Consider the following 72,089-nt stretch of genomic DNA (forward strand, 5'->3'; position numbering starts at 1 on the left):
GATCCATGGAGCTTTTAACCCATGGATCCTTGGAAAGGAAAAGACATGGGTTATTAGGGTTTCACCCTAACCATGCACACTATATAAACAAGCTCATGTTGCATGAAATAAGACCCTAGTGTGTGTGTAATAGTGGTGGCCGATTTCTAAGTGTTAGTATACTCTCTCATACATTTTCCAAGTTTGTGGTGATTTGTGATTTCCATTTGAGGCATTCACATTATTGGTGCTTGGCTCTCAAACTCCAAGGAATCAACAATCAACAAGAGGTATGTAATTCATCTAGTTCTTTTATGTTTAAAAGTACCCCATGCCATGCTAGATAGGTTATAAACCTTGGAAATTAATATTTTGCATGTACCTTAGACAAACATAGATCCAAGGTTTATTAGGGTTGCATGTACACTTAGGAAGTGTTAGAATGCTCAAAACCCAATAGTGGTATCAGAGCCTAGGCTTGTTTGTTTGATACTTGATGCAAAATAGTGATAAAAAGTCGATTTTTTGCTGTCTGACTGATGAACTCGCCGAGTCCATGGGGGGACTCGCCGAGTTCATGTGTAAACTCATCCTACTCGCCGAGTAGGTTCGTGCACTCGGCGAGTAGGAGCCTCAGAATGCAGTTTTTCGACTTTTGCTGCTGGAAATGGACTAGAAACATTACCCTAAACTGTTTTGGTGTTTTAAAACTTGTTTTAGTTGGTGTAATGGTTGTTCTAATCCATTTACAATAGCTTATATCAAAATTTCATGCTTTGTATGTGTTCATATAATTCTTGAAACTTTGATGATCATGTTCATGTTCTTATGAATTTAGAAGATGATAGGAATTATTTGCTGAATTGTTTAGGATTAATTCTTGATCATTTATGTGTTTTAATGGAATCTATAATTTGTCCTCAAGTTATGGATTTCCAAAGGTCACTTCTTTTAAACACACATTTAAAACACATAAGTTACATAAAATGAAGAGTCTTCATTTTTATGAACCTTTAATTCATAAGTTATGAAATGAAAAGTTTTGGATAGTTACAAAACTTGCCCTCAAGTTTTGGAATTTGTAAAGTTTCACACACTTTAATAAACTTTAATTCCAAACCCTTAGAGTTTTAAAAGTTAAAATTCAACCCTTATACTATTTATAACATTAATGGTTAATTATTATATATATGTATAAGATCAAGTCGTTTTACCGTTAGTAGACCTCATTCACGAAGCCGGTCTATAAGGGGGGTATAAGATTGTTGCCTATAAAATGGCAACTTAATGGGTGTCCATTCTCACCCACCGCTTCCTTGATCGGTGGAGGGTCGTTAGCCGAACGGGTAGGACAATGACTTTAAATTCTCATTAAAAGTATAATGAATATTATAAAGTAACTAAACCTTTTATAAATTCCCAATCTTAGTTACTTTAGGAAAATGTGAATATGGTGCTAACCCATGAAATTCACACTTTGTACCTTACCAAGCCGTTGGTGGAGCGTGTGTGGTTAACCGGCACACTAACTTGGACTAGTAAGGATCACGAAGGGTGACTTAATGTTTATCATAGATCGGTGGAACGTGTGTGGTTAACCGGCACATCGGTTAGGTGATAATATTAAGGGTACCAAGTGAGTTTGCATGGTTATTCACACCTTGTTTTGTGATCCTCGGCATCCCAGTCACAAAACTTGAAGGGCACAATCGAGATTGAAACATGCCATTGAAAAGTTCAATGAATCTCAAAAGATCTAGGAGTTTCAAATCCAATTAAAACCTAATAAATTATTCATTTTTCATGGTGGAAATTGGTGAATCGTCATTCACCTACCTTCAAATATTTTATAGCTTGGATTACGGCATCCCTCTTCCAAGTTATAAAATATTGTGTTGGGTCCTAGCCTTAATATTTCATATTGGGTGTTATATTAAGGACTTGAATCAACTAACTTGATTTTCTCCCATTGTAGATGTCTGGTTCAGACAACTATGATCTTCCCAAATCGCTTGAAACAAGCTTTCCTCCTGAAGATGATGTCCCTCAACATCATGCTTCACTCCCCCCACCTCCTCCATTTATTCTCCCTGACCCACAAGCCCGAAGACTTGAAAGGTTCAAGATCACTCAAGCTCTACTAGAAATGAAACATAAAGATGGAAGACCTGTGTGCACTCATGTCTTAGGAATGAAGTCACACATAGACAGGTTGAGAATGTTGGGTGCTGTTATTTCAAGGAAGTTCGCTGTTGACTGGGTTCTTCAGTCACTTCCTGAGTCATATAGTGAGTTTATTAAAGACTACCATATGACAGATCCTGACATAACCCTAATAGATCTTTCTTATTTGCTTGTTGCTGCTGAATCAGCAATGATTTGGCGCAATGGTCAAGCAAATATTGATGGAAAATCTATTTCTCAAACTTCCATGGACATGGACAATGGTAACATTGGAAGTCCAGAAAAGCTTTCTCGTGCCAATGGAAGGGGATCGGCCTTGGTCGACCCGGTTGACCAAAAAGTAAAGGGAAAGGCTAAGTCTGTGATTGTCTCGTGTACCATTCCCAAAGAGTCTATATGTTTTTATTGTCATGAGAAGGGACATTGGAAGCGAAGCTGCCCTGAATACCTGAAATATTTGAAAGTAAGTAGAGACAAAATGTTTGACTCGGCTTCAGGTAAGTCCACTATCTAACTTTGTTAAAGTTCCTAATTGTTGATTCTTATTACATGATGTGACTAGGTTGCATCTTGATGTTTAGCAGGATCGAGCAAAAGGAAGGTTAAAAGAAGAGTGTGTTGAATCTGATCACGAAGATGGATTTCTATCGCATGGTTCGAGGATCGGATTTTGAGCCACTACTTAAAAGTTATGATAGATTGCTAAGAAATATGTAATAGCATAGTTTTCATTTAAAGTTGCATTGTAAGGAATATTTTTCCGCATTTTAATAAAGAAATAAAAGTTTTGCTTAGTTTATTTTATATTATGTCCCCTTACAATGGCATTTGTGGAAAATTGATGTTTGTATGTTTCTAGCAATATTGGAAATATGAGTTTGATTCTCTCATATGTGGTAGTGTCTGAATTTACCAAATGAGGAAAGGTTCTCATCACCCAAGCTTCAGTTAGACAGAAACTTGGAATCATACAAGTTGTATTGTATGATGAATGAGAATTTTCATCTTTGTAAAATTGAGACTAATTCATTGATCACATGCATATGTGAGTCAATTGAAGGACTAAGGAATTAGGTACATTGGGTGTGTGCTGGTCAAGGTCCACCACAAAGATCAATTCGTCATGATTTACTAAAGATTAGTAAATATGGTTATACTTATAAGGTTAAGTATAATTCTGTAACATTGGAAAAGTTTCAATGTATGGCAGAACGGATGAGAAGAATCAAATTTGGCAGAAAGATAAAAGTTTCTCAAATCTGAAAAGATGGGAGAGTACTTTAGTATCATGTTTTTATGATCATCTTAATGATTATGAAACCATATCACAAATTCATACTCTAAGGACATCTTAGTGCATTGTTATGACTAAGATGAGGGGTCATGAATTGTTAGAATGCTTAAAATCAAAAAGATGGATCATACATGTTTTTATGATCATCTTAATGATTATGAAACCATATCACAAATTCATACTCTAAGGACATCTTAGTGCATTGTTATGACTAAGATGAGGGGTCATGAATTGTTGGAATGGTTAAAATCAAGAAGATGGATCATACTTCGTTCCAAAACAACTCTTAGAGTCATAATCCAAGATTGTAACATTGAGTGACATAAAGTAAGGTTTAAAACACTTATCAAATGTAGTGTAAAATGTTTTCTACTCCTGTACATTTGAAATTGGTAAGTTGTGATGTCTTGGATAAGACAAAGACCAACTAAGACCAATTGTGTGAAGTGTTTATCTTGATAAGAATCTGCACTATCCCTTGAATATTTGTTTTGTCAAGGAATGGTTCTTGACTAGGGAAACTTATATGTCAAGAGGACAGTGGGAGTCTTAAAGATCCTGAAAGGATTTCAAGATTTAATCAAGAGTAAAACCTGAGTTTTATCACTAGCACACGACTTAAGGTTTGAAACCTATTAAGTTGACATAAATCTTGTTTCTGTGTCTGTTCCTATTAAGTTGTCTATGCATATGAGTTCTGTTAGTTCTAAACTGTGTGCATAACAGCTTGGAAGCATTGGTGGGCCTTGTGCTACCAGATGACAAGAAATTAAGATTGAACAAGTTCAATCCATGTAAGGATGAATTTGTTACTAACCTTGTCTTGTGATTATGGTTTAGACAAATTCACATGGATAGAAACTCATACACTATAAAATCTAAGTGTCATAAGGTTTCTCTCCGATTCATGAAAATGATGGTGAGGAAATGCTTTCACTAAGAAGATTTTAAGTAGATAGCAATTGTGATGTTTGCATTCTCAAAGTCGTTAGTGGAGCGTGTGTGGTTAACCGGCACACTAACATGGACTTGTGAGAAATGGCAAAGGTCTAAACAATTAAGACTATGATTACGGCATCCCTTTTCATAGTTCTGGAAATTGTTTAGACACACATGTGAGCTATCTAAGAAAGGGTGTACGAATCTAAATTTCAGAAGTCCAGCTGATTTCTGGAAATATGTCAGAGCTAGTGGGAGCATAAGTGTTATGCTGATAATCATCATGTTAGTGGGAGCATGATTATTATGTTTAGTGTTGCAAGTTAGCAATGTTAATTATAGAAAAACAAAAGTTTCAATTCGTAAAGTTGTAGGGGTTGAAAAAGTTATTTTGCTATAATTAAGGGAGAGGAAATTATACTTCATTTCAATTCTAAAAGCTTAGATTGAGTTCTTAATCATCTTTAGTCAAGGATATATATATGAATTTTATGTTGGAATGGTTCAACATAAGGAAATTCTATTGCGTTCTCAAGTTCGATTATGATCACGACATCCCTCTTCATAGTCGATTTTTGAAAACATGGAAAATAAAAAATATTGTAGCAAAAGACTGATCCAGTATCAGGTCTTTATGTGAGACATCGTGAATCGTGTCCCATATGCTTCGGGTATAGGATCGGTCACATGTGCTATAGTATTCATCCTTTCTAAATTTTCCAAATGCTCAGAGCATTAAGAAGGGAAAAGTCTAGAATTGGATAAGACTAAAATGATTAAGCAATTGTCGAGGACTATCTAAGGCTCACCAAAGATTGGTTGCTCAGAGACAGTTGGAAGTATAGTGTTAAATTTTGGAAGGACCATATGGATATATTCTGAAAAGAGGTAGCTCTTGTTCAGATATGATAATCAAAATAGGAATATGGAAATTTTCCATATTGGGAGTTGGATATTAAGAATCTATGAGAAAGTTAGAAACTTTTATGCAAGAAGGATGTTCAAAGCAATGTACTTTGAATATGAGAGTTCGTTTCCATAGAGTTGATCTCCTTTGGAATCCTCTGTAATGACTGATGACAAGGTTTTGGTGACCTTGTGCATAATCATTACGAGAGGATCAGTGCATATAAGTTTAAAATCTAACATATTTTTGGTAAATGGTAGGAATTAGGAATTCTTACATTTACAATAAGGGTTTGGGATTGTGAAATGAGCATCATTGGAATCATGTTCAATTGATCTATTTCACAAAGTAAAGATCATAGACAAACATAGTGTGCATACTTGGAGTATGGCATAACTATTGTTTAGAAAAACAAAGTGTACATGCTAGGAGCATGGGACGACTGTTGTTTTTGTTCAAGTATTAAGTTGATTATTTGAAACATTATACAATGAATAATGTGTAATCAATATGGTGATAAATAAAAGGTGGTTTTATTTATATTCAAAAGGGTTCTGAGACCACATTGGATTCGATTATTATTATGTTTCACTTTGCATGTTTTGACTTCCAGAATAGCTAGGTTATTCTTTCCGAATGACTAAGTTATTTAAACACTCCACAGTCGTTCATATGTTGGAAGTAGGTATGAATTAAGACTGTCATGAATCGAGTTTGTAGATGGCTAAATGTGTTTAGACATAGCAATGGTTGCTACAACATTCATGAGTACTCATAAGTTATGAGTATTGGAATTAACCCACGCTCACTTGTATCACTTCATGGAATTTATCTCGAGTGATCGTGAGACGGTAATATCATATAAGTCTTCAAACCTAGAGATATGAGTTGTTACCTATGAGTTGGTTGTGCATTGATTGCACGTAAACGCATCAGTAACTTGATGTTATAAAACGTGCCTTTGTGTATATTCAACAAGTAGTAGAAACAAGTATATGAGTCGAAGTTTATCTGTTCCTTCTAGTCCTTGGAGGATTAGAAGCGATATCTGGGCCCCTCGATGATTTTGTTTTGACCTATGTACCGGGCCCGGTCAGAACCTAATTGATGTGTTCAATTTAGTTCTTTGTCAAACAAATCGGAAATCGGAAAACAAACTGCTGGACAATAAGTACGACGTTGTTCCATGTATTTGTCCGGCTGATATCATGAGAACAGAGGATTATATGATCACTTATCTAAAATGGCGCTTCATAGTTCAACAGAGTTTTCGAGAGCTACGATTGCTGGTTGGTTCCTGAAGTAACATACGCAAATACAATTATTAGACTTATCCAAGTGGGAGACTGTTCGATAAGGTGTCTAAGTCCATAACTTATTTGGTATATACTTGACCCGACCCGGCATGGTCCATTTGGGTTGCACTTCACCCAAACTGTTTATGGATAATTTTATGAGAATTATATACTTATGATTTATTAATATATTATAAGTTATAATATATTAATATAAAGTCATGTTATTTAATTAGTTTTAATCTTGAATTAATTATGAATTAATTTAGTGATTAAAAGGAAGACTAATTAAATCATGGGCTATTATATTTATATGGTGTGGGCTAATACTCATTTGTTAATGGGCTAAGCTTATATGGAAGTCCATGGATGATCCATAGAGCTTTTAACCCATGGATCCTTGGAAAGGAAAAGACATGGGTTATTAGGGTTTCACCCTAACCATGCACACTATATAAACAAGCTCATGTTGCATGAAATAAGACCCTAGTGTGTGTGTAATAGTGGTGGCCGATTTCTAAGTGTTAGTATACTCTCTCATACATTTTCCAAGTTTGTGGTGATTTGTGATTTCCATTTGAGGCATTCACATTATTGGTGCTTGGCTCTCAAACTCCAAGGAATCAGCAATCAACAAGAGGTATGTAATTCATCTAGTTCTTTTATGTTTAAAAGTACCCCATACCATGCTAGATAGGTTATAAACCTTGGAAATTAATTTTTTGCATGTACCTTAGACAAACATAGATCCAAGGTTTATTAGGGTTGCATGTACACTTAGGAAGTGTTAGAATGCTCAAAACCCAACAATAACATGTATGGGTATCTTGGGGAAAACTTACTTGAGCTCGGCCGGTTGCACGCATCACACACCTTGTTCTTTCTTAAAACTCCTTATTTTAAATTTTAGAAAACTATTTTCTTGTAAAAATCTTTCAAACCCTCGATTTGAGTCCAAACACCCCTGAAAAGTGTGTCCGAATCCCTCAAACCAAGGCTCTGATACCAACTTGTAAAATCCCAAATTTCAAGACCAAAAATTTTGTTTTTAATTAAGTACTTTATAAAATAGTTTACTGAAAACATCATCAATATCATATCAAACCCATAAACCCATAAGTTAAATGTCATAAAACATGTCATGGAATAATTATGTCAGAGTACAATCCCAAGAACATCATGGTGCGAAAAATGATGGTGTGATGCGCTGCTACCGTGTCGGCTCCTTTCCCTTCAAAGAAGAAGGACCTGAAACAAAAACTGTAAACCGTAAGCACAAAGCTTAGTGAGTTCCCCCATCATACCACATACCATAAGCATATAATGCCTATCCCTCGATATCTTTCAACCGGTATCTGACTGGCATAACCGGAAACTGGAATCCCCTTCGATATCTTTCAACCGGTAACTGGGAGCTGACCTCCCCTTCGGTATCTTTCAACCGGTAACTGGGGACTATTTCACCCCTACCACTACCACATAATGACATAACATGAACATACTGCTAGGTATGCATGGGTACTGTCTACCCCTTCAGTATCTTTCAACCGGTAATTGGGGACTATTTCACCCCTACTACTACTAGCACATATATCATAGCATCCTAGCACATAAAGCGTAACAGATAGTGGCATACCAGACAATTATCACAAATACAATCATCTAACAAACAACTCCTACTAGTGGGCCGACATTGTGGCCTTAGACCCACTTCTACTGGAAGGTAACTCACCTCAATGTCGTGCAGTAACCAAACTGTCCTCGGTGCTGGGATCGACTCTCCTCAAACTCCTACATATAACAGTCTCCTTTAGTCACTTATTCATATTCATATTCCCTTTAAGGGTCAATCTTGGGTAATGGTCAAGGTCAAAGTCAAAGTCAACGCTCTGGTTAAAATCAACATCTTGGTTGACTCAACCCGCCCAGTTGGTCCATCAACTCTTTGAGTTCCATAATTCATAGAACCTTGAATTTGCGATATGACTCGTCGAGTTACCCTCTAACTCGCCGAGTTTCTCCTTATGACAAAATTGGGACTTTCCATTTTAACTCGTCGAGTCCTTCCTTAGACTCGTCGAGTTCCCATTTCATACATTCGGGACATTTGCTCACTGACTCGGCGAGTTCATCCTTGGACTCGTCGAGTTCTTAATCTTTAAGTCTAAAACACGTCTGACTGGCTGAGTCATCTTCTAGACTCAACAGTTGCTAAATAACAGAGAAGGTTCGGGGAAACCATTATCCGACTCGCCGAGTCCTAAGAACGACTCGTCGAGTCCCCCATGATCCAAAACTATATAGTCGATCTTAGTCGGGCTTAGATAATTCAGAACATATATCTGACCTCCTAGGGTCGATATAACACGTAAAGTTACAAACTTTACGTTCATGCATGGGCTATTCAGCTCAAAAAACCCAAAAAAGTGGTCCATAAGATGCATGGGACTCCCATGGCCATAAAGTTGGCACCTTTATGCCATGGAGTCCCTCAAAGACTCTGGATCTAAAATCTAAACCCCAAAACATGCTTGCATCCATGAATGGTTCCAAAAATGGCTTCTTAAAGCCCTATACCACTCCAAGAAGAAATCTAGTAGATGAATGATCAAGGTATGAACTTTATACCTCAAAAGAGCTGGAAATGGAGCACAACCTCTGGATCTATTTGCTTCCTCATAATCCCCCAAGCTTCTTCTTCCTTTTTAAGCTTCAAAACCACCCAAAACCACACAAAATGTCTCAAGAACACTCAAAATGGGTTAGGGTTTCGAATTAGGGTTTTCTGGACTAAGGGAGGCGATGAGGGATGCCATAGTGGGGGTGTTAAGGTGTTTAAATAGGGTGCAAACCCTGAAAATTAGGGTTTCACTCTGGCAGGCCTACTCGTCGAGTCGAGGCTCCTCGACTCGTCGAGTAGACTTCAAGTCCCACGTCCACATATCCAATTACTACTCGACGAGTTTGGGGCCTCCAACTCGTCGAGTCCCTTTGTAAATATGCATAATTCTTATTTAAAATACGTACCAGGAACCGGGTGTTACACTTTTATAGACACTGTATCAAGAGATGTCGAAGGATACTTGTCTTCTGGAGATGAAAAAGGTAGTGGTGGTGAAAGGAATATGTGCCTTATGGCAAGGGAAAATGTTGTGTAACACCTTGTTTTCCGTTTAATTATTTAATAAAAAATTATAAGTATTAATTCACTAAATAAATAAAATTAATAACAAGAAGAATAAGAATAAAATGATGGAGAGTGCTTATAAAGAAAACAATTAAATCTTAGGGGCTAAATTGGGGTTTTAATACTTTAAATGTCAAAATTTTGGTCATAAGGGCCAAATAATAAATTATGAAAAAGTTGAGGGGCCCTTTTTGTAAATTCTAAAATTTGTGGCATGGGGCTTCTAAGTTATGTAAATTTAGACTTACCTTGAAGCCCAAAACATTTTGGATATACCATCCCTTCTCAAACCCTATAGTTGTGAACTCTTGAACCCAAGAAAACCGATCCTTTGTTCTTCCTTGCGTACTTGCGGCTAGCAGTGGAGATCGAGAAGGAGAGAAACGAAAGGAAGAGGTTGTGATGGGTTGAGGTGAATCAACCGATCAAAGGATTCCTTGGCTGTGAATATCGATCTCAAGGTACATGTTATTATCCTCCTCCTTCTCTTTCTTCTTCTAGTCGAAACCCATTCCCTAATCATAATCACCACAGGGGGATCATCATTGTCGGCCACCACTGCCATGATGGCAGGGGGTGGTGATGATTCTAGTCACACTCTTATGTACCTTTTAGTTCCGAGTGTGGTTGGAATGCAAACTGAAATCCTAAGATCATAATTTTATCAATAAAGCATTATACTTCGTCCCTCTTTTTTTTAAACATGGTACTATGGATGGTGGATTGCGTTTCCTTTGAACATTTCGACACAATCCAATGAAGTCACTATAAATTCACGATTTTCCAACTTTGTGGGTCATTCTCATGATGACTTAATGGGCTAAGAAGTGAATTAACCCAATAAATGGGGAAATCCCTCCAGTATCTGTTGCCACAACCAAACCGATATCTACCACAGATAAAGGAAGTTCGGGTGCTACTGATATTATACAGGCTTTGGATCCAGTCATTTTGCAAATTCAGGCCAAGTACCCTCAAACGCATTTAGAAGACATTCCTAATTTCAGAAATATAATTTTGATTCGAAAAAATTCCTCATTCCTAGATATTACAAGGGATCTTTATATACTAAACACGACAAAATGAATATTTCGGAAATGACGATAGTGATGATAAGATAATAATGAAGAAGAAGAAGCGGATAAACTACTTAACATTGGGAATAAAGAAGAGAACAAAGAAGACAATGAACTCAAGTTTGTATTTGGTTCGAATGAATCGCCAGTCCGATCTGGTGAAAAGAAAGAATGAGGAGAAGAAGAAGAAGAAGACAGGGATGAAATACTTCGGTTTGATAAATTTGAACAAGGAACAAAATGAACAGGTGTATTGGAATCCAAAAAATCTTAAATCTTGATGTTCGAACTAATGAACTGATTGCCAAACGAAATAGGGTTCAAATCCCTTGAAAAATCGAACCTGAAGCCCTCGATTTGTAGGTTTTCGAGATTGTGTGTTTTGAGTTCGAGTTCAAGTGATTTTGCACACATAAACACCAAGAACAAACAGTTGACCAAATAAGATGACTGGAAAAATCTTAATTTGTCATAAAAGACGCCGAAAACTGACAAAACCCACCATTACCGGTAATAAGGGTATAATGTGAACATTTAAAAAAATTCATGGGTATAATGTGAACAACTTTTAAAAAAAATGGGTAAATCAAGTACAAAAAATAGTTTAATGACCAAATGTAAGAGTGTTTAATAAATCTTTGGATAAATCAAGCATAAAAATATTTTAGTGACCAAATATAAACAAAATCAAAAATTCCTTAGCTTTTCAAATCATTATCCCTCTTGTATAAGCTTATCAAAATCATCATCACATCTTGTGTTTTCCTAAAAAAAACATTTATTATATATATATATATATATATATATATATATATATATATATATATATATATATATATATATATATATATATCCTATAAATACTCATCAAGAGCATCCACATTATTTCTCACACATAATCTATCAAGATCATGATACACATATTCTCCATAAAAGTATTTACAAAATTTATATTCATTTATCTCGAATACTTATATAACACGCCATATATTCCTCATAGTTATTTATGATATTCCACATATATTCGTCAAGAGTATTTATAAACTAAGTGCATACCCACACGTTTCGAATGAGCAAAATTATATGATAAATATGTTGACAAATCATATATATAAACATAAAAACTTTAGATGTAATTAAAAAAAAACCTAAATATAAACCGGTCGTCAAAACTCAAAATAGATATTATGTATTAATAATGAAGTTTCATCCAAAACTCGAACTAAATAATATAATCACCATTTCAAGTCATTTTATATATATATATATATATATATATATATATATATATATATATATATATATATATATATATATATATATATTACTATATTATTATACAAACCTTACTATTTTCTAAAAATATATTTAAGTCGTTTAAGTGTTTAAGCTAATAGTACAACAATTCATCATTAAAATAATATTTAATTAAAATCCTACAAAATACAATGCAATAGGTACAAGTGTTTAATACACAATAAATTCACATGTCTAATATTGAAACATTCAAATTGAAGCACTTATCTTTCCGAATATAGATGATTTAAATTTTAAACAAAAATTTCCTTTTGACTAGAAAGAGTCAACAAAAATTTAAATTTTTAAACAGTCCCTCATATGTCGCCCAGATACCCTCAACATCTGATTTTGTTGATCTGTTATGCCTTCAAAAACCTATTTCTCAATAATACTCGATCTCATATCTTCTACATTGAGTTCTCTCTATCAATTCTCTCCCCCATTTCTCTCTAAAAACCGATGCCACTCTTTCATTGTGCTCAAGAAACCCATCTCGAGATGGATGCCAAAGGCATCCCACCATCGCAACCCTCCAGATCTTTCTCCTCCATCTGCTCTCCAGCTCGATGTACATGATTGTTTGTTGTTAATTTTTCGATCTTTTATCTTCAGTTAATCTTTGGGTGTTGAGTTTTTGTTGCAAAACCAGATGATGACTTGAATAAGAATGAGGTGGGTTTATAACTAAAGGTTTTGGTTTTGTTTACTTCACTACACCAAATTTGTATTTGTTAATATGTTTTTGTGCTCTTATTCTCATTCTTTGGTTTGATCTAATGTTTTTATCATTTAGTTTTACAAGTTTTGTTCGATCTTTAATTTTTCTTCTAATAAAAGTTTACGTCTTCTACAGGTTTCAGGCATTCTTCTTTGTCCTTGTTCGTCCATGTTTAAAAAATATGTACAGGAAGATCAATGCTTATCTTGCACCCCAGCTAATTAAATCATGTTTGTATTGCTTCACATAAGAGACTATTGGTTTGTTTCTCTTTTATTTTTTTATTTTTAATATTTTTTTTTCAAAATTGTGTGGTTCTTCAATAATAATTTTGGTCTATTTCCTTCATATATGAAGGTCACGAAGCAAGATGGTTGCCTGGAGTTCTTGTTCTTTCATCTTCTGCTTCATTTGTGATGTGTGTAGGGATGAGCATTAGAACTGCCGGAACCGGAACCGGATTGGAACCGGAACCGGAATTGGTAACAAGGTCCGGTTACCGGTTCTCAATTTTTATGAAAACCGGTCCCGATTCTTAAAACCGGAACTGGTTTGATATTTTTCTCGTTTTTTAAAATGAGCATAACCCACTCATACGAAGTCGGAATTATTTGATTTTTTTTCCAACATATAATTTGGAGTTTGTAATTCATTTTTTACTGTAAAAACATATGTTTTGGTTAGATATTGAATGAGACACATGCCCCAAAAGAAAGAATATCGATGCTGCGTTTTTTCTATTTCAACATTTTTTGTTTGTTTTTTTTAATTTGTCAATTTTTTTTAAATGAGCATAACTCATTCATATAACGTCGGAATTACTTAATTTTTTTTCCAGCATGTAATTTGGTGTTTGTAGTTCATTTTAGATTATAAAAACACATATTTTGGTTAGATATTGAATCAGTTATAGATCTCGGAAGACAACATATCGATGTTGCGTATTTTCTGTTTCAACATTTTTTTTGAAATCTGTCCCGCTTTTAAAATGCGCATAACTCACTCATATGAAGTCGAAATTACTTGATTCTTTTTTCATCATGTAATTTAGTGTTTGTACTTCAATTTATAATGTAAAAAGTCATAATGTGGTTAAATATTGAATCATTTACAAGCTCCGGATCAACCGGTTATAGTTTGAAAAATAACCGAAAAACCAGGACCGGAACCGGAAACCGGCGGTCCGGTTCTAAAGCTCATCCGTATTTTTGTGTAGTTGTTTTAATGTCTTCTCTTATTAAAAAAAGATTAATTATGTACAGATTCTCAGCTTAAGCTAAATATAGAGTTGTGAAATAATATTGGTAATAAAATCATTAAATGATTTGAATATAATAGGATAGACTCATGTTTTATTACATTATGATAATAGGTTTAAATTTATATTACAACAAAACCTTGTGTTTTATGAATAAATAAAACATATTGAAAAACGAAATTGATGTTTATTTATTAGAGATGAAGCATTGGAAGTTATAATTAAACTGTAAATGTGAAATCAATTGAACATATTGTTGACATTTTCACGAAATCTTTTCTCTATCTCAATGTCATTATTTATGCAATAAACTTTTTATAATTGGTGTATTCGATGCTAAGATTAAGGGGAATTAAAATAATATAAAGGTTTGTCAATCTTAGTAATATTATGTTCACGTTGTATGTTTACAATGGACAATGCATAATGGTATGAAAGAGGGGGGGGGGGGGGGTAGTTAATTATCTTGATTGTTATAATTTGCATAAGAGTGAAAATGTAAATTTACTTGTTATTTGTTGTGTACTACACTTGGCATAGTAAATTAGGTTACCAATATGATAATATGTTAATTTTGATTGAAAAAATAAAACTTTCATTAGGAAAAGAAAGCATTAAACTATGTCATATATGTCATAAAATTAAACACTCATGAATCATTCTCTTTAAAATTTTACAAATGGTGTGAAATTGGTGAATGGTCTACTTGGATGTAGGAAAGTGAGAGTCACTAGTAGACATTTATTTATCTATTTTCTTACTATACTTCATGATTTCTGTTGTGATGATTGGGTTTTTTTGTTAAAATCAAAAGATAAAGTCTTAAAATATGTTTGTAACTTTTTTATTCTTAGAAAAAATCAACTTAAAAAACTATTAAAATGTTTCGAAGCGATAATGGAATTGCGTTTACTAATTCTAGAGTGGATATTTTTTTTTAAATGCGATGGTATTTTTTCAAGAATTACTTCAATGAGTTTTAGTGAAACTTTAATTAAAAATAATGATAATTTAACGGAGAATTATAGTCATAGGATATTAAGTAGAAATCTAAATATTCGTAAAAAAGGTCAAGAAAAAGATTTTGCTCTTCAATGCTTACTTTGACAAAGCTTCTGACTCAGTAAATTGGGAATATTTAGACTCGATACTCATTCAAATGGGATTTGGAGAGAAGTGAAGGTTGTGGATCAGGGGTGTATAAAGTCGGCTAGAGCATCCGTGCTTGTCAACGGTGTTCCAACCAAGGAGTTCTCAATGGAAAGGAGGTGAGGCAAGGAGACCCCCTCTCACCATTTCTCTTTGTCATTGCCATGGAAGGACTTAATGTGGCGTTAAAGACAACTTGTATCAAAGGTATCTTTAAGGGAGTTCAAATTCCCAATAATGGACCGGTGATATCTCTCATTTGTTGTACGCGGATGATGCACTCTTTATAGGCGAATGGTCGGAGAGAAACATTCAAAACCTTGCCCGAATTTTGAGGTGCTTTCATGTCTCATCCGGCTTGAAAGTAAATTTTAACAAATCCAAAGTTTTTGGAATCGGTTCCACAACATCAGAAGCTTCCCATTGGGCCTCCTCTTTAGGACGTGAACCTTCTTGCCTACCTTTTACTTATCTAGGTGTACCCGTTGGAGCGAATATGAATCTGAAAAAAATTGGAAGCCAATTATTGATAAGTTCCTGTCTAAGCTTACGTCCTGGAAATCCAAAAACCTTTCATTTGCGGGGAGGCTCACTCTTATCACATCTGTCTTAGGTAATTTGCCTACATATTATCTCTCCCTCTTTGTTGCTCCTACGGGAATACTTGAACAATTGGAAAAAATTAGGAGGGCCTTCCTTTGGGGTGGTTCAAATGACACTTCAAAAATCTGTTAGGTCTCTTGGGATAAGATTGCAGCAGCAAAGCACGATGGGGGTTTAGGTGTGGGATCAATCAGGGCTCTAAACATAGCACTGATGGTAAAATGGTGGTGGCGATTAAGATCAGATCCATCTCTGCTTTGGTATAGAGTAGTGTCATGCATACATAACCTCCAATCCAAACCTGATGATCATTATGCGGATAATAGAATTGCGGGTGTATGGAAAAACATAGCAGGGGCAAAAAAGGAATTGGTGAAACTTGGAATTCCTGTTTCTGATGTAATCTCAAAATCTATCGTTGGGGGGATCATGGAGTGGAGGTGTAGAATTGCGTCTGATGGGATTTACTCGGTACATTGTTTGAGGAGCATAATTGACCAAAGTATCCCAACCAACATTTCGAAAATGGACTGGTTAAAAGAGGTTCCACCAAAAGTTTCATGTTTTGTGTGGAGGGCAAAACTAGGCAAATTTCCATCGGCTGTGGCGCTTAAAAAAAGGGGAGTTTGGTTGGACTCCATAGCTTGTACGTACTGTAATCATGGTGAGGAATGTGGGGATCACATACTGATTAAATGCCCGTTTGTAAGAGAGGTGTGGGAATGGATCCTCAAATGGTGTGGTATAAATCACACGCCATTTCACACAATTGTGGAGGTTATTGACTTCCCTGCTAGATGCGGGAATTGTCCTAAGAAAAGGCGCATTCTTCAGGTTATCTGCTATGGAACCTTGTGGAGCATTTGGAAGGCGAGGAGTGATCGACTCTTTAATAACCGGCGAACATCACAAGCGAAGGTAGAAGACATGATAAAATCTCTTGTTTTCACTTGGATCAATTTTCGGGGAACTTATGGTAGGACCTTGAAATGGAGCGAATGGTGCTCAGTTCCGTTGTTATGTATTTAAGCTTCCTTTCTTGTACTTCTTATCTTTGTACTACCCCGTCTCTAGCTACTTGCTAGAGGCGGTTTCTTTATTTATATATATGTTTGTCGGTTCCAAAAAAAGGTTCTTCAATTCATTACTCTCATTTCAATTCTTCTTTTCTGTTTTGTTTAAAACCTTAATAAATTTGTTGAACCAAAATATCTTAAAAAAATTGTTAAGTATAAATATTGGAGCCATAAACGATAAAATGGAAGCACTTCATAAAATCAATACTTGAATTATTACCACACTTCCACCAACTAGAAACACTATTGGTGTAAGCGAGCCTTTAAAATAAAATAAAATCATCTAGTGAAAATAACTATTGATGGTTTAATGATATTTATAGTTGTTGTTATGATCAATTAATTTTAAAAAGTTTATCTGCTTAAGATTTTAATTTCTATCATTGTAATTATTTAAAATATCAAACATTGGTTTTGTTTTTAAAGGAAACAATATAATTTTTGTATATTATATTACTTTTAACTATTGCTATTGCAAGTTATTTAAAATAATGTATTTGGAAACTCTCAATTATTTTAATTTGGTTTAAAAAATTTAATGTTTTTAAAATTTATTTGATTAATATTGTTAGTTTCTTTTATTGTAATTATTTAAAACAAAAAAATTATTTTTGTTCTTAAAGATAACATTATAATTTTTTATATAATATTACTTTTAACTATTCTTATTGTAAGTTATTTTTAAGCTACTTATATCAAAATTCTTAATAATTATAAAAAATATGTTTTTTTTGTTAATTTAGGATTACAATTTAGGTTTAACACTATAATTTATAACTTTTAACAATTTATAAATAATATCACGATTTTTTTCAAGTTTAACTGAAATTTTGATTTAAGTTAACTGTTTAACATTTTATTGAAATAAATAATTTAACTAATTTTCATAAAATTATAAATTATACCAAAGTTGTGACTTTAAAATGACAATTGTTCACGTACGACAACATATTTAAACTAATAAGTTAACTATAACATGTTAAAAACATAAAGTGGTAATTTTTAAATAGAAGTAAAATATGATATTTTAATATTGTTGTTTAGTTAATTTTTTATTAGAATTTAGTTTTTTTAATTAATTTAACATTATTAACCAATTTATAATAACTATTAGAAAGAAATTGAAAAGTTATTGACGTTTCAAATGCATGTGGTGCAAGAAAAAATGTCTCTTTTATAAGTATATATAGATATAAATGTAGATAGATATGATAATTTATACTTATAAATAATGCAAAATGATTATTCTGTTAAAGTACGTAGGAGCAAAATCAATTGTTTGTTCATGTCATGCTCTAAATTCACCATCCATAGTTTCATTCGTAGCTACAAAATTTAAGTTATATAAAGTGTATGACGTGTGATTAATTACTTTGAATGTGAAAATGTGTGGGAGTTTCAAATGCATGAGGTGTTTGGAAATTTGTGTGAGAGTTTCAAATGCATGAGATGATTGGAAAAATGTCTCATTTATAAGTATATATAGATATAGATATAGATATATAGATACCTTGATGATAAAGTTTATACTCCTACTTAATTATAAAAAATACTTAATTTTGCAAACTTAGTAAGTCTATTTATGGATTTAATCAGAACCCTTAATGGAATGAAAAGCCAACTTCATCCTTACGATGAGAATAGTCTTAAGAAAATCAGAATTGATTATTCTGTATTAAATTTGATGCAAATGGATTATTGCTTTGTTGGTTTACGTAGACAACATTATTAACACTAGAAATAATGATCAAGAACCCAAGGGTGTAAAATATTTCTTCAATTTCAATTTTTTTGAGTAAAGACCGTAGATATGTCTAAGTACTTTATGGAATTGAAGTTCTAAAAACATAACAAGGGTTATGTATGTCCTAATGTAAATATTGTCTTAATCTATTACATATGAACATTGTATGCATAGTTGTAAGTAGATTAACACTAGTATGGATTTAACTTTGACCATCGATGATTGATTGCGAATTGAATTGTGATGGTTTTTTACTTGATATGACTAGATACCAAATTTATGTATCTCGTAATTAAATGACTCGATACAATCATACACGCATATTCTCCAAGATAATCTTATTTAGATATTTAACGTCTAGGGTATATAAATAGTGCACATGGAGAGTTATTAGTATTGTCAAATCTAAATGATTATCTTTGTAACTTTGTTTCACTATGTTGACTTAATTTGGAGTAAATGCACTGCATCCAGAGACATGTTATATGTTTTTGTGTATTTTTTTAATGTCTTCTCTTATTGTTTACCAATTGTGTCCAGATTCTCAGCTTAAGCCGAATATAGTGTGATGTCCATAATCACTTGAAAAATAACATGTGTAATAAAATTATAAATGATTTGAATATAATTGGATCGAATTTTATTTTATTGCATTGTGACAATAGGGTCGCAATTTATATTGCCAGCAAAACCTTGTGTTTTATGAAAAAAAAAAACTAAACATATTGAAAAATGATATTTACGTTTATTTATTAGAGATGAAACATTGGAAGCTATAATTAAATTGTAAATGTGAAATTGACCTTTCCACTAAATCATTTTTTTAGCTTAATGTCATTCTTTATGCAATAATTTTTTTTTTTTATAATTGATATATTTGACGTTAAGATTGAGGGGTATTAAAATAATATAAAGGTTTTGTCAATCTTACTAGTGTTATGTTTAGGTTTTATGTTTAAAATGGACAATATAGAATGGAAGGGGGGCTATTTATTATATTGATTGCTACAATTCACATAAGAGTGAAAATGTGAATTTACTTGCTACTTGTTGTGTTGGACACTTAACACCATAGACTATGTTACCAATATGATAATGTGTTGATTTTTCTTGAAAACAAAACTTTAAAAAGCTAAACAAACACATGAACCATTCTCTTTAAGTGTTCATAAATGGTGTGGACTTGAAATGGTCCATTTGGATGTTGTTGGGCCATAGAGGGTCACTAGTAGACACATATTAAGAGGAGTAGACACATATTTATCCCTACAATTTTGAAAATGTTTGTAAGTCTTTATTCTTCCAAAAAAATCAACTTAAAAGACTACTAAGTGTTTCAAAGTGATAATGTAATTGTATTTACGAATTCTAGGGTGGATATTTTTTTCTAGATGTGAGGGTATTTTTTTTCCAAGAACCTCTTAATGAGTTTTAGTGAAACTTTAATAAGAAATAATGATAATTTAATAGGGATTTATAGTTTTAGGATGTCAAGTGAAAATCTACATCTACATAAACATTTTAATGATTATATCGTGGAAGGAAATATCTTACGCAAACTATAAGGATAAATATCAGATTTATTCCATGAACGATAAAGTGGATACACTTTATGAAAATAGTACTTGAATTATTACCGTATTTCCACCAAGCAAGAACATTGTCGGGTGTAAGTAGGCATATAAAATTAAATAGAGATCATCTTGTGAATTAAAGGTTCAAAAAATTACTTGTTGTTAGAGATTTTTTTTTTCTCAAAAAGAGGATGTGCACTATAATAAAATATTTTTGTATGTTACCAAACTAATGATCATTGGTTGTGTCTATTCTTTAACTACTAATAATAATTAGAAACTGTATCAATTAGACATTAATAATGATTTTTTATATAAATAACTTGATGAAGAATTATACTCCTTTTTATTTATTTAAAAAAGAAACAATACTATTTTTGTGAACTTATTAAGTCTATTTAGGGACTTACTTAAACTCTTAAACAATAGAATGAAACTTCTTTCTTGTGAGCATGTATTAAGCAAATAAGATTCGATTATTCCATCTATATTATTTGATACAAACCTGTTTATTGTTTTGTTGGTTTATGTGGACAAACATTATTAACACTAAAAATAGTGATCAAGAAGTCAAAGGTGTAAAATATTTCTTCAAATTCAAATTTTCGAGTATAAACCATAGATTTTTTAAAGTATTTTATGGAATTTAAGTTCTAAAAACTAATCAAGGTTTATGTTTGTTCTAATGTAAATATTATCTTAATCTATTATATGTGGACATGGTCTCCTTGTAAGTCGATTAACACTTATATGGATTTAATTTTGACTATCGGTGACTGCAAATTAAATTGTAACAATTCTTTACTTGATATGACTTGATACGAAAAATTAGCTGGAAAACTCATATATGTCGCTATTACAAGACCCTATATAATCATATACGCATATTCTCTAAGATAATCGCATCTTCAACTATATAGTTAGGTTCTAAGGTATATAGCTAGTGCACATGGAGAGGGTATTAGTATTGTCAAATCTTAATGTTTGTCTTTGGTTCAAGCAGAACATTATTGAGTGTAAGTGGGCAAATAAGATTAAATACAAATCATCTTGTGAAATTAAGTTCAAAGAATTACTTTTTTTTTTTTGTCAGAAAGAAATTTTGCACTATGGTGAAACCTTTTTGCATGTTATCAAACTAATAATCGTCTTTTGTGTTTATTCTTTAACTATTAATAATAATTGACATTAAGTTCAAAGAAATACGTGTAAGCCCGATTAACACTCATATAGAGTTTAACTTTGACTATCGGTGACTGAATTAAATTGTGATAATTATGATTGGATACCAAAAATTAGTTGGAAAACTCATATATGTCGCTATTACAAGAGATTATGTAATCATATACTTATATTCTCTAACGTAATCTCATCTTGAACTAGATAGTTAGGTTCTAAGATATATAAAAAGTGCACATGGAGAGGATATTAGTATTGTCAAATCTTAATTCTTGTCTTTATCTACTTATGTTGACTCAAATTGGGGTAAGTGCACTTCATCTAGGAGACTTGTTACAAGTTTTCGTGTACTTTTTTTTCTTCTCTTATTTTTTGAAAAAATAAAAAACAACCAATTGTGTCCATAGTTATTTGCAAATTAATATTGTCTAATTATTATTTTACTTTTTGTGTTTAATTGTTCATATTACATGAAATAAAGGCTAAAATAATTTATAGATGGTATAAGGTTAATTTTTTTTTTTTTTTTTTTTTTTGTTAAAAGTATATAAAAAAGAAAAGACTAATGAAATATTTACCCAAAGATATTTTTAATGGAAAAAGTTAGTTCACAAATCACAAGCAATATGTGTGATGCATTTTTGCAACTAAAAAGGTAGAAAGAAAATGATGATTTGTTTGGGTTTATTTATTGAAAGCAAAAAAGCGTGGTCCCTTTTCTTGGATATGTCAGAAAGAAAGATTCAATTGTTGAAGACAGATATAAAACAAATTTTGGGAACTATTTTCACGTGAAAGTGAAATTTGGCTTTGCGATTCTTGTGTCAAGCAAAACTCATTCTCACCTTTTTCTGATTTGTTAAACATGTGTGTCTTCTTGGATGGGTGTTTACCACGTAACAGAAAGCACATTTTTTGTATAAAAAATTACAATTAACAATTAACAAATAAATCATTGATTTTTCATTTCATTCGAAAGATCGGATGCTATTTCCATTGATTCATGAATTATGAAGAAGACATGAAGAAGAACAAGAAGAAGTAATCATTATTTCAGTTAGACAACTTCAATGTTAAGATTTTGTACATAATTTATTCAATTATTGAAAGTTTTTGGGTGGAATGTTCTATCGGATTAGATAGAATCTGATGTCCATTCCTTCTTTTCATCAATGGAGTTTTTTTGAACTGATAAACTTATGTACATTCGATTCTTCTTATGACAAAGGCACAAAAGTTATACCGAATTGTACCTTATATAAATCTCCTAACTCTTAATTATGTTTGTCACTGGTTGTGATTTGTGATTGTGAAGAAGCTTCATGAACAGAACACGAAACCACTTGCGCCCACTGTTTCAATTTCGTCTTCATCTTTTCCGGATCATCGCCTGTATAACAATTCAAATCAGAACTGGATTTAATCGAGATTTACGAAAACAAAAAAAAAAGTAATCGGAATACGAAATTTTGTTTACTTGGATCGATAAGTGTGGAGATGGGGGTTGATGAGGTTGAAGATGAATCAGAACTTAACGACGAAGACCTTGACAGGAGTCTGCGATTGTACTGCCGGTTAACGGCGGCGTACAATTCTAGAGCGGGAAAAGCTTGCGAGAGTTTCGGATCCAAATCGCTAGAGAAATCAAAACCGAAACCTAAATCAAAGCACGCTTTAAGCTCCTTCAAATCATCATCAGTGACGTCAACTTCAGGAGAAGCGTCGATGCTCTTGCTGCGGCGGTGGCGGAAACGACGTAGCTGTTTGATCTTAAGCTTCTGCCATTCTATGTCGCGGTGGATGTCCGGAGACCATGAGAGTTGTTTGGACAGAAGCTTAGGGTGTTGTTTTGAGCTTGTCATCCTGCACAGCTCCGCCGACGACGGCGGAGGAACGTTCTGCTAATTTTTTTGAAATGGTTTTACGATTGAGAATGAGGGAGACAGTGAGAGGGTTCTCCCGGCGGTGAGAGGGAGAGTGAGTATTTAAAAGTGTGCTGTTTGTGGGCCCATTGTCTAAAACTAACATAATTGGGCTACAAAGTGGACCCAGATGAATTGGGCCTCGACTATAATACAGATTATAGTTGTGTTCGTGTGGTGTTTTTATTGGCCCATTTTAGTAAATTGGGTAATTATATTTTCTATGAAAAGAAATAACTGAATATATTAATTATACAGATGATTTAAATTTCAAATTTAGTCTAATTTTTTTTTTTAATATTTTCCTTTGATTTTTCAATTTTTTTAATGAATATACCATATAAAAATAAAGAGAATTTAAGATATTTCCTTCTTAAATATTAAAATATCATATTTGTCAAACTTAATTTTCTAGTATCATATTTATCTTTTATAAACCTTCAAAATATCATATCTGCCCAAATCCGTTTTTACAATGTTTTTAATAGTTTATAATCATTTTTAGGTTGAACGGTATCGTACAGGGGACACCGGCGGTGTCCGACGTGGCGCCCTTTCACCACCGGTGAACACTGCTTCGTGAAGGGGATTTCACCGTCGGTGGTCCTTTACCGATGGCAAATGTGTGATTTTTGTGGCGATTTTAAGAATGGAACGTTGTCAAACGGTCGGCAACGGCTAGTTTTGGCATATTTCATTTTTTTTCTTTTTAATCTACTATATATACAAATCACATTTTAAAAAATCACCACTATACACTCTCAACAACAATTTTTACTTTGAAAATGTCTTCTTCCAACAATCCAAACTCTTCCAAACAAAATGCTCCAAACCAAAATGTTAACAACGAATACTCACTTTTCGACTACGATCCGTCATCAACACCACCTTACCGGCCACAAATGGATGGTGTTCCTAGCTCTTATTCACAATTTCAAATGCCCCAACAATTCCATTTCCAATCTCAATCTCAAACCCAATTTCCATCCCAACCTCCCTTCACACCTTCAACCGAACACGAAGAATAGCAACAACAACCTCAACAACAAAAGAAAGGGAAGGCTGATCCGAGAAGATGGACACAAAAAGAAGAAGTTGAGTTAGCAAGGGCATAGGTCGACATATCTGAAGATGGTGGCACGGGAAAGGGTCAAAATTGTGATCACTTTTGGTTACGTATCACAGAGCGCTTTTGTAGGGGAATGAGTCGAAGTCCAGATTATCGGACCTCCGACCAATGTAACTCCAAATGGAATCTTATGAACAAAGTCTTCACACAATGGAATGGAATTTACACAAACTTTGAGAAGCAATGGGCTAGCGGAGAAAGTGAAGTGAGTTTGTTGAAAAAAACACACACTACATTCCAAGATGATATGCAAAAGTCTTTTAAGTTTATTCATGTTCGGGAAGTTGTCAATAGAAACATTAGGTGGAGGGAACTTGCAACACATGAAGACATTGCAAATCTGCCGAAAAGAAGTCGGACATCTTCATATTCGAGCTCGCAACAAGTCTCATCGGATGGTCGCGTAGGTGTTAATCTTAATGATGATAATGACGACATTGAAGAAATATGCCCGCCTCCTCGTCCAATGGGAAGGGACAAAACAAAAGCTCGAGCAAAAGGAAAAGGGAAAGCGACTTCTTCAAATTCTTCAGTCGGAACCGAGCAGCCAGCTAGATTGGAAGAAATGATGACACAAATGACACAATTAAATTCAACTTTGGAGAGGCATATGGATGAAACCGTCCGAATCACCGAGTATACGTTGTTAATGCAAGACGTGAGGCACCTCGACCCATGAGATCAAGAAGCGGCAAGAATTATGAAAGCATCGATTCGGAAAAATATAATCTGAAACACAACTGAAAATTCGATGCTTTGTTTTTTTCTAGGTTTTAAAATTTTAAAATCATGTTTTATTTTTAATTTTTAGGTTTTCAATGTAATTTTAATTTTCATGTTTTTTTTTTAGTTTTTAGGATTTTTAAATTGTAATTTTTAAGTTTATGTTATTTTAAATTTTAATATGGTTTTAAAAAAAAAGAATAATCTTTTTCTAAAATGAAATTAAAAAAAAAACATCATAGGCACGACACCATACGTTGTAGTAAAAATGTGAAAATTGTAAAAATCTACATGACCCCTATGTGACGCCCTTTTACCATTGGTAAAAAAAGCATGACACTTTTTAGCCTTATATCTTAAAATTATAATAATAGTTAAAAAAAATATAACCATAGTATGTCTACATCTATAATGATGAACGTCTACTTTTAAATTGTTGGAATGTCTTTTTCTTGACAAACAAATGTTTCATCTTCAGTTCTCTCCATTGAATGTTTGCCTTGATGGCTTACTTTTTGTTGTTGTTGAATATTATCATGTTGTGTAATGTGAATAGAAGATATTTTAGATATTATTATTGATATTTTGATGTTTAAAAAAGACATTTATGATATTTTGATATTTAAAAAAGACATACGATATTTTAAATTTTTATTAAGGGTAAATATGATATTTAAAAATTAAGTTTGACAAATATAATATTTATGTTTATTTTAGACTGAGATTGAAATAATTATAAGATTTAGTCTGAACTTATAATTTTAAATAAAACATAAGGACCAAATTTGTAATTTACTTTGAGTTATATCGAGTTTATCAAAATACAGTGACTAAAAGGTTAGTTTTTAAATAAATGTTGTCTAGTTTCTCTCGTTATACATTCTCGTGACGTTCTTTTTACCTATTGAAATAAAGCTGTAATATTAACTAAACATCTAGTGTATATATATATATATATATATATATATATATATATATATATATATATATATATATATATATATATATATATATAACTAATATAAAGTTGATTAAGTTATTTAGAAAACAAAATATGCAATATCGTAATATAAAAACGTAAAGACTTAAACATAGTTTTCATAATCAATTGCTTAAATTATTTTTCAACATGTCCCATATGTTTTTCCTTACTTGATCCATACCATCCCATCTTATGATTCGTGTAATAGCTAAATCATGTATATCCTACTATGTTGTTGGCATAAAACACACTATCAAAGCGAGCTAAATTCATATTCTAATTAAAACTTTCATGCTAAAGTTGTTGCTAGTCAAATAGTTGGCATTTTCTACAAGTATATGGAACCAATTGTGCCATGCCTTAGGACTATATTCCCATCTTTAGGGTGAGTACAATGAACAAACAGTTTACCTTTTCAACAATATCTCTAGAAATTCCAAATAAAATTTAAGGTTTGGTGATACGATTCGGTACCCTAGATAATAACTCTAGAAATTCCAAATAAAATTTAGGCTAAACCAGTTGAATATCATATCCAATAGACACACAAGAAAACCGACAAATAATAATAATATTGAGAATTATATGTCGATTAGTTAGAAATAATAAATCCAATTATTATTAACAGGTTTCGTCCAGAAACCAGATTGATCATTCACGATCAGATATGATTATAAGAAAGGGGTAGCGGCAGACTGTTCCGTTATCGAACGAAATTAAAAGACGTAACAGTAAAGTAAAACCAACATCGTAAGTGCAGATCTTTGACTAGTAAACGACTGCACGAAAGAAGTTGTCCTTAAACGTTTTTACGTCGCTCTAAGGTTGTAAGCTTCAGCGTAAACACCAAAGATTTGATGCATATTATTCTTCATTCTAACAACTATGGGAGAAGGAATAAACACAAAGTTATTACTCATAAACGGAAGAAACATGATTTTGCAGAAGCAAAAATCACAGAAAGAGGGAGAGAGGATAGCAGAGAAGATCGAATGATCAGGGGTATGGAATATGGCGCCTAGTGAGCGATATTTATAGTTGCATAAACCCTAGAAGGTAGCAAAAAAACCTTCCATATGGTCGGGCTTAAGAGTTAAATGGTCATCAGCCCGTTCCCAAGTTCAACTTAACAGAGAAAAGAAAGAAAATGGGTGGAAGTGAGAAGAAAAATAAAAGAAATTGGTGTTCACGAGTTTCATTAAAGGAAGGAGGTGGAAGGAAGTGGAAGAAAATGCAAGGATCGTTTTCCCTCCTAACTTTCCTTCCGATTGGGAAGGATTTGGAGAGAAATAAGAAAATGTTTAACGATCATTTTCTTATCTTATTATCTTTTAGGATATTTTATTAATCATAATTTACTATCTTTTAGGATGTTTTACTAATCCTAACGTATTTTATCTACCACTCTAAGGCGTCCCTATTGGTAGTCGGATCTCTAAGGTGGTTGTAATGTATTACCATCAGCCCCCATAATTGACGTTGTTTGACTAGTGATTACCCCGGCACGACGCTTGATCGGACGGTGAATACGGATTAATAAGAAAGTTATCTTGCCGGGATTGTAGCTAGCAATTGCAGTTGGGTGTCAATTCTCGTATAGATCTATACATATCTTTCTAGCTCTTGCAAGATCAACGATTACAGGTTCGGGGTAGCCAAATTTAATCAGGCTAAGAATGAATATTAACAGCTCAAGGAGTTAGATATTTTATCTTTTATCTTATATCTTTTATATTTCTTAGTGAGTTCTATAACTATCATAATATAAACTCTTTTAATTTTATATTTGATAATTATATCTTTTAGATCTCATAATTATCTACTATATATATATATATATATATATATATATATATATATATATATATATATATATTGTTTTCCATACATATATACCCTAATTATGGTTAATTTGATAACTGGATATTTGGGCAGAGTAATGATTGGGTACGGTGCATATCCTTATATTTGACAAACATTACTTCTAGTTACTATGTTATCCTACGGATTTGGCCATTATAACATCTAGGTAATATATCTTCCTAGACTATAGGGCATCATAACTCTTAGACATAATATCATAGCTTACAATTAGGTATAGTATCTATAACTACATTATCCTAAGGTTTCAAGCTTTATAAATCGATTGATATTTATAGATATACATATATTTTGATAAAGCAGTTTGATAAACATGTATTCTCCCCGTAAAACATTTAAAATAGTGAAATTGGGGTCGTGAACTCACCCTAGTCGCGTGAGACCGTTGGTGTAGGTTTCAATCGGGCTCGAGACTCCGGGGACCGCTCCAAGGGGCAACAACTGCAAGAGATGCAGAGAGAGTGTGAGAATGGTGTGCAGAAGTGATCTACACAGCCTTCTATTTATAGTCACGGATTTGGCGTGCGCGCGACGCAAATATCTGTGCGCATCGAGTGTGATCATCGTGGCTCCATCCAGAGAAGGTCATGTGTCACTTCCCCAATTGGCCACGTCACACGCAATCTACTCGAATCTGGTGTTAGGTGCTCGACGGGCATAGGCGCTCACCTCATGCGCACGAAAAGATTTTGTAAAAATAATAACTTCTTCGTGAGAGCTCCGATCTAAGCCCTCTTTATATCTATGTGATGATCTCTGTGGATACTACAACTCTCCTTTAGGTTGCTATAGCTGGTTTTGACTCTAATTTTGTGTTCAACGAGGGTAAAAATAAATGATTTTACAAAAATCATATCTCTCATACGGATCCTGTTTTTTATACTCTTTGTCCTAAAGTTTTTATCTTAAGGAGTATTATGAATCTCCTTTTTGCCATTTTAATCAAAACACAACCAATCTTTAAGTATTGTTTTGACATAAATAATTTTAATTACACGATTGATTTTTATTTTTATAAAATTCATAACTCTTTCCTTTGGATTCGAATTTTTACGAATCTTATATCTGTGGGATCACGTTAATGAGTACTTTCCAAGTATGTTAGCCAGCTTAAAAAAACGATACAACTTTTTGGACGCTTATTTTTTAGCCTAATAGTCATTTCAACAAATGAATGTAACGACACATTTGATTTTTATTATCTCAAAATCAAATATTACAATATTAAGCTATTACATCTATTTTTCGTACTCTTTCCTAATGGTGATCAGTGACGGACATCTCGCGGTTGTCACAAATGGCGGCGGCATCATCGTTGGCAGAAGGAGGCAGATCAGAGAGGGTGGGAGGGAGGAGAAGGGGCAGTGGTGTTAACGGTGCATGCAATGGTGGCCTGCAACGACGATGGTGTGTGCGACGTTGCAGGGGATGACGACGGTGGTCCTCGTCCGACGAGATGTAGGGAGAGATGCCTTGGAGCTTATTTCATGGCTACAAGAAAATAGAGGGTGACGTGGGTAGGGATCGGAAAAGATAAGGCGTTCCGGTATTGGGCCTCACCCTACACGTGAGGTCCTACGTGGCAAAGAAAACCATGCGTGAACACCGCCCCAAAGATGGGTGGGTGTCTTGTGGCATAGTAGCGGCTACAGACGAAGACGAGCAATGTGATTGGTTCGTGGCTTTTTTGGACCGTTTTTTGTTTTTTAATAGTTGGAAGAAATAAAAAAATCAAATTTAAAACTTAACCTATATATATATATATATATACACACACACACACACTAACACATATTTTTCAACAAAAGAAACACACTTTCATACAATATGAATAATATTATGGGTTCAATTTCTTCTTCTTCATCCGATGATAATGACTTTGATGATGAGTTGGTTTTGCACACCTTGTTGTCCGCGGCACACGATACGATGCATCAAAGAGGCGAAAGTTCAAATGTCGAGAAGAAGCATAGAATTTCGATCGATCGGGATCGTATCGCGACACACAAACTTATGGTACGTGATTACTTTTCCCCTGATAGTTTATACGACCTATCAAAATTTGAAGATTGTTTTCGTATTAGTATAAACTTATTTATACACATAGCTAGAGATTTGGCAAAGAATTATGAGTTTTTTCAATTGAGATGAGATGCTAGAGGTAAACGTGGTTTTAGTACAATACAAAAATGCACAACACCTATTAGACAATTGTATTATTGCAGGTGGATAGCCCAAATGCTCGTTCCACATCATTCCTCAAACAAAAGTGACAAAGAAAAGTGACACATAATCAATTTAGGGACAAAATTGACACGAGCATTTGGGCATACAGCATACCTCAAACAAAAGTGACACATAATCAAATATCTGACACGAGCATGAGATAAGACAAAATTGACAAAGATGTTGACAACTTGTCTTATTTTACATAACATGATAATAGAAGAAGAGGGTAAGACAATTGTATGTATAGTCCGGAAGACATACTTTATCCACCTGCAATAATACAATTCGGCAGCCCGATATACTTCACAAGACTATTGGAAATACAAAGCAGTGAAACACATCACAATCTACGCCATGATTTGACTCAGCACATATGGCAAAGGCAATCCCAACAACACAATGGCGACGAGGAGGAGAATGAGGACGCTGATGATGAAAACGAGAGCGGCAACGACAAGGACGACAACAATGACGGATAGTATATTATATGTTTTTTATGTTTTTTAATAATTTAGGTTTTAATTTTTAATGTTTTTAAGTAATTTAGGATTTAAAATTGTGTGTTTTAGTTAATATAATGTCTTTTTAATTAATATTTATGTTTTTTTTGTTTAAAAAATATTTTTTAATTTAAACTAATGTCAAAATAAATAAATAAATGGAAATGAGTGATAACCATTTCCAATGGCTAGTGGTTTGGTGGTAGACATGTAGTGAAGCTGACGTGACGCATAGATGACACCACTTTTCTATTGTGTTGGTGGTGACCATTCCCCTTAGCCTAAGATAAGGCGTGCTCTTTTTGTTTTCGGAATTTATTTTGTAGTTGAGTTGGTCAGACATATTTATCCAATCAATAGTAATAAATAAAAATTATTTTGTCACATGTCATTATCTCATTTAATTGACACATGTCATTTTTATTTTTTTTCGAATTATTTAATATCCATTTGTCATTTTTGTAGATTTTCTTTTTTTATTCAAATTTCACCTCATATTAATTAATGTATATTAATGTGCATAGTAACCTTTCATTTGTCGATTCTTATTTTTATTAATATGTTAATTAATGTATATTAGTGTAGATAATAAACTTCAATATATAAATTCATATTAATTAATTTTACTAGATTAATTAAAACAAAATTACATAAATGGTCCGTGTTGTTTACCAAATGTTGCAAACTTAGTCTTTACGTATTTGTTTTATACAACATGGACCTTGTGGCTTCCAAAAATTGTGTCGATGGTTTTTTTCTCACACCGTTATTTACTTTTGGTCTTTTTAGGTAGGATAGACTAAGTTTGTGACCATATGTAAACCATAGAGACCATTTATGCAATTTTGTTTATATTTTATGTTTATGAGTTTATGACTTTTCCACCCATTTACTATTTAAAATGTTATTTTGACCCCCTTAACTTTGAACTTTGTAAAATATTACTTTCACCATTTTCTAAACATTTATGTTTATCATCCGTGGTATATATAATTTGATTTTTTTTAATAATTTTCATTCGATAACCAAAAAACCTATTTTTACACGCTTATTTTTATATATATGTGTCGGTACAAGTTCAAGGTGATCAACGCTTCGACGCGAATTTAGAATATTCGTTTGTTATTTGTTTTCTTTTTTTTTTTTAGAAAAAAAAAACTTACTTGTTTTTTTCTTTTATACACGTGTTCGTTGAAATTTGAGTTTGTCTAATTTTCGACGTAATTGTTTTTACGTTTTCGTACTTAATTTTATATATGTTTCCCATTTAGGAGTCGGATTATATATATAATAACTTTCGTTTGTTAACTTAAACAAATGTATTATATTTGAGTTTGTCTACGTTTCGACGTAATTTTTTTTATGTGTCTATGATTAATTTTATGTACATTTCCTACGTATGAGTCGGGTCACATATAATAATTTCCGTTTATTAACTTAAAAAAAACTATTTTTTACGTGCTTATTTTTATGTACGCGTCAGTATAAATTCAAGGTGGTCAACGTTTCAAAGTAAATTTAAAACTTTCGTTTATTAATTTATATCAACACGTGCTTATATACATGTTGATATAAATTCGAGTTCGTCTAGGTTTCGACGTAATTTCTTTTATGTTTTCATGCTTATCTGTATGTACTTTCTTATTTCTTTATATTTCGACTTATTGACGAATATATTGATAAAAGTTACATCGAAACGTAAAAAAATAAGCACATACAAAAAATAATGAGGTTACAGGTTATAACATTGGGTAAGCATGTTATAGAAGCAAAGATGATTTCTGAAAGTAATATAAGAAAACCATACGTTTATTCCAAGATTGTCTTTAACGTTTTCGGATGAAATGATTCCTTTCGCATTTTAGAGAAAACAATTTTTATTGGTTGTATGTTTTGCGATAATAATAAACAATAGTCAATGACAGTCGTTATCGAATGTGATGTTGTTTTTTGAGACAACCAATGTTCACTTGTGGGCAGTTGCATGTTGTATTGTCCAGAGTTAAAATCAAAGATAGATTAAAAATATTAATTTTAGACAATAACAGTAAACTTAGCAATATAACATCTAATGTTGTATTCAATAAAGTTCTTGGAAATTTGTGATTCATAACAATTATTTACAACATGTAAATAGTTTACTATTACTATTATTATTATTATAGATTTAATTACACACTTATTAATGTTTGTATTGTATTTTTTCGAAAGTTTACTTTAAAAAATGCTTAATTGTTACACATTTGTATTTATCACAGTTATTTAAAACATGTCAATAGTTTTTTTTATTAATATAGATTGAATTACTTACTTGTTCATCAATTCGTTTGTATTTATTTTAAAATTTTATTTAAAAAAAATACTTAATATTTACATCTTATATTCAATTTTTTTTAATCAGCCCGTGTCATACCTAGTTAAGAGGATAAATTAAGTCCTAAACAAACGCTTTGAATCTGTGCTTCTTTTTAAGAGCTTTTAAGAGCCAAACAAACATGGCCTTACTCTTGGGTTTACATATTTGACATGTCTTTATTTGTTTGTTGAACCTCTACATCTTATATATGTCATTTTTTTTATGTTGATGAGATCATTGTTACTGACACTCTATTATCTAGTCATCACTTGTTTTGAGATCGTTTATGTTGGGTTCTTCATACCCCTACTGATCAATATTGGGTGGTAGTCAAACATATTCTAATATCTTTATGGTACGACTTCTCATGGTTTTGTTATTATGTGTGCCTCTTCTCGTGTAATTCATGCCTGCTCAGATGCTGGTCTAGCTTCTTGTGATGATGACTGCCAATCAACTAATGCAATAAGGCTATTGTATGTGTCTTTTTTGGGCCTAGTGTGATTAGTTGGAGTAGTAAGAAGGAACATACAATTGTCTCCTCTAGTACTAAGAAGAAGTATTGTGCCTTAATCAGGGCCGTCTCAACCGGTTTGGGGGCTCTAAGCGAACCAAAAATTTGGGGCCCCTTGTCAAATATGGAAAACTGAAAACTCAAATCCGTTCCAACAATCCAACTTGATTCACCAATTGTATATACTGTGGTCTTTGTAATCAATGAACAATGGAATAATAAATTAGATAAATGAAAAAATAAGAACCGAAAAGTATTAACCCATGGAATAAAAAATCAGATTAAGAAAGATTCATTCTCGTTTGAATCTGCTAAAGAACAAGATATGTTGTATAGTCAGACAACTCAGAAACGATTTTGATTGAACATGGTCACTACCAATCTACCTACAATCGGGATTTTTAAAACAAACATGATTTTGATCGAAAAAAATAAATTCTGATTCCATTCCAATTCCAGAAACCAAAGCCAATAACCCTAATCAGCTTTAAGTATCAACCATAATTAGATAATCAAATGACAATATGACAGATAATGGAAAAATAAAAAGTGAAAAGTGAACAAAATTGCAAATATATTACCGTTTCAGTGATACTGTGAGTCTGTGACAACCTTCAATTGAGAATGAAGAAGCCGAGAATGGAGAAGGAAGAAGAAGAATAAAATGTAATGTATTTCAGCGGTTCCGACTTCAGAGTGATCAAGAGTGTTCAAGCCAAGAATGGAGAAGGAAGAAGAAGAGCAGTAATCGTCGCTTGTACAATAAGAAGAACATAACCTCTTTTGAGGCGTTAGGCGTGCAGGGAATTGGATTTTTTTTGGGAACGGCCAAATGAAATATGGACGTGATAATCGGAAATTGAGTTTAAGTGGGGGCCCTAAGCCCTATCTTTGTTTATCTCTACATAAGGCCGACCCTGGCCTTAATAACAATGTTATTGAGTACTTGCCCATCAACCTTATGGTGTGAAAATGTTGATGCTGGCCACTTAGCGACCAATCCAACATTTCATTAACACACTAAACATATTAAAATTGATATTTATCTTATACAATATATAACGCTTTCTTAATATTTCAATGTTTGTTATGTTATGATGTTTTTACAAAGATGGTATATATTCCATAGTTCAAAACTCTACCCAACAAGCTTCACATCGCTCTCACCGTTTGGCTAGAAAGGGATGATAAATAAGTTAGTTAAAGGAGTTAATTATTAGCACTCCTTGGTGTCATCAAAATAGTTAGATGGTTAGTGTTGGATTCCTTTTATCCTTTTATACATGAATATATAGTGTTACAAGTAGTGTAGGATTGTTTGTATTTACTTATAAATACTCATGTACTAGCAACATTACACATATACAAAATATGAAATATACATAGTGCATCCAACATTGTTCATATTTCTCTCTTTTAGCTTCTTTGCATATATCTATAGGGTTTTGTATAAAACACTAAAGAAACAAAACCATGTGGGTTTTCTATGAATGGGATATTTCGAGACATAAGATCCATTAAATAAAGAGAAAAATAGAAGTAATATTGGCGTCACATGGAATACAGGAATAGTACAACTTGTATAGAGATTGGGATACGGTGGCACATGAAAATGATCACATCCTTAGACACATGTCTTTGTATCTACGCCAACATCAATAACCTGAAGCATGTATAGAGTTTATTATTTTATCATTTTTTTTAACTTTTTTTTTTATTTATAAAAATCCTAAAGTTGGTTGAAAGTAGTTTATTCTTATTAGCCAAGACAGCACAATAGATGGATTGGACATGTTCGATAAGGAGTAAAGTTACTATAATGAATTAAAATATGGCAATATACATTAAAAATATATTTTAGTTTTTGTATGATTTATATTATTTCGGTCAACAAAAATCACTTAATTTTGAAAGAATTTAAAATCTAACCACTGTGATTCTTATTTTTTATTTAACATATGTTAAAATGACATATTCTCATTAACTACATGACATCATATTTGCAATCTACTTTTGTATTTGATCAAAAAATAATTATAAATAGTATATAAATCGATGCTACAGAAATTTGCAAAGAAATTCAAATAAACTGTTGACTTAAAAAATTTGTGGAACATGTTTTTAATTTTGAAGAAGTTCATTCAACTTTTAATTTAACTTCATTTAGATGAAAATTGAACTGTTAACATATTTTTGCCAAATTTAATATAGTTGAACTTGGCTAACTTCTTTTATTTATTATTTTTTTGGTTTCATTTTATTTATTTATTATTTTTTTGAAAGAACAAAATTTTTATATAAAAACTAACAAGACGTTTAGAATACACTTCACAAATAAATATAAGTTACGAGTGAGTTTTATTTAACTATTTGAGACTTTATTGAACTTTGTAGCCTCCATGTATTGTGTCATACAATTTGTGGTGTTATACTAAAAATTGTCTAACAAATATATCGATCACAAAATAAACTCTTGGCTTAGTTGAATTAATATATATAATATATAATATACTTGTTTTTTACATAATCAAAATTATATTATAATTTATAATATGGTAATAAAATAGTACATCTACAAATGATCTTGAACGCACATGAATTAAATTGATGGTTGAGATTTGAGGAATCAAATTGGGAGGATTAAAAGATGATGGATTTCCATATCTTCATGTTCCCCACTCACCAACTCCTCTCTGCATAAAAAGCTTTAAAAATTGCATTATTCTTTGTCTTAAAGAGAAAATGGGCGACTAGGATTCATCCACAATGCATACTCTCATTGGTTAAAAGACCACATCGGGCAATCAGAAAGACACTATAATTGGTCCACGTTTTACTCTTCTTATTTAAATATTCCTTTTTTTTATTGTTATCAACTTATCACTTATATTTACATAATACGTCCCTAAGCTTTCCACTTGTTTGAAAGTACGGAGACTAATTATTTGTCATCTAACTTGTTCCAACTAACTCAAAGATAGAGAAATACCGACTCCCCATCAACAAGACGAGAACCCTCTTCATTGTTTATCTTCATCAGATTTAATAGCCCACGATTGTCGAATTTCGTCCATAATCTAGATAACTATGTATTTGGTATTTTTCTTATAAATATATTTAAGAACGTAGAGTTCTAGTTTTTAGTTTGGGTTACCATAAATCAAATATGACGTGATTAACAAAAATGTTCCTTTATTTTATTGTTTTTTTTTGTTATAAAATAACCTTTGTTCTTTTTTATAACCTCAACAAAATGTTTAATACTAACAACCCAATAAACACACCACACCACACACATAGCAAAAGTGTATATATATAGTGTGAAAAAATGACTTTTAACACCATGCTAGGATCATAAGAGTTGCCTAGGTCGTAAAGAGCTCCTTCATAGACTAGTGACACTGTAATTGGCTTCATACAACCAAAGTTGGACCGGAATCCAAACCTATTGTTTGTGTAACTTCCAAAACGTAACCTTTGGAATCAAAGGAGTAATGTTTTATAATCTTCTATATGAATGATATCACTAAGTTGGATGGTACAGTTTATTTGCATTTCATATAAGACGACATCGACCTAATCTGAAGACATTAAAGATCTACCAAAAAATAAGAGAGTTTGCAGCATCAATATTGTTATCGAGTTGAGTCGATACAAAGTTAAGATCTAGCTCGTATCGATTAGAAAACACAAAGCTCAAAATTCAATTCGTTCTCAATCGATAATATTCAAACTTGTGTTCAAGCTTACTGAAGTAATTGGTACTTTCAAAACTCAACTCAATTATGTATTAAATTTCAATTGGATATATGATTAAGCTCTCAAGATCAGTTAGACTAGATTTTGCTATGTAAATATTAATAGTATAGAGAGTAAAAATGTAACTTTGACTAAGTTCAATTTGTTAGGATTAATGCATAACAATTTATTGATCAAATAGCAACGAAAAAAATTGGTATTTTAAATTTTGTATTCCCCAAAGTCATGGATCTAATTAGAATATTAAGACCAACATTTATTCAGTCATAAGGTGTTAAAAAATGAAGACTTAGATCCACACCTAGCATAAACATGAGTTGGTAAACTTCCGGTCGACCAACATCACATTACCTTATTTCTTCCTTACATTGAAGTCGAAGATGACAGAGAGTGGGACATATGGATTGCGGCTAGGGATCCTCTTGGGAGCTTCTAGGGTTTTAACATTTTATTCTTATTTATTTTATAGTTTGTAAACAATAAAATTTATTACTATAAATATTTATTATTTACTGTTCTCTTTGTGATTTTAAGTCTGTAACCTCATAAATTCACATACAAACAACACAATTATTTTTTTGTTAATTTCATATTAATTCCGACATGATTAATCTCTCAAGCTTCAGAAGCCGAGTATTTTAATTATTATGCTTGTATCGATAATATATTCAAGTAGCTTGACTTGACTCAACCTAAATTGAGTCCATTTAAAGTATTTTTCGAGTCGGATCTTAGTTTCTCGGTAGTTAGCTCGATTCTATTACACTTGTGTGTAGCAAAAACAACATATGATCTATAATGAATTTCGAAGAATGAAGGGGCATTTATGAAAAAGTAGAAAGATAACGGGGTGTATATATACTTTTTAGAAACACTTGCATAAATCTCAACAACCTACGCTTTATGAAGACAAAGATGAATGAATTGAGTGCCGAAGTTTTTACCATTTAAAAGGAGCAGAAGACACTTGTCATCTCTTCCGAGCAAACAAGAAACGAAAGGACACGCTGCTCTTCTCCTCCACCCTCTCCCTCTCATCTCTCACTCTAAAAGGGTAAAACCGTCTTCAAATTTCACACTCAGCTGAAGATATTTCTCTCTAGTTTTCTCTTCTTTTTTTATTTCTTTTCAACTTTTATCTATGATAAAGATTTGATCTTCGGAATTCTTTAAAACTTATTTTACTTACCATTTGATGTGATTGGTCCAAAGTTTTTGGATCCAGATCTTTGGGTTTCTTGGTTTATTGTATCTAGTTGATGATGAAATTGTTGCTTTGTTGTTAAGTATAGTTCTAATCATATTTATGGATAGTGTTCTAGCTTTATTCCTCTTATGTGAGCACAAAGAAAGATAAAAAAAAAGTCAAAAAATTATGCATAAAGATTGTGATTTTGATTATATATGTTCTTATGCTAATCTTTCTTGATAATTTGATGCATAGATTTGTAGCTATTGCATCTGGGTATTTTGGGGATTTTGACCTTTGAAGCAACATAGAGATTAGTTCATTTCATATCTTGAATATTCCAACTGGATTTAGAATTTTTAGCTTAATTGGCTCTGATTTTGTTAGTTTAACCCTAAAGATATTTATTTTAATACTATTTTATGTCCAATTTTATGAATGAAAATGATAATATTGATAACTCAATCTTCACTTCAAAGTCAAACTTGGACTTTTTAACATGTTCATCATTACCCTTTTTTCTTCCTTATTTTATGAATTAAACCATTAATAATTTAATATTGTTTTGCTTTGCTTACGAATATCCTATTGAATTAGAATTGCAAAAATCTTGTTACTAAAGCTTAGATTCTTGTTATTACTTTGTTAAGAAAGTTTGGTACTTTTTAATTTTTGACTAACTTTCTCTTCTTTTTTGGACGAATTTTGCATCTGGGTATGAAGAAATCAAAGCCATAGCGATTCATCTGCATTCCATTTGATTTGGAGATTCAAGATTCAAGAACATGAGTTCATTTATCAACTTCAGAAACTTCGTTGACACATCGCAACCAGAGATGAATGGAATCAGACAAATGGCACCAAATTCGCCATTAACCCGACAATCTTCAATTTATTCCTTAACTTTCGATGAGCTACAGAACACAATAGGTGGAGGTGGGAAGGATTTTGGATCGATGAACATGGATGAACTTTTGAAGAACATTTGGACTGCGGAAGAGACTCAATCAGTGGCGTCGACTTCTAATTTTGGAATCCCGAATAACGGTAACGGGAATATACAAAGACAAGGATCATTGACGTTACCAAGAACACTTAGCCAGAAAACCGTCGATGAAGTCTGGCGAGAGTTGATGAAGAGTAACGGTGGAGGAAAAGGCGGCGATTTAATCGGAGAAATTAATTTACAGGCGGAGCAACGGGAACCCACTTTAGGGGAGATGACATTAGAGGATTTCTTACTGAAAGCAGGCGTCGTAACTGAAAATAACCAAATTCAATCGAATGAAGGATCTATGAGACCTCAGAACGCTCAAAACAGCTCGTATTTTGGTGATGTTTCACAGAATGTCGAAAACAATAGCTTCATTTTCGGGTTTCAAAACCATGAATTTCAACAGCAAATCACAGAGAATAAAATTGGACTCAACCTGCAACCAAAACCAAATCCAAATAAAAAACCACAGCCTCAGCCTCAGTCGCAGCCGCAGCCTCTTTTCCTGAAGCAAGCGGCGTTGGACTTCACGGCGCCATTGAATGGTAAATCTGAAAACCCGATGAAGATTAATGTGGTTCAAGCTAATGGGGTCGAGAATGGAGTGATGAACATGAAGAAACTTGGGGGTCCTGGTGCAGGATCTCCACGTAATTTGATCCCAAAAACTAACATGGATTCAACTCCATCGCCTCCCTTTTATGCTTTTGATGAAGGTGGTTTTCGTGGGCGGAGAAGCAGCGGGACTTTAGAGAAAGTGGTGGAGAGACGGCGGAGGAGAATGATCAAAAATCGAGAATCTGCTGCAAGATCTAGGGCTCGAAAGCAGGTCAGTTTCCATTATCCTACTGTTCATACCATATGATTAGAGAACCAAAATTAACGATCTTGTTACAGGCGTATACTTTGGAATTGGAAGCAGAAGTTGCAAAACTTAAAGAATTAAACCACGAATTAATGAAAAAGCAGGTATTTAATGTAAATCTATCTTTGATCATCGTTATCACATTGATAAACTCGCTTAATTGTGTTTATTGATGATCGATTTTCACTGCAGGAAGAGATCACGGAGATGCAGAGGAATCAGGTACGAAGAGATTACTTCATCTTCCACTTTTCTCAGTTGACTTTTGGAGTCAAAACTTTGTGTTTTTCATATCCAAATTCCAGATGTATAAATTCATTTTTTCGCTCAAAAAGTTTTCCCTACTAAATTTTTTCATATAGATCACTGTAACTGTGATTTAATTCTTTTTAACAAAAACCCTTTTCATATAATTCAATGTCAATATTTCATCCTTTGACTCTGAAAAGTCGAATCTTGTTATACAGGTAATGGAGAAGATGAAGCTGCCATGGGGGAGTAAGAGGCTATGCTTACGAAGAACATTAACAGGGCCTTGGTAGACTTGATAAACAATGATCTGATTAGATGTAAAAGGTGAATTGGAAAAGATATAAAAGATTTGGGTATGATTTTATTATAGATGTGGGATTGTGATCTTGTTAACTGTGTCTGGGTGTGTATTTATATATTAGACCAGATTAGCAAGCAAGCAAGCACCTGATAATTTGTGCGACTTATTTTTGAGAGGCGAATCTTGTATGTTAAGTTTTATAGATCAAATGCAAACTCTAGCATGAATCTTTGTTTCCATTCTTGATTGGTTTACAAATCTAATTCGGTCCGGTTTTTGGTTCCTTTATATCCATAAATTTGGTTCTTGATTTTTCAGTTATGGTTCGGTTTGATTCTGAACACTAACAATTAGGGGTGAGCAAAATGTTCTTGGAACCCAACTGGAATCGAAACCGATTGGAGCCAAATATGTAATTTGGTTCCTCCATATTTGATTTAGGAACGGAACTCACATTTTTTTTTTTTTTTTTTTTTTTTTTTACTATTTGGCTTGAAACCACAAACAATCGATACAATGATACGACTTTTTTTGTCTCTGGTTGGATTTGGTGTGACATTTTCGAATTTGGGACAAGAGATTTGGGTTCAAGACGTTTTGGTGTGACATGTTCAGATTTGGGCTAAGAGATTTAGGTTCAAGGCTTGACAATGAGTGTTTTCTTAGTTTCTTCTCAAATTTAAAGATATATGTAATGCATTGAACTCTTGAGTTTAATGAATCGCTATGTCATTTAGTTTTTCATACAACTTTCTTTTTTCTATAAAGCATAAAAGTCTACAAACAATTAATGAAACATATATTTTTTCAATTATTCCATTAAATTGTGAATATTGGATGCTCTAACTTAGCCAAGTCTAGGACTTTTTGACTTTTTTTTAACAACCAAGAATCTATAAATAAAACTAGCAATAAGCTAACAAATAACACAATTACATAAGGGTATTAAGAATCATATTTTGCAGCCATCCGTTCCAACCTATTTGCATTTTTTGTTCCTACTATCAAACCAATCAAAATATAACATAACAATCTTATCAAACAAAATACTTTTGGGGAAATGACTTGACTAATAAATGATGTTGTTCTTGTAACTTCAAATCACCCACATACCAATACACACTAAAGTATCCCTCGCATTCCTCTTCATTTTCGAAAATTGCACCCTGTCCACCCAAGATAAAAAGCTCAATAATATTAAACACTTTATAAAATATAAGATCAACTCAACAAGAAATCTGGCGCGACAACTACACCGCCACATCACAAAGTAAGAGAACATGAGAAGCATCGTCAGTTTGAACTCCACAATACCGAGGACAAATATATATTTTTCTCTACCAAATTCTGCTTAATGGGAATCATGTCCAGTAAAACCCACCAAACAAACACATTTATTTTATAGGAATGTACTTGTTCCATCTCGTTTCCGTCATCCCCGATTATAGTAAACCAACATCAATGTATCATCGAGCATCACTAACCAATAACATCTCGTTAGGGTTCAGATCCCACATCCATCCATCTTTATCGCCCAAAAATTGCATCACATCTAATAACAACAACATCAGATCTAATAACAATAACATCAAATTCTAAACTACCATGTTTTTAGAATATTTGCAATGTATATTGTTGATTTGATTGGTTGTATGTTGGTTTTGCTCTAAGGTAACATGCTAAGATTTAGGAAAAGAGATATGGGTTGAGGCTTAACAATGTCAATGTGAAATTTGATATTGTAATGGAATAAACTAGATAGGTATGGACGGCTTCAAGTATTGATCCTAATGGTTTAAACTTTATAACTCCTAAATCATGTAAGTTAGTTGAGTTTGATTAAATGTAAATCAAATTATGATGTAACTACATATTTCAATTTTATATTATTTTATATATTTGTTGATAAAAAGAAATTATGAGAAACCCTCTTACCATTATTGTGCACTTCATTAGAATAAATATATATGTGTACAATACGACGATAATGCACAATGTCACACTTATCCATTACAAAAAATAATGAAAGTATATATTATTTAACACAAAAGTATAATCAAAGCTATATGCTCTCGATTGCTCAAACCAGACATAAACTCAAAATATAACTATTAGGTTAGAATCCATGCGTAAAGATGTTAACAAAATCGTGAGGTGACGGGGGCATGTAGCACTCTAACTTAATCAAATGCAATATGTTCTCTTTGAATATGTAAATATATTTCCACATGTTTGATTTTGTAGTGTTGTATTTAGATTATAAGCTAAATAGAATGCGTTGACATTATCACAAACACTATTGTTGCATGAGACAATGAACAATAAAGTTCAATATGGAGATTAAAATGCCATATTTCTTTCCACAACCACAACATTTGTGATATTGCAATATTCAACTTTGTCACTAAATGAGATAAAATATGATTTATTTTGAATGACCAAAAGACAAAGTTATCACAAGGAAATACACAATAACACCACATGTAGATCGACATGTTTCAGGACATCTCGCTCCGTCCGTGTTGGTGTAAGAGACAAAACGGTCCATTGAGGACATACAAAGCTAAAGACCATGAGTCAGAATGCATTAGATATAGCAAATAATGTGTGTTGGTACGTTCATATAGGTTCCCAAGGACCATATATTTAGATGTGTAACATCAAGTTGACGTATAGACCAGTTGTGAGAAAAAACAATGTTAAGAACGATAAAGATCTTGAAGGACTTGACTGTCAGGATAAAGTTCTCATCGAAGATTTTAAAAAATAGTCAAACTTGACGTGTCTCTCAAATTTATGGTGAAAGAGCCACCGTCGGTCAACCACGGTCTAGAAATAAGATCATATGTGTCACTAGAAAGGACTACTAACGTTTAAATTCCATGAAACATTTCCAATAAAGGTCACACAAATATGGATATATAGACATAGTATATGAATTGCTTAGTAGTGATTAAGAGATTTAGGATTTATTCGGATTTCAAACACTTGGCTGTGGATTGTGTGGTCATTAGTTAAAATGTTGAATCTATGTGTTTCTAATTATATGTGAACCTACAGGGTCACACATAAAGAGAATTTAAATACATGAAATAAATAATACATGCATATGTGATAAATTTATTGTTTACCGATTAGAGTAAATTAAATGGTTATTCATTATTTACGAAATAAAGAAAAATATATGAAAAAAGTTTACTAATTGAATAAATAAAATGGTTGATTTATTAACACAATAATTTAATTTAATTAATTATTTAAAGGTTATAAGCTTACTAACGTGATGACTTGCAAAGGTTTTAAAGAGAATACCCATTACTGTTAATATAAAAGAAATGCAAATGTATCTTTATGGAAACAATTTACACGAGAACCCTAAACTCTCTCTACTTGTTACCTAGTTTTAGTGGTGCCTCCCTCTCCATTCCCTATGTTTTTTAATCAATAAAGAATAAGGAAAAACGTGGGTTTTTCTTTCTTTGTTGATTTGAGTCTAGTTGTTGTTTATGTTACTATGTATCATGGATATGATGGAGAAGATTTGGTTCGATCTTTAGTTTATATATTAAGTGACATTTCCCTTTGACCCACTGGACTCTCCAACGTGGGATTTCCCTTTCCACTTGGGTTGGAAATGAACCTTTCTCTTATTTCCCTTTCCTTATTGAATGGTCATGACTGAGGCACTTGCAACACTGTTAGAATGAGACTTCTTTATACATGCTTTAGTTGTTTGCAATATATTATGAAGCTCAATCAATATGGTCTAGTATTATTCAAATAATAGTTCAAGATGAACTAAACATAACTACTAGGCAAGGATTTGAACACCATGTCAATGGGAAGCTCCTTGTCAAAGTTTAAATTGATCTTTTTCAATCTCTCTGCGTGTCTATGCATTTTCTTCACATGAGCACACACATATTCCCCTTCTTTCAACTTGCACGCCATAGGGCATAAGGGCCTTGACGACTTCATAACGCTCTTGTGTAACGTCCTAAAAACTACAAGGTAAAAATTTCAATTTTAATTCGATCAAACACTAATTATCTTTTAGCCAAACATTCATTATCCTTTTTCCAGTTATCCCAAAAGCGTTTCACGAGAAAAACAGTTATCAGAGTACAAAATCATCATCATGCGGAAACATGGGTGGATGCGCTGCGATCAAGCCAAGCCCTCCCCTTTCGAACTAGAAGTACCTGAAAATGTAACCATAAAATCGTAAGCACAAAACTTAGTGAGTTCCCCAAAATACCACATACCATACAAACATACAACCAAGCATATATATGGGTGCTTGCAATCCCCTTCGGTCTATTTCAACCGGATTCCATGTCTATTTCACCCCTACCACTACCGTACATATCAAACACATAGTGGGCTCCGCCTTTCATCGGGCCCCCGCCCGGCATCGAGCCCTGCTCGGTACACAGATCTGTCAGTCATCAGGCCCCGCCCGGTATACATATAAACATATAATCATACAAACAGATGCGATAATCACAGAGATAATAGCATACAATACAGTCATCGGGCCCTACCCAACATCGGGCCTTGCCCGATAAGCATACCAACACATAACACATGCAAGATTCACGCAGACATCTAGCATCCTAACATAATAAACCATGGGCCGGCATTGGTGCCTTCGACCCGCTAAACACAATGAGGAAACTCACCTTAACTGTTGAATCACTCAGATAAATCTCTGTCAGTTGGTCCGGCAAATCCCCGCGCTGTCATCATAAAACACATCCAGTTAATAATTAGATTCTGACCCATATCTAAGAGTCTAAGCTAGGGTAAAAGACCAATTTACCCTTTATCTAACTTGGCCCAAAACCAAGGCCCAACTCAACCATACAAAGATCCAAATCCTAATGCCCAATATATATGTGGCCCAATCTACCAAATTAGGCCCGAACCCATCATGGGCCTAAAATCCAAGGAAGTCCAACATGCTAGACCAAAGCCCACAACCCCCTAATGGCACAAGGCCCAAAATCGACCCATTGGGCTTCTGCGCAGAACGCCTGGCGTTCGAACGTCGAGCGTTCACATGCAAACGCCTGGCGTTTGATCGCTGTTCACCAACTTCCAAACCAATGACTTAATGGCTTAAGATATCAAGTCCAAACTTCAGATCCAGACATAATGGAACGTCTAAAGCCATAAAGTTGCAAATTTTATGTCCATGCATGGTTACAATGAGCCCAAAAGCCAAAACTCCAACTCCTTAACCCATTAAGACACTTTAAAACTTGCATGGAGTGAAAGGAAGGTCCAAGATCACAACTTTACCACATAATATACCCTAAAACGTCCAAAGGACAACTCCTTTGGTCTAAGGTAGCTCCTACCCAAAAATACCAAGAAAATAGGGCTAATAAGCATAAACTTCTAACATAAACAAGATCTAGAGATATGATCATCAAGTTCTTAACTTTATACCTCAAAATGATGCTCCACGATGCCAATAGTCTAAATCCACAAGCTAGAGAGCAACCACAATAATCCAAAGATCTTCCTTCTCTTATTAAGAACACTAAATGATACCAAAAAGATGAACCAAGGCTTCAAAATCTCATACACACTTAGGGTTTTCGAAATGAGGATGGAGGCTGGAGTTGTGAAGGGTGTAGAGGCCATAATGTTCTTTAAATAGGGTGCAAACCCTAAAGATTAGGGTTTGGTATCTGAATGCAAACGCATGGCGTCCATCATAGAACGCCTGGCGTTTGAACGTCGAGCGTCCTAAGCCAAACGTCTGGCGTTTTGACCAAAGAGCCAAAATTTACACAACAAGGGTCTAAATTGAGAAGTACTTTGAATCGGGTGTTACATCTTGCCTCGCTTTCTTGTGGATCATTTGAAAAAGATCTAAGTTTATTCCATAAGGCGAGTAGTCCTCATAGGATTTTTTAAGGTCTGTGTCATGGTTGCAATCGTAATGCAAGCAACCTTAGTGGTGTCATTAACATGTTGGTCGTATTCAGCCAATTCCTCAGGAGTAGCAGTTTCTTTATCAATTTTTAGAACATAAGTGTTGAGAACATTCTTTTTGTTCTCATACCGCAATGTCATCTTCAAATTACACATCCATTCCATGTGGGTTAGACCAGTAAGCTTGTCCTTTGAGAGGATCGATAAAAGAGTGAAGTTATGAGTGGGCGGAGGAGGAAGAAGATCACCATTTCCGAAAATTTAACACAAGATATATGATTTTAGTTAGTTGATTCAATCCTTAATAAATAATATTCAAGGCTAGGATCCATAAATACAATTAGAAATTAAGAAGAGGGATGGCGTAATCTAATTGCAAATTTATTTTAGGTAGGTATAGCACTTTACCAATTTCAATTTAATATGAAATTCCTAGATCTTTTGAGATTCATTGAACTATTCAATGGCAAGTTTAATCTCATATTATGCTCTTCTATTTGTGATTGGGATGCTGAGAATCACAAATAAGATGTGAATAACCATGCAAACCCGCGTGACATCCTCGAGGTCGTTTATGATCTCACATTGATGTGATGGTTAACCACACACGCTCCATCAACAACCCACTACTGCAAAAACACCCTTTTACGACATGCAAACCACGACACAAACTGATTTTTGTTACTCAAAAGAGAGTGACTTTAAAATAGTGTCATCTGTTCAAAAAATTTAAGGATTTAGGTCACACATTATTGCGTGCCCGTAAATTAGTGTCTCAAGAAAAAGAAAAAAAAACATTGAGGGTGCTTTATCTTAAACAGACGTCCTCTATAACCGTCTCCTTATAATTTTAATGAAATGCGCCCATATATCTCTTGTTACAAAAATCGAGGTACTACTAAAATATCCTAGGGATTTTCAAACAAAAATCAAAACACTCACTGATCAGTCACTACACTCTCTACAATCGATCGACTCTGCAACCTCGCCTCACCTCGCCTTGCCGACAACATCTCCTCCGACGACGTTAGGTTACTTCTCCTCCGGCTGACTTCGCTTCGCTGACGACCTTGGGCTCACCTGACATCGTTGGAGACTGCTCAAATTTACGTGCCCTAGGTCTGATTAAGGTATTGGAGAAGTCAGTTGTTGAGCTTGGTGTTCCTGTTGAAACGATTCAGGCAAAGTCAACTTCCCCGGTTGGCCAGAGAACCTAGTAACAGAAGAGAAAGAGCAGAAGAAAGTCGACACAAGTGGAAGAAGCGCCTGGTAGCCATGAATCTGATGCTAAATTGAACACATTCAAGGGCTTCTCACCTTCTGAAGCTTCTCAAGTTGAACACAAGGTAAAATTTCAAGAAAACTGGATCTTTGTGTTATTCAAACATATGCTCTTAGTTGGGTTTTCTCCTCATGTATATGCTTGCACTTAGTTGGGTTTTCTCCTCCGATTGTCGATTATAGCTGCTCTTTTCATGGTTTCGTCTTGTGTAAACTTTTATGGGAGGTGAATGAACTTAGTGTCTATATAAATGAAATGATCATGTAATTAAAGAGAATCTAACTGGTATCATGACAGTTATGTATAATAATACATGGAAGGGGTAAAATTGTAAATTATATGACCTGAGTCTCCTTGGGGATGTTTTCTGCTATATATATATATATATATATATATATATATATATATATATATATATATATATATATATATATATATATATATATATATATATATATATATATATATATATATAGAGAGAGAGAGAGAGAGGCAGGTTCAAATATTTCTCACATCTATTGTGTGCTAGAATGCACCAATATGAATTTAGTATTAATTATATATATATATATATATATATATATATATATATATATATATATATATATTAAATGCTATCCATACTTATAACTCCTTTTTTATGGAAACTAATTAAATTCGTCATTAATGTCAACAATAATATTCTTTCAGAATGAATTCATATCTAGAAGAATGAAAGTGTATTCCAGCAGAATGAGAGTGTATTCTAGTAGAATACACTCTCGTTCTTCATATTCGATGCAACTTTATTGTATTTTAAGTGAGTGAGTCCTGAAACAAAATACGAACTCATATATAAAAACCTAGATGCAAATTCATTCTGAAAGAATGTTATTGCTGACATTAATAACGGATTTAATTAGTTTCCATAAAAAGAGAATTATAATTATGGATATCATTTAATATACATATAATTATGGAAATCATTTAATATCTATATTTATTTAATTAAATAATTATTAAATTTACTAAATTCTTATTGGTGCATTCTAGCACACAATAAATGTAAGAAACAAATAACCTAGCCCTATATATATATATATATATATATATATATATATATATATATATATATATATATATATAGGTGGATCAACCTAAAAGAATTGGGATTTTATTCACTTGAGTTGATTTTATGGTTTTCTTGAAATCATAAATACCTCAGTGAATTGGCTGTGAGGTGAAATACCTTTTGATTCAACATTTACGACACGCACGTGCGTGTCGTCTTCCTTTATGACAATGGATTCCTTGATACGCATTGTGTGTCATAAACACGCGTCGTAAGGTTACAACACGCACGTGCGTGTCATCTTCCTTTATGACAGAGCTTCCTTGATACGCATTGCTTGTCATAAAGGAACGTCATAAATGTGTGTCGTAAATACGTGTCATAAATGCGCGTCGTAAATAGACGACGCGCAAATGTGTGTCGTCTTTCATTATGACAGGGCCTTCCTTGACACGCATTTGCGTGTCGTCTGAGCGTTTTACGACACACATTGAGCGTCGTAAAAGGGTGTATTTGTAGTAGTGACCATAAATTCGATTATGCGCCATCATTTCATATTTGTAGTCCCACGATAGTGTGTCAGTTAACCATGCACGCTCCACTCACGACTTGCAAAGAAATGATGTGTGTTTTCATGGATTAACATACAATTTCACATTTTCCCTAAAGTAACTAGAGTGAGATTTTATGCAAGGTTCTAGTACTTTTCCATTATACATTTAATGTGATTAGTGTCCTATCAAACCCATTCAGCTAACGACACTCCACCACACAAAGAAGCGGTGGGTGAAAAGGACACCCATTCAACCATCATTTTATAGGTCGTTTCTTTATACATCTCTTATAGTGTGACTTCGTGAATGAGGCCTACTATTGATTTGACTGACTTTTAGTTATACATATAGTATTATACTTTTATACATATGTATAGGGTGTATTTTAAATTACAAGGTTCAAATCGAATAATTTAATTAACCTTTTAATTAATTAATATTTGAACGATTAAGATTTAAAATTATCTTTAATTAAATATTTAATTAATTAGTATTGGATCTTTATTAAAGAATAATTTCATTATCTAATTATCTTATAATGGGATAATTACATTTTTTAAACTTCCTTATATTCAAATTAGGATATCTAATTGCATAACGATTAAGACATTTTGGAGTGATTTTTGGGATCAGATGACGTACTCCCTGCGTACTTCTGGCTACGTCCAGCGTAGCCAGGCATGACCCTGGCCCGCCTGGTTCTTCGAGTATGCCGCGCGTAGGAGAAGTGTACGCCCAGCGTACACGTTGGGTAGTTGACTTTTGCTGACTTTTGACTTTTGGTCTTGAGGAACTGTTTGCCCACTAGGACCGTTGATAGTCCCTAGGGTTGCTGATAACCCATAGTTGTTTATTTATGTTGTGTTGTATGTGGTATCTTGGGGAACTCACTAAGCTTCGTGCTTACAGTTGTTGATTATATGTGTTTCAGGTACTTATGAGGATCACAGGAAGGCGAAGGTCTGATTGTATACACTCGCTGGGGGATTTGTTACTGGAAATTTTGTGGCCCTCTGATATTTTGTGATGATGATTTGTATTTGACACTTATGTTTTTCCGATTACTTGGTTTATGAACAATACTTTGGGTAATTTAAAAATGAAAATTTTGGTTTGAAATTTGAGGTGTTACAATTTGGTATCAGATCCCTGGTTTGACTTTTGAGGGATTTGGATGAACTCTAGAGTAATTCCAAACTCAAACTAAGGATCTAAAGATTTTCATAAAAACTTTTCCAAGAAATGAAGATTTTTACAGGAGAAAAACCCAGTGAAGCAGTGTGTACAATCAACCAGAGCTCGAGCGGTAGTTTCCCAAAATATCTCAATTTATATTATGAGTAATGTAGAGCTGATATTTTATGAGCAGATAAAACTACATGCAGTTAGTGTTAGGCTAAGAATCCTACAGGAATTGTGTGATAGGGTTGTGAGATTTGTGATGCCTTTAGCCTAGGAGTTGTTCTTATGAAATTGAATCTGTCATTGCTATTTGCTTGGTGTATGTTGTATAATTGTACATAGTTAGGATTCTATAACCTTAGAATGCCTGATTTAGCCTTTCTTCATGTTCCTCATTTTATGGATTTGAGGTAGAATCATTTATTTGAATGTCTATCGAGTCTCGTATTGTGTACAATTGGCATGCGCGAAGAAAATGGCGAGGACAACGAACACCTTGTGAGGCGGAGCGATGTTGGGGAGCAGGCTAGAATGAGTGTCTAGATGCTTAGTCATGGTTATGAGGAACCAGAAGGGCGAGTGTATAGTTGATTTTGAGAAATAGAGTCCTTGTGGCTTAGGGTCTTGAGAGGACGACTTGAGACAAATACGGGTTGGTGTGGAAGGTAGTATTAGGCCCGTACTACTGAAAGCACTGAATCCGTACGCGACTAAAGAAGGAATTTTAAGGAACTAAGGAAATTGTAGGAGTGTGTGGATGTTTGTGTATGTGCTTTATCATGATTCTTATGGTTTTATTATGTGCTTTAGTATGGTGGTTACCCGAGGTTCAGGCTCTAGTGACCCCGAGAGGTCGAGTGTCAGTGATGATGAGATTCGTAGGATTGTTTCCGCTGAGGTGGCCGCAGTGATCAGAGGGGCTATACCAGATATGTTTAGGTCTATCAAGACCATGCTGATTGAGACTTTTGATGAGCGTTATGCCACCGTCACTGAGGTTGTTGTTGCCGCAGCCACCGCAGTTGTTGCTGCTGTGAGACCGCAGGGGTGATTCTTTGTGGTACTAGGAATTCAACAACATGAAGCCACCCGAGTTTGATGGGGGCCCAGGATCCGATTGCTGTGATGAGATGGATTTCTGAGGTTGAGGGTTGTTTTTACACTTGCTCCTGTACTGAGAATCTGAGGGTTTGTTTCGCGCTGAACCTGCTTCGCTTGGGAGCGAAGGATTGTTGGAAGTTTGTGACAGCTGATTATTCTCTTGCAGAGCATTCTGCGGTGACCTGGGAGAGATTTACTGAGATGTTTAGAGATGATTTTGTATCAATGGTTAAGAGAGAGAGGTTGGCCCAGGAGTTCCTGTCTCTCAAGCAGAAGACAGAGACAGTGACTGAGATCACCAGGATATTTCATGAGAGGGTCATGTTCTGCCCTGAGCACGTGTCGACTGAGCAAGCACGTGTGATCCGGTATCTGAGTATTCCGAGGAGGGACATCTGTGAGTTCGTGGCGAACACATCGTATCGGACATTGGCTGAGCTGCAGACCAATTCCAGGACGAGAGAGATTGAGTTGGAGAACTAGGCTAGAGAGGAGAGGGAGATCTAAGTGAGATATAGGAGACCAGTGTAGTTGCAGCCGGTGACTAAGCGGTCTAAGCCTGCTGACTCAAGAGCTGGAGGCTAGAAGGTTCGCACTTGCGGTAAGTATGGCAAGGGGTATGAAGGACCCTTTCGGTCAGGGACGGCTTGCTACATGTGTGGCAAGGATGGGAATTTGGCTGGGGATTACCCCAATGGATTTCGGTTTTTCTTCAATTGCAACCAGACAGGTCATGTGAGGGCCAAGTGTCCTCAACTTGCATCTAGGGTGGTTCAGAATCCGGCCCCCACGACCCTGCATATTATTGATGGTCGGCAGGGGAAGGATGAGACACCGAGGGCTCGAGGGAGAGCATTTCAGTTGACATCAAAGGAGGCTCGAGCAGCTCCATACGTTGTGGTTGGTATGTGTTCTTTATTATTCTGCTGATTTATTTATGTTGCTTATGTTATTGTTCATGTAGGTAATTTCCTTGTGAATTTTATACCAGCGCTTGTGTTGTTTGACTCATGTGTGAGTCGGTCTTCTGTGTCATCATCTTTTTGTCGTGGTTTTAGTATTTCACGGGAGGCCTTGAGCAGGCCATTGAGAGTCTCTATACTTGATGAGTGTCCGGTCTCTGCTACTGACATCTACCAGGGTTGTGTGTTAGAGATTTTTGGCGTTGGGTATCCGATAGATCTTATCCTTATTACTATTGGAGATGTTTGTGTTATCGTGGGCATGGATTGGTTGATCCGATTTGGGGCTCTGATTGACTGTGAGAGGCAGTTGGTGATGGTTCGAGATCCTAGTGGGGGAGTGTTGAGGGTACTAGGTTAGGATTAGCTTTATGTTCTGCCGCCAGGGCAAGGTAGAGTTTGCAACATGGGTGTATGGGTTATCTAGCATATGTAGTGGATACTCGAGATGAGGAGAAGGGATTGGTTTCCATTTCTGATGTTCCTGTTGTACCCGATTTTCCCGATGTTTTACCCGAGTAGTTACCGGGTGTGCCTTCTATGAGGCAAGTGGAGTTTTGGATCGATCTGATCCCTGGTGTGGCGCCAATTGCCAAGGAACCATACCGTCTTGCACCTCCTGAGATGCATGAGTTGTCCTCTTAGCTTCAAGATCTATTAGGAAAAGGGTTTATTATGCCGATAAGTTCTCCTTGGGGAGCATTGATTCTTTTTGTCAGCAAGAAGGATGGTTCACACTGGATGTGTATTGATTACCGGGAGTTGAACAAGCTTGCAGTGAAGAATCGTTATCCATTTACGAGGATTGATGATCTCTTCGATCAGTTGCAGGGGGCATCTTGGTTTTCCAAGATTGATTTTAGGTATGGCTATCATCAGATGAGGGTGCGAGAGGAGGATATTCAGAAGACAGCCTTCCGAACTCGTTATGGAAATTACGAGTTCGTGGTGATGCCTTTTGGACTCACCAACGCACTGGAGGCGTTCATGGATCTCATGAACCGAGTGTGCAGGCCCATGTTGGATCGATCGGCGATCGTCTTCATCGATGACATTCTGATCTATTCGAAGACCAGAGAGCATCATGAGGAGCATTTGCGAGTAATTCTCGAAGTTTTAAGGATTGAGAGGCTCTATGCCAAGTTCTCCAGGTGTGACTACTGGTTGTGCGAGGTTTGGTTTCTAGGACACCTCGTCAACTAGAACGGTATCTTGGTCGAACCAGACAGGATAGAGGCGGTGATGCGGTGGGAAGTGTCAAAGTCTCCATCTGAGATTCAGAGCTTCCTCGGTTTGGCAGGATATTATCGGAGATTCATTCGAGACTTCTCCAAGATTGCTATCCCTCACACTAAGTTGACGAGGAAGGATGTTGTGTTTAGTTGGGGGCCTGAGCAGCATGTGTCATTCAAGACTCTTCACCAGAGACAGTGTGAGGCACCAGTACTTGCCCTTCGTGAGGGAGTTGAGGATTTTGTGGTCTACTGTGATGCATCCATTGCAGGGTTGGGTGTTGTGTTAATTCAAAAGGGACATGTGATCGCATACGCTTCGAGGCAGTTGAAGCCTCATGAAGTGAAGTATCCTACTCATGATTTGGAATTGGGGGCGGTGGTTTTCGCTCTCAAGATTTGGCACCACTATCTTTATGGTGTTCGGTGTACCATCTACACGAACGATAAGAGCCTGAGATATCTTATGGATCAGCCTAACCTGAACATGAGGCAGATGAGGTGGTTGGATGTAGTGAAATATTATGACTATGAGATTTTGTCTCATCTAGGAAATGCCAATGTGGTGGTCGATGCCTTGAGCCGGAGGGCGGTCAGTAACCCGATTCAGAATGTGTGTATGAGGATGACTGTGATGACCCCAATCTTGGAAACGATCAAAGAAGCACAGTCGGAGGCCATAAAGGAAGAAAATCGGAAAAGTGTGTGAGTGATCGGGGAGATTTCAGCTTTTGATATCGACAGCAGGGGGGTTTTAACTCTTAACGGGCGGGTTTAGGTGCCTTATGTTGGTGGGGCTCGACGTGTGCTGATGGAGGAGGCCCACAAGTCGAGATTTTCCATTCATCCAGGGGCTACTAATATGTATCTTGACCTGAAGCATAGTTACTGGTGGCCGTGTATGAAAAGGGATGTGGCCTGGTTTGTAGAGAGATGTTTGACCTGCCGGAAGGTCAAGGCTGAGCACCAGCGCCCTCACAACAAGTTGCAGCCCTTAGAGGTTCCACTATGGAAGTGGGATCAGATCACCATGGATTTCATTACAAAATTGTCGAAGACTGTGGGTGGTTTTGATGTTATTTGGGTGATAGTGGATCATTTGACGAAGAGTGCTCACTACCTATCCATAAGTGATGGCTCTTTTGCAAAGAAGCTTGTGGATATTTATGTCCGAGAGGTGGTGGCTCGGCATAGGGTGCTGACTTTGATTGTGTTGGACCGCGATGTTCGTTTCACTTCCAAGTTTTGTAAGAGGTTTCACGAGGATTTGGGTACCCAGTTACATTTCAGTATTGCATATCATCCGTAGACGGACGGGGAGAGCGAGCAGACTATTCAAACGCTCGAGGATATGTTGTGTTCCTGAATCATTGATTTTGGTGGGAGTTGGGATCCCTATATCCCGTTGGCTGAGTTTTCTTATAACAACAGCCATCATACCAACATTGGCATGCCTCCCTTTGAGCTTATGTATGAGAGGAGGTGTCAGACTCCTATTTTTTGGGGTGAGGTCAGACAGAGAGTCATGGGGAGCACGGAGATAGTGCTGAAGATGACCGAGCTTGTAACACCCATGAAATCATGCCTTTAAAACTTTTTAAAACATTTAAAACCAATAGTTATTACAAATTTGTTTTCAAAATAGTTTAAACATCAGAGTATCCCCAGAACCAAATCATAAAAACATAAGGAGGTGCATGATCACGCCTTCGCCTTCCCGCGATCATCAGAAGTACCTGAAACATAATCAACAACTGTAAGCCCGAAGCTTAGTGAGTTTCCCCCAAAATACCAACACCATACAAATATAACCATATCATATAAACAAACAACATGCATAATGAGCCATCAGCCTGACTGGACGGCCTCACATGCATCAGTCTATCTGGACCGCTTTCCGAGCCATCGACACGTCTGGATCTCCTCTCAGGGCCTTCAGCCTATCCGGACCGCTCGTCGGGCCTTCAGCCTGACTAGTATGCCCTAATCAGGTCTGCAGTCTATCCGGTCCACCCTGGGTATGTTGGCACGAGCACAAAGCATGACCGCCTCAACCCAAACCCCCAATCAAACAGTCATGTGCACATAAATATCATACGCTAGCTAGCATGTACAAATAATCATACAGATCTAACAGATCACTAACATAGCAACCATCCTATAACCAGGATACCGATCTAACTGATCACTAACATAACAACCATCCTACAACCAGGATACCGATCTAACATATCACTAACATAGCATAATCCTATAAGCAGGATACTGATCTAACAGATCACTAACATAGAAACCATTCTATAACTAGGATACAAATCATAAGGGTCGGCCTTGGTGCCTTAGACTTTGTTGATATAGTAAGAAGAAATCACCTCACGATGTCGAACTGTGGTGATAAAATCAAACTCCCGAATCACAGCCACGAACTCCACCACCTATAACCACCATAGGACCAAGTCCATCAAAACCCCAAATTACCAAAATACCCTCAAAAGTCCAACTGGTAAACCCTTGGTCAAAGTCAAAGTCAACGGTCAAGGTTAACAGTCCATGTTGACCCAACTCGTCAAGTGTAGCCCACTGACTCGTCGAGTTCTTCCAAAACTCGAGAAATCGTGAAAACCCTAGTCAACTCGTCGAGTTTCCAGACAAATCATCGAGTCCATGCGGTGTCCAAATGTCGGGAAAACCCTAACTAACTTGTCGAGTCAGTTCACTGACTCGCCGAGTCCATGCAGAAACCATAAACGACCAATCTTCATCTGACTCGTCGAGTTGACCATGCAACTCGTCGAGTCCCTTCAGTCCATTTCTCATTCAGGCGTTTTTAAGCTATTCCAACGCTCCAAATTGTAGATCTAGCTTCCTAAGGCATATTTACCACGTAAAGTTGCAAACTTTATGAATTTGGGGCCTAGAGGAGTCCAGATGTGAGATCATGTCCTTGTGGCAAGCTCAAACCCAATAATAGCTCCATTAAACCCAAAAAATGACCATAAATGTCCATAGCAGAAGATCTAAGCATGAAAGTGTTGGATTAATGTCTAAGTCCATAACTATATTTGGTATGTACTTGACCCGACTCGGCATGGTCCATTTGGGTTGCACTTCACCGGCACAATTTATATGGATAGTCTTTTGAGAATAGTATATTTATGATTTATATTAATATATTATAAGTTCTAATATATTAATATGGAATCATATTATTTAATTAGTATTGATCAAGAATTAATTTAGAATTAATTAAGTGATCAAAAAGAACTAATTAAATATGGACTCTTATATATATGGAATGGGCCAAGTTCATTTAGGTTGGGCTAAGCTTTCATGGATGGTCCATGAAGCTTTTAACCCATGGATCCTATGTAAATGAAAGGTCATGGGTATTAGGGTTTACATGGATGTAACCCTAATCCTCCATAATATATAAAGGGGTCGTTGACTCACAAAATTGGCACAAGTGTGTGAAAATAAGAGTGGGCCGATTTTAGTGTGCATACATATTCTCTCAAGTTCTTCCAAGGTGTTTTGGTGATTTGTGATTCCATTTGAGGCTTCCACACTATTGGGGCTAAGCTCTTAAAGCTTGAAGACATCAAGCTACATCAAAAGGTATGTCATCTAACTAGAACTTTGTAGTATAGGTGCTTCATAATATGCTAGTTAGGATGAAACCTTGGAATAGTTAATATTTGCATGTATAATAGAGAAAACATAGATCCAAGGTTTATAGGGTTGCATGTACACCATAGGAGTGTTAGAATGCTCAAAACCTAACAGTGGTATCAGAGCCTGGTTGTTTTCTGTTATATTGATGCAAATGTTTTATTTTCAAGTTGAAAAAAAAGGAAAAAAAAACATGACGTTTGTCAAATTTTAAGATAATTACTTGTTTTGTGAAAAACGAATTATTTGTAAAATTTGAATAATTTGTTATATGAGTTGAATTAGGTCAAATTTAGTAAAAGATAAAATGATATGATTATTTTATTAGTTTTAAAAGTTTGATCTAAATGTTTTAAGGAGTTACATATTTTGTCATAAAATTTTGGAGCTCAAAAGTTTTTTTAAAGTTGTGATCTTAAGGGTTTTTGAAACTTCCATAAGTTATTGATATGAAAGTTTTTTTTTTAAAAAAAAAATTTGATTCAAAGTTTTTATGGAGTTACAAAATTTGGTGTTAATGTTTTAAAGAATTCCATAACTTGTTCTTAAGTTATGGAACATGGAAAGTTTCATCATAAAACACCATTAATTCCATAAGTTATGGAATCCAAAGGTTTTCAAAAATTACAAAACCCTCAAGTTGTGGAATTTGAGAAAAGTTTTTTATGAAAAAAAGAATTGAATTCTAAAACTCTTGGGTTCATAACTTAAACAATTAATTAAATGATTTTAATTTTGAGTTTAATAATTGGAATTATGATGTTTTGTTGAATAGTTCAAATTAACTCTTATGGACTTTATTAATAGTTAATTAAAGCGTTTAATTAAAAGAGTATTATTAATGCATAAATATATGGTTTGAGTTTAATTAAATTAAAAGTCTAGTTTAATTAATAGATTAAACCACCAAGTATTTTAAATGTCTAAAATACACCCTTATACTATTATAATATTAAAAGTTTAATATATTATATGTATAAGAGCAAGGTGTCTTACCATTAGTAGGCCTCATTCACGAAGCCGGTCTATAAGGGGGGTATAAGGTTACTGCCTATAAAATGGCAGTTTAATGGGTGTCCACTCTCACTCACCGCTTCCTTGACCGGTGGAGGGTCGTTAGCCGAACAGGTAGGACAAGGACTATAATTCTCCCTTCATTAAAAGTATTAATGATAAATACTAAGTAACTAAACCTTTTATTAATTTCCAATCTTAGTTACTTAGGAAAATGTGAATAAGGTGCTAATCCATGAAATTACACTTTGTACTTTGTTTAAACCGTTAGTGGAGCGTGTGTGGTTAACCGCCACACTAACCTGGATTTAACAAAGTAGGCAAAGGGTAACTTAATATTTATCATAGTATCGGTGGAGCTCGTGTGGTTAACCGGCACATCGATTGAGGGGTAAATATTAAGGGTACCAAATATATTTGCATGGTTACTTCACACCTTGTTTTGTGATCCTCGGCATCCCAGTCACAAAACCTGAAGGGCACACTCGAGATTGAAACATGCCATTGAAAAGTTCAATGAATCTCAAAAGATCTAGGAGTTTCAAATCCAAGTAAAAAACCTAATTAAATTATTTCGTTTTTCATGGTGGAAATTGGTAAATCGTCATTTACCTACCTTCAACAATTTTATAACTCGGATTACGGCATCCCTCTTCCAGTTATAAATAGGTTGTTGGATCCTAGCCTTAATATTTCATATTGGGTGTTATATTAAGGACTTTAAATCAACTATCTTGAATATCTCCCAAAAGATGTCGAGTTCAGACATCTATGATCTTCCCAAATCTCTTGGAACTTTACTTCCTCCACCTCCTCCTATTATTCTCCCTAACCCACAAGTTCAAGGTCACTCAAGCCCTAATGGCAAGCAAGGTCTATGTGTGATCACATCTTAGAGATGAAGTCACATATTGACAAGCCGGGAGAGTTGGGTTTCAAAGTCTTGAGAAAGTTGGATGTTCAATCACTTTCTAAGTCACATAGTGAGTTCCTTTGGGACTACTATGATACAGACTATGACATGAACCTTAATCATCATATCTATTTGCTTGGTGCTGCTGAATCAACAATGATTTGGAACGATAGTGAAGCAAATTTGATTAGAAGATCAACTTCCCAAAAACTTTATGGACAGTGACAATGGTGACACTGGAAATCCAGAAAAAGCATTCTCTTCCCAATGGAAAGGGATTGGCCATAGTCAACCCGGTTGACCAAATGGTAAAGAGAAAGGCTAAGTTTGAGATAGTCCCATTACCAAAGGGTCCATATGTTTATTTTGCCAAAGGAAGGGGCGTTGATTGCAAAGCTGCCAAATTTACCTAAGGATGTTAAAGTCAATAAGTTTGACTCTACATCAGGTAGAGCCTATTATCTAACTCTGTTAAGTTCTATTCTGAGATCCTCATTACATGATGTGACTGGGTCACATGTTGATGTTTTAAGAATCAAAGAATAGAGAGAAATCTTAAAGGAAGTATATGTTGATTCTGATCCTGAAGGTGGATTTCGATCGCATCAGAATTTTGAGCAGTTGCTTAAGAAGTTATGATATATTGCTAAGGAATAGATAACAACAATTTTCCATGTGGATTGTAAGGATAAGTTTTTCCGCAAAGTTTTAAAATAAAAGAAAATTGTTTAATTTTATTTATTTGAAGTATCCTTACAATGGCATTTGTGGAAAATTGTTGCTTATATGATTCCACTGACAGCAATATTGGAAAATGGATTTGATTTTTTCATTTGTGGTAGTGTCTAAATTTACCAAATCAGGAAAGTTCCTCATCACCCAAGTTTCAATTGGACCGAAACTTGGAATCATGCAAGTTGAATAGTATGATGAATGAGAACTTTCAAGCATTGGAAAATCAAGACTAATTACTTGTTCACATGGATGTGTGAGTCAAGTAAAGGACTAAAGGGATCGAGTACACATTCTTGTGCACTGGTCATGTCCACCACAAAGCTCGTTAAGACTATTTGATTTACTAAAGTTTAGTAAATATGGTTATACTTACAAGTTTAAGTATAATTCTGAAACATTGGAAAAGTCTCAATGTATGGCAGAACGAATGGGAAGAATCAAATTAGGCAGAAAGATAAAAGTTTCTCAAATCTGAAAAGATGGGAGAGTACTTTAGTATCATGTTTGTGATCATCTTAATGATTTAGAAATCATATCACAATTAGTCCTCTAAAGGTCATCTTAGTGCATTCTTATGACTAAGAAGAGGAGTCATGAATTGTTGAAATGGTTAGATCAGGAAGATGAGTCATACTTCGTTCCAAAACAATTCTTAGAGTCATACTCCAAGATTATAACTTGAGTGGCATATCTTAAAGAAAGGTTTAAAACACTTGTCAAATGTAAGAGTAAAAGTGTCCTACTCTTGTACATTTGAAATTGGTAAGTTATGATGTTTTGGATAAAACAAAGACCAACTAAGGCCAATTGTGTGAAGTGTTTGTCTTGATAAAGAATCCGCACTATCTCTTGAATATTTGGCAAGATAGTCTTATATGTCAAGAGGATAGTGGGAGTCTTAAAGATCCTAAAAAGAATTTCAAGAACTAATCAAGAATAAAACCTGAGGTTCTTCACTAGCACACGACTTGAGGTTTATAACCTATCGTGTTGACATATTATGTGCCCATTCCAGTTAAAGTTGGCTTTGCATAGGAGTTCTGAAAGTTCTCAATTGGTTGCATAACAACTTGGAAGCAATGGCAGGCCCTGTACTGCCAGGTGGCAAGAAGTTAAGATTGCATAAGTTCAGTCCATATGAGTTTGGATTTGTCATTATCCTTGTCTTGTGACTATGGTTTTGACGATTCACATGGATAAGAACACATACACCATAAAATCTAAGGGTCATAAGGTTTCTCTCCGATTCATGAAAATGATGGTGAGGAAACACTTCCACCAAGTAGATTTGAAGCAGATGACAAAAGGTCTAAACAATTGAGACTATGATTACGACATCCCTTTTCATAGTTCTGAAATTGTTTAGACACACATGCATGCTATCTAAGGAAAGGTGTATGATTTTGATAAAGTTTTACCAAAGCATCTCGTATCATAAATCTGAACTTTGGTAAGAAAGTCAATAAAGTATTGATTTCTAGAAGTCCAGCTGATTTCTGAGTACATGTCAAAGCTAGTGGGAGCATAAGTGTTATGCTAATAATCATCATGTTAGTGGGAGCATGATAATTATTGTTAGTGTTGCAAGTTAGCAATGTTAATTATAGAAAACAAAAGTTTCAATTCGTGAGGTTGCAGGGATTGAAAAAGTTGTTTTGCTATAATTAAGGGAGAGGATATACTTCATTTCAGTTCTAAAGGCTTAGATTGAGACCTTAATCATCTTTAGTCAAGAATATATATATATATATATATATATATATATATATATATATATATATATATATATATGTTGGATTGGTTCAACTTAAGGAAATTCTATATATTGCGTTCTCAAAATTCGATTATGATTACGGCATCCCTCTTCATAGTCAAATTTTGAAAACATGGCAAATAAAAATATTGTAGCAAAAGACTGGTCTACAATCATGTCTTTATGTGAGACGTCATGAATCGTGTACCATTTGCTTTGGGTACAGGATCGATTGCATGTGCTATAATATTTGTCATTTCTAAATTTTTCCAAATGCCCAGAGGCATTAAGAAGGGAAAAGGTCTAGAATTGGATATGACTAAAATGATTAAGCAATTGTCGAGGACAATCTGAGGTTTACCAAAGATTGGTTGCTCAGGGACAGTTGGAAGTATAGTGCTAATTTTGGAAGGACCATATTGACATATTCTGAAAAGAGGCATCTCTTATTCAGAAGTGATAGTCAAAATGAGAATATGGAGTTGTCTCCATAGGTGGAAGTTATCTGTGTAAGATTAGAAAAGTTAATGCAAGAAGCATGTCCAAAGCAATGTACTTTGAATATGAGACTTAGTTTCAATGGAGTTGATCTCCATTGGAATACCTTATAATGATTGTTGACAAGTCTTTGTGACTTTGTACATATTCATTACAGGAGGGTCAGTGCATATAAGTTTAAACTCTAAACAGATTTCGATAAATGATAGGAATTTGAAATTCTCACATTTTTCGATAAGGATTTGGGAGTGTGAAATTAGAATCATTGAAATTATGTTCAATTGGTTTATTTCACAAAGTAAGGATCATAGACAAACATAGAGTGTATACTTGGTGTATGGCAAAGCTATTGTTTAAGAAAAACATAGTGTACATGCTTGGAGCATGGGACAACTAGTGTTTTTAATTCAAGTATAAAGTTGATAAAACCGAAACAATGAATAATGAGTAATCAGTATGGTGATAAATAAATGTGTTTATTTATATTCATAGGGTTTGATACCATATTTGATTCATTTATTCTTGTGTTTCACTTTGCATGTTTTGACTTCCAGAATAACTAAGTTGCTCTTCCTGAATGATTAAGTTATTCAAACCATCCACAGTCGGGCATATGTTGGAAGTAGATATGAATCAAGACTGTCATGGGTTGGTTTGTAGAGGTCCAAGTTGGTGGACAAAGTGGTGCTACAACACTCATGAGTGCTCATAAGTTCTGAGTATTGGATTCAACCCGCGCTCATTTGAATCACTTCATGGATTTTATCACGAGTGATCATGAGACGATAATATCTTATATTCTTAAAACCTAGAGATATGAGTTGTTACTATGAGTTGGTTATACATTGATTGCACGAAAACGCATTTGGTAACTCGATGTTATAAAACGTGCCTTTGTGTATGATTCAACAAGTAGTAGAACAAGCCATATGAGTCGAAGTTTATCCATTCCTTTTACCTTCGGGATAAAAGCGATATCTGTGGGCCCCTCAATAATTTAGCGATGACACATGTAAGTGCTTGGCCAAGCCAGGACTGATTTGATTTGTTCAATCAGTCAGTCATCATAAATCGAAAATCGGGAAACAACAAATGGACAGAGTGAATGATTATAATCCATGTCTCGGTCCATATGATATCTAGAATGGAGGAATATATGATCCCTTATCTAATGGACAAGTCATTGACATGGTCAGAGTTCGACAGCGGCTTTAAGAGCTACGATTGCCAGTTAGGTTTTGAAGTCATACTCAATAATAGTTTTAGACTTATCCAAGTGGGAGACTGTTGGATTAATGTCTAAGTCCATAACTATATTTGGTATGTACTTGACCCGACCCGGCATGGTCCATTTGGGTTGCACTTCACCGGCACAATTTATATGGATAGTCTTTTGAGAATAGTATATTTATGATTTATATTAATATATTATAAGTTCTAATATATTAATATGGAATCATATTATTTAATTAGTATTGATCAAGAATTAATTTAGAATTAATTAAGTGATCAAAAAGAACTAATTAAATATGGACTCTTATATATATGGAATGGGCCAAGTTCATTTAGGTTGGGCTAAGCTTTCATGGGTGGTCCATGGAGCTTTTAAACCATGGATCTTATGTAAATGAAAGGTCATGGGTATTAGGGTTTACATGGATGTAACCCTAATCCTCCATAATATATAAAGGGGTCCTTGGCTCACAAAATTGGCACAAGTGTGTGAAAATAAGAGTGGGCCGATTTTAGTGTGCATACATATTCTCTCAAGTTCTTCCAAGGTGTTTTGGTGATTTGTGATTCCATTTGAGGCTTCCACACTATTGGGGCTAAGCTCTTAAAGCTTGAAGACATCAAGCTACATCAAAAGGTATGTCATCTAACTAGAACTTTGTAGTATAGGTGCTTCATAATATGCTAGTTAGGATGAAACCTTGGAATAGTTAATATTTGCATGTATAATAGAGAAAACATAGATCCAAGGTTTATAGGGTTGCATGTACACCATAGGAGTGTTAGAATGCTCAAAACCCAACAGAAAGGGTCAAGGTATTAGCTTTATACCTCAAATTGGTTGCCAAAACGAAGTAGATGACAGATCCACTTCCTCCTTTTTTATCCAAGCTCCTCACTCTTCAAGTTTCCCTTCCAAAATCAACAAATAACACCTTTCAAGCTCTCAACACACACAATGGGGGTTTAGGACTCGATCTAGGGTTTCCTATGGCTGAAATGACGATGAGGGAGGCTAGAAACGGCCCATAAGTTCTTTAAATATGGTGAAAACCCTAAATTTTAGGGTTTCCATTCACAACCTCTACTCGTCGAGTCAGGGTCTCTTGACTCGTCGAGTAGGAGTCAAAAACCACGCAGGCTGACTAGGTTCGACACGACGAGTTGGGGCCTCCAACTCATTGAGTTCCCTCAATAAAATGAACATAAAGCTTTCGAAAATTATACTTGGGAGTCGGAATGTTACATAGCTTATCTAGCAAGTTAGGCAGAGATTGTTGACAGCCCAGAGCCGCCAGAAGAGTTATGCGGATTGGCGACGCTCTGAGCTAGAGTTTCAGGTGGGAGATTTGGTGCTTCTGAAGGTATCACCCTGGAAGGGTGTTTTCCGCTTCAGGAAGCGGGACAAGCTGAGCCCCAAGTTTATTGGCCCTTTCATAGTGTTGGTCCATGTGGGCAAGGTGGCTTAACGGTTGGAGCTACTGGAGGAGTTGAGGCAGATTCATGATACCTTCCATGTTTCCCAGTTGAGGAAGTGTATATCTGACGAGACAACTGTGGTTCCTTTGGAGGATGTTCAGGTCGATGATCGCCTGAATTACATCGAGAGGCCCGTGGCACTTCTAGATCGGAGAGTGAATACTTTGAGGAAAAAAGTAGTGAACTTGGTCAAAGTTCAGTGGCAACACCGGAAAGGATCGGAGTGGACTTGGGAGCCCGAGACTGAGATGCACGAGCACTACCCTGATCTATTTTTCGAGGCTGACTTTGGGGGCGAAGTCTGATTCTAGTGGGGGAGAATTGTAATATCCGATTTTCAGTTATTACCATTTTATCCCTTGGCTTAATTAAAGTTTGCGCTATTGGTCCATTGTTGTTAAAAGATCCGTACTTCATCCCGTACATTGGGCGTACGTGAGGTACGTGCAACATACTTGTAAGATACCTGGAACGCAGGATGCATGCTAGTACGTAGGGCGTACTAGCTCAGCTCCTAAACCCTAAATTTAGGGGTTTTCTCCCTATTTAATCCACCTTATGCCTCCCTTGGACATTTATGATCAGCCTCCACTCCTTTCAAACCCTATTCTCGAGCCTAAGCCTTGTGTGTGGAGATTTTAAAGCCTGTTAGTGATCTTGGTGCTCTCTTGTAGACGAATAAGACTATTGAAGAAGGTGGTGTTGCTCGCAAGCTTGTGGATCTAGAAACTACCTCACTTTGTGCATCTTTTGAAGGTATAAAGTTTATACCTTGATGTGTTTCTTTCTAGATCTCTTAAATGAGTTTTATGAGCTTTTTGTCCCAAATCTTGGACCTTTGTGAGTATGGGTTACTCCATAGTATTTTGGATGTCCTTTTAGATGTATTAGAGTGCTTAGATTCATAAAAATGGTTGCTTGATGGTCCCTTTCCAGCCATGCAAGAGTTTGGTGGTGTTGAGTATGGATTAAGTTATGGTTTTAAGGTTTAAGCTCTTTTCAGCCATGCAAAGGCTTAAAGTTATGGATTTTATGCATTAAGACGTTCTTTGGAGGTCAGATATATGTTTGGATTGCATGTCTTAACGATTAAGACATTTTGGAGTGATTTTTGGGATCAGACGATGTACGCCCCACGTACTTCTGGCTACGCCCAGCGTAGCCAGGCTTGACCCCGACCCGCCTGGTTCTTCGAGTATGCCATGTGTAGGAGGAGTGTACGCCCATCGTACACGCTAGGCAATTGACTTTTGCTGACTTTTGACTTTTGGTCAAGATTTAGGGTTTTGGACCATGGAAGGGGCAAAATGGTCTTTTTGCCCTTAAGGGGCTTAATTGTGGGATTTGGACTTCTGATTTGAGTTATGGACCTTAATAATTAATTAGGGTTAATTATTGTGTTATTAGGTGGAGTCTAGTTCCGGAAGACCGGGTGTGAGATTTATCTGTCATCAGTATCAGGTGAGTCTCCTCACTTATTATTACATGTATGGTAGAATAGTTGTATTTGTGATGACCAGGTGGGTCTAACTGTTATTATTGTGTTATGTTGTTTATGTGTGACTGAGACTGTAGATAGTCTCCAGGGTTGCTGATAACCCACAGGGCATGCTGTTTGCCCACTGGGACTGCTGATAGTCCTAAGGAGTGATTCGGACAACACTTCGCTTCTTAAAATAATCTTCTTTGACGAAACCGGGAAGTTTGCTTGAAAACCGGGCTCCGCGCGGACAGAGTTTCAAACCGAAAAACTATTTTCCTTGGAGACTTCGGGCTCTTCGGGGTTTTCTTCTAGTTCTAGCGAGTTACCCTAGCCTTTGGGGGGGGGGGTGGGTTGGGGAGTTAGAGAGAGAGTTTAGAGAGAGAAAGTGAAGGTTGAAGGTGTGAGAGATGAGCTTCCCCCGACACTCCATTTATAGGCTGTGAAACAGCTCCACTCGACGAGTTGGTACTTCTACTCGTCGAGTCTAGGCCAGGTGTCACCATTCTGCTGGCAGAACGTGGGTGGCCTACATTGTGTCACGTCACCCCTTTTGCAGCAGCACCCTGCCGACTTCTAAACTCCGTAACTTTCGCATACAAGCTCTGTTTTCTACGTTCTTTATATCCACGTGTAGGTAAAAACAAGATCTACAACTTTCCTTTTGACTCCGTCGGCTAATTCTTGACCGATCTTAAATTTAACAGTATGAGGAGATTATACTGTTAAATGACCGCGTAAAATTCATAACTTCTACATACAGGCTCCGTTTTTGTCTGTCTTTTTATCGTTGAGATCCTATTAATGAGATCTTAAATTCTCATTTAGGTCGTGTCGGCTAAAAATCACTCGATCTATAATTCGAATTTCGGGCTGCACACTGTTATGTCAAATCTTAGAAAATTCATAACTTCCTTATACGAAGTTAGATTTGAACGTTCTTTTTATGCTCGCTCTCAGTTTAACGTATACTACGACTTTTGTTTAGATTTCTAAGGCTAAAAAGCATTCTATCGTAAACTCACTTTTCACGTCACACAGTGTCGTGCCGGTTCTGTCGCGAAACTTCGACATGTCATAACTTCTTTGTTATAACTCGGATTTCGGCGCTCTTTATATCTTTGGAATCCTTTTCACGACCACTACAACTTTCTTCATCGATATCGGTCTTATCTAACATTTTAATTTTGACGCTTATTTTTTTTATATATTTACAAACAAGTATATAATCACATAAAGCACATAATTCACATAATATTCAAGTAATTCATCTTTATTACTTTAAAATAGGTTACAATGGTTGACCTTGACTATTACATCATAGAATTAATGCTTAGCCTCGAAACACGGGCGTTACAATTCTCTCCCCCTTAGGATGATTCCGTCCCGGAATCATGCATCAACAAACAAGTGCGGATAGCGACTCATCGTGTCATTCTCCGTTTCCTAGGTGAGATTTGGCCCATTAGGATGTTTCCATCGCACAAGAACTAAGTCGACCATATTGCGTCACAACTTCTTCGTCTTATGGTCAACAATCGCCTCCGGCTCTTCAATTAGCCTCTTATTTTCATCCATCCTTAACTCAAAAATTGGAAGTATGTCGGGAACTTCTCCCGTGAACTTCCTCAAATAAAACACATGGAAAGTGTTATGAATACCATCTAGTTCTTCTGGTAGTTCTAGCTTGTAGGCTTGGTCCCCAATCCTCTGAAGAACTTTGAACGGTCCAATGAACCTTGGACTCAACTTTCCTTTTTTCCTAAATCTTATAAGTCCCTTTCACGGTGAGACTTTAAGAAAAACCGAATCTCCAACTTCGAATGTCATTAGTCGTCTTTTTTGTCGGCATAGCTGTTTTGACGATCCTGAGCTGCTAACATCTTTTCTCTAATCACCTTCAACTTTTCGGCAGTCTGATGGACTACCTCGGGGCCCATAAACTGCTTTTCTCCGGCTTTAAGCCAACACGACGGCATACGAAACTTATGTCCACACAAAGCTTGGTAAGGTGTCGTCTTGATGCTCGAATGGTAACTATTGTTATAGGAAAACTCTACCGGGGGTAAGTGCTCATCCCAGTTACCTTGGAACTCCAGGGTACATGCTCTTAGCATATCTTCCAGTGTTTGAATCATTCTTTCGCTCTGATCATCAGTCTGTGGATGGTAAGCTATACTTAAACACAACTTCGTACCAAATTCCTCTTGTAGACTCCTCCAAAACCTTCACGTGCAACTGTTATCACGGTCTGATACAATCGTTAAAGGAACCCCGTGAAGTCTTATTACTTCCTTTACGTAAGCATTTGCAAGCTTATCCATAGACCATATTTCAGTGGCTGCTATGAAGTGTGCACTTTTAGTGAACCGATCAACTGTGAAGTGTGCAAGCTTATCCATACACCATCTTTTATTGGCTGCTATGAAGTGTGCACTTTTAGTGAACCGATCAACCGTGAAGTGTGCAAGCTTATCCATAGACCATCTTTCTGGGCAGTTTAGTGACAATATCCATGGTGATACCTCCTCTTTTACCCATTGGTACAGGTAAAGGTTTTAAACTCCCATATGTTTTATGACGTTGTGCCTTAACTCTTGCACATGTTAAACACTCGGCCACATACTTTGCAACATCAAGCTTCATCGTCGGCCACCAGTCGTAGTGTTTTAGATCCCTATACATCTTAGTGCTGCCAGGATGAATCGAGTACATGGTCTTGTGAGCTCCTTCCATCAGAAGATCTCTTACTCCGCCCATTTTGGAATACCTTCACTTCTTGATTATTTGTACCGAACACCAAAGTTTTGCCTAAACGTCCTTCCTTTTGGTTATTCTTCTCTAAAGCTTCCTCCTGAGCTTTCTTTATGCTTTCCACAATCGTTGCGACAACCTCTACCGATTGTTTCGGTTATCTTTCACTTCAAGCTTCTGGCCTAAGTCAGATGCTACATCGACCTTCGTTCTCTGGACCACGTAACATACTCATACTAGTCGGAATCAATTGATATGACCACTCGGGTCGGAATAACAATCATCTTCTTAGTCATTACCGAAATGATGGTAGCGACAGACATGAACAAAATGGAATCAGTTACTAGCTTATTGGTAACCTCGTGACCTTCCCTGATCCAAGTGTGAGTCATGTGCTTCCGGTAGTATAGGCCTCTACTACCATTCACACCTACTCATACTCGTCCCAAGTATTGTCTCATAGTTCTCCAAGTCACCATTCAAGAATTTCACACAATCATTTAACACATCAGATTACAAAATCAAGGTTTTATATTATCTCTTGAAACGATTACATAGATGTTCAGGTTCACCCTAGACTATGCCTTCTATATTAGGCTACATCACATGATCCTATTTATACGGATACTCTATAGATCCTTCTTCTTAATTCCTTGCATCGTCACCTGCTTCATCAAGGATCATCTGGAATGCTCTTGCCTTTGGCTTTGGCGATACATTTTTCTTTGTAGCTCCTTCCCTTTTTGGGTAGTCTTGCTTGTAGTGTCCTTCTTCATTACATTCATAACACACCCTTTTTTTGAATATACACTCGTTGGCTTAATGCCCATACTTCCCACACTTGAAACATGTCACCTCATCGCCACATTTACCAGAGTGTTTTTTCTTGCACTTATCGCACCATCTCACTTCACCTTTTCCTCCTTCGAACTTCTTCGAACATGACTTCGAGAAATTTCTCTTCTTGTTGGACCTTGAGGATCCATCGAACTTCCTTTTCTCACCGACTTCAGTTCCCTCCAGACCCCTTTCTCTTAACTTGGTCTCAACATTCTTGGCTGCTCTAACGGCTGCCTTCAACGTGCTTGCCATTTTGACTGTTGGGCCAAAGTCTGATGGTAATCCGTTAGCAAATTTCTCTATCTTGGCGAGTTCGGTCGGCACCAGGCATGGGAATAACTTCATCTTCTCGATGAATGCAGTAGCATAGTCATCAATGCTCATCCTCCCCTTCTTCAAGTTCTGGAACTCATTGTTTAGATCTATCAGATCTATCTCGGAGCAGTACTGCATTTTCAACTGTTCCATGAACGTTTCCCAAGACATCTTCAGAGCTTCTCCTCGTGGCATTGTATCTGCTAATAACTTCCACCAGCTTAAAACTTCCGTCTTCAGTTGTCTGACCGCAAAGACGGTTTTCTGCTTGTTGCTACAGTTGCAGGTTTCAAATACCATCTCCATTTCGGAGATCCAGTCCATAATCTCTACTGGCTTTGGACTTCCGAAAAGACTCGGTGGTTTGGCACCCAAGAAGTTCTTATACATACATCCATCCCTGTCGATTCCCCTCTCTGAGTCATTCCTTCTTTCCACTCGGGGTTCAACTTGACTGACAGTGCGGTTGTAATTCCCTTCCTCTGACTGTCCGTCATTCAGTTCTGATTGTTCAATAGGCATCAAAGGTTCATTCCTGTTATTCAGCAAAAGTTGCCTCATTTCTTCCCTCTGTTCAACCATCATAACTCGAATAATGGCTTGTACTCCAGCCATAGTGACTGGCTCTGGTGCACCTTCTACTATCAGCACCTACTATATCCCTTGGGGACGAGGCTGCTATTTTTGTCGTCATTTGCATTTTCGAGTCCACTTCGGGTTCTCACCATGTTGATCTATACACCAAGGTAGGTGAATTTAGATCTTTATTTACGATAGACGTTTAAATCCTCCTTATCGTAATCGAACGCTTAGAATCCTAAACACGTAAGGTTTCCAGATCCGGCCGGCAACAAACCATAGATCCGAACAAATAATAGCATATACGACAAACATAAAGCATTTAGCACATAAAAGCATTTTAGGCATCTTTCCTAAAATGAGCTAGTGCCCGTGTCTATTTAGTTGTACTACCTAGAATACAATAGACACACGCCTCACGATCATCGCTTAGCATTCTAAGTTTAAGTCTAGAAATTTT

At 35.2% G+C, this 72,089-nt stretch overlaps 2 protein-coding genes across 2 annotated transcripts; one reads left to right on the forward strand and one right to left on the reverse strand.

The window, feature by feature from the left end:
* Positions 1-22,483: 22,483 nt before the first annotated feature.
* Positions 22,484-23,433, reverse strand: LOC145125222 (uncharacterized). The gene is made up of 2 exons (XM_079060715.1): positions 22,939-23,433; positions 22,484-22,851 (listed from the first exon to the last, which is right to left on the reverse strand). Exons 1-2 carry the CDS (start codon positions 23,321-23,323, stop codon positions 22,736-22,738), a joined length of 501 nt encoding a protein of 166 aa, XP_078916841.1. The 5' UTR covers positions 23,324-23,433; the 3' UTR covers positions 22,484-22,735.
* Positions 23,434-38,360: 14,927 nt separating this feature from the next.
* LOC145123907 (ABSCISIC ACID-INSENSITIVE 5-like protein 7) lies at positions 38,361-41,296 on the forward strand. The gene is made up of 5 exons (XM_079059094.1): positions 38,361-38,510; positions 39,369-40,468; positions 40,537-40,608; positions 40,697-40,726; positions 40,972-41,296. Exons 2-5 carry the CDS (start codon positions 39,431-39,433, stop codon positions 41,044-41,046), a joined length of 1,215 nt encoding a protein of 404 aa, XP_078915220.1. The 5' UTR covers positions 38,361-38,510; positions 39,369-39,430; the 3' UTR covers positions 41,047-41,296.
* Positions 41,297-72,089: the final 30,793 nt, after the last annotated feature.

This window comes from Lactuca virosa, chromosome 7 (assembly GCF_052849685.1).
Source record: "Lactuca virosa cultivar CGN04683 chromosome 7, Lactuca_virosa_CGN04683_v6, whole genome shotgun sequence".
Classification (NCBI taxonomy): domain Eukaryota; kingdom Viridiplantae; phylum Streptophyta; class Magnoliopsida; order Asterales; family Asteraceae; genus Lactuca; species Lactuca virosa.

Bases quoted from the DNA above. Each gene is read 5' to 3' on its own strand.
- LOC145125222 (XM_079060715.1), bottom strand. From the start codon at position 23,323: ATGACAAGCTCAAAACAACACCCTAAGCTTCTGTCCAAACAACTCTCA. The intron at 22,852-22,938 runs GTAAACAAAATT...ATTGTTATACAG, and splicing joins CTCCACACTTATCGATCCAA to GCGATGATCCGGAAAAGATG.
- LOC145123907 (XM_079059094.1), top strand. From the start codon at position 39,431: ATGAGTTCATTTATCAACTTCAGAAACTTCGTTGACACATCGCAACCA. The intron at 40,469-40,536 runs GTCAGTTTCCAT...ATCTTGTTACAG, and splicing joins GATCTAGGGCTCGAAAGCAG to GCGTATACTTTGGAATTGGA. The intron at 40,727-40,971 runs GTACGAAGAGAT...CTTGTTATACAG, and splicing joins CGGAGATGCAGAGGAATCAG to GTAATGGAGAAGATGAAGCT.